General features: G+C 43.5%; 1 protein-coding gene across 1 annotated transcript; it reads left to right on the top strand.

Annotated features, from left to right (window-relative positions):
- Nucleotides 1-44,122: 44,122 nt before the first annotated feature.
- LOC310780108 (myelin-oligodendrocyte glycoprotein-like) lies at nucleotides 44,123-71,686 on the top strand. Its single transcript, XM_083640658.1, has 3 exons — nucleotides 44,123-44,208; nucleotides 70,082-70,405; nucleotides 70,708-71,686. The coding sequence occupies exons 1-3, from the start codon at nucleotides 44,145-44,147 to the stop codon at nucleotides 70,863-70,865; spliced, it is 546 nt and encodes a 181-aa protein (XP_083496784.1). The 5' UTR covers nucleotides 44,123-44,144; the 3' UTR covers nucleotides 70,866-71,686.
- The last annotated feature ends 403 nt before the right edge of the window (nucleotides 71,687-72,089 follow it).

The following is a 72,089-nucleotide window of genomic DNA, read 5'->3' as shown; positions in this document are numbered from 1 at the left end:
TATGATTTAATTTATTATTTATTATTACGGTATCATGCACCTCTGTATATCAATTGCTCACCTGTGTTCTTTGATCCTCTTGTTGTAAAAAGCATGGCTGACACATTTGTTTTGGCCCTCCATGGTCTTGAAAGAGATTTTTTGTTTGCGGCCAATACAACGAATCAGCATGATGTCACTTTGCCACCCAGAAATGCGGAACCCCGCGGCAGTTATTCGCATGAGTTGTGCCAAACGTTAATATCTCCAAAACGATACATCACATCGCTTATATTTTGACATTCTGAGTGAGAGCAGAAGCAGCTCAAGAGTTTGATGTGTAATATATGCATGTCGTTTCATTTATTTATTTATTTATTTATTTATTTATTTATTTTTCATTTATTTATTTATCCACCAGTGAAGGTAAGCTGTAATATTTGGTAGAAAGTAATAAGATGAGTTAAAACACTCCTGTGGCGCTGCTGCTATATTTGCAGCATTATCAAGTTCAAGTGGAGTTAGCGAGCTGTTTCTTGACATTACATTACATTACATTACATTACGTCATTTGGCAGACGCTTTTATCCAAAGCGACTTACAATACCACATTTTTGTCAGCAATAGAACAATCAACTATGCAACACAGTCTATGACAACTACTACTTCTGAAGGAACAGTGGTACAAGTTTAGTTCAGGTTAGTTTTGTTTTTTTTAAAGAGAGAAAGAAGTTAGTTCAAGAAGGGCCCAGATGGAGCCTGAAAAGGTGAGTCTTTAGTCTTTTCTGAAAGATCGGCAGTGATTCGGCCATCCTGACCGAAGGTGGTAGCTCGTTCCACCATTGAGGTGCCAGGGACGAGAAGAGTCGCGAACGGGATGAGCGACTTTTGAGCCCCCGTAGTGGAGGAGGGGTGAGGCGTCCTGCACTGGTGGAGGAGCGGAGGGAACGGTGAGAGATTTGGAGCCTGACCATAGATTGTAAGTATAGAGGGGCTGTCTGGTGTACTGCCCTGTAGGCCAGAACCAGTGTTTTGAATTGAATGCGTGCCGAGATGGGAAGCCAGTGAAGGTCCCGGAAGAGGGGAGTGACATGAGAGAATTTGGGTTGGTTGAATACCAGACGGGCTGCAGCATTCTGAATGAGCTGAAGCGGTCGGATGGCTGCAGCAGGTAGCCCAGCCAGAAGAACATTGCAGTAGTCCAGGCGAGAGATGACAAGTGCCTGGACCAGGAGTTGTGTTGCTTCCCTTGTGAGAAACGGACGGATTTTGCGGATGTTGTACAGGAGAACCTACAGGAGCGGGCAGTTGCTGCGATGTAGGCTGAGTTGGACAGCTGATTGTCAAGGATCACTCCAAGGTTCACCTTGACAGGTGTAGAAACGCTTTGAGGCGAAAGGAAGGAAAAAGGAAGGGTGTGTCCCACACCCTTTTGTCTCTCTTTGCTTCTCTTAGCCATCAAGCCTCATTGCCCCCCCCCCCCCCCCCCCCCCACGATCGACCTCTCTTTTTTTCACTTTAGTGAACAATCTCTAGGAGAAAAAAGCGATGGTTTTATAGACCATTCGAGGCATGTGTCATATCTCGGCTCTGTGGGTTATGGCAAAAGAAGGGAACAGGATGCAAAGTGCCAAAAATATAAAGTATTTATTATAATAATGTAAATAAATGAAGAAGGTAAGTATGAAGTGTGTTGATCTGTAGCATCAGTAGTGTCAGTGTGGATGCGTGTGGATAGTGTAGTGTATGTTTGTCAAGTAGAAAGTAAATCAAAGAACAAAACCAAAATGCAGGTAGCTGGCAGGAGGGAGAGAGACAGACTGAGAACCAGGAGCTTTTAGAGTCTATGGAGCACTGGGCCCATGTGCCCCAGATCTGGTAATCAGCTGCTCCTCCATGATCAGCCAATTAGCTCTCCAGTCATCTCCTCTGGCAAAGACAGACGAGAGACCTGGGCTGCGTTCCAATACCCATACTTGTACTTCTTTCTTGTAGTATGTACTGCCGCTGCCCTCACAAAGTATGGATTGTAGTGTGTAGCATGCATGCAAAATGCATACTATTGGGACACACTACATCTGTCGTCAGGTGAGCTTCCTGAACTCTGACCTCTTGCTCACTTCCGCCGACGTCCGCAGCGCCACATTTGAGTTTTTTTTTTTTTTTTTTCAATAAACAAAGTCTGGCAATAACAAACAGTACATTATACAAAAAATTCAGACTAAGCATTTACAAAATTGGAACAGACAATCAAATAAACAAATTGCTGTTATATTGTAATGTATTTTCTTTGTTCTTTGATGTGATTTTATGGCTTTTTGGCACCTATATGTAACCTTTTAAGGTTGAGATAATTGTATTATCATTATATGGTCCAAATATTTCAGTAAAGCACTTGAAACACTTGAAATATTCTTGCTTGGGTGGTATCATTCTACTTGAAATGATGGTCAAACGCATTATTTTTAGTAAAATAACATGTCAAATTTTTCGGGCGGCCGGCCTTTATACCGGGCATCTGCACCGGGCATCTGCACCCCTTCCTATCTAGGATGCACCCCTAGTCATCTTGTTCTGGAACCGGCCCTGACCAGTTAAGTCTTTACTTAAACCGTAAATAAACGGGAGTTTGTGTGAGTTGAAAGATGTCATGTCGCTGCCTGATGACGATGACGTCACCGCACATTGTATATTTCATTCACAATTCTTCTTGACAGCATGTTGTTGAGATCATGTGATATGCGGTAAAAAAATCACGCAATGGGTTATTCAAAACACCCTTGGCTCATGGAGCATGTCTGAGCATCAGTTAGAATGAGAGTGTTACTGTATAACCTTCAGACCGAAGTCAGACGGCCCAGGAAATGTTGACGTCTTTTTCCCTGTCAAGTTACCCAGTCTTAACACACCACTTCCTGTTCTTAACAAATTTCAAAGTAAAATGCCTTTGGTGTTTCTTTTAACCATAAATAATACCAAAGCTAAAATAATTAATACAGTGTCATGCTAGTCATGTAACAAGAGGCTGCCAATCCCATCGTTATATGTTGGCCAACCATAACATATCACTGCGAGTTGCAACTAGCAGTCTATGGTGCATTTGCAAGGCGGTGAAACCATTGCATTTCTTTTATTTGTTTATTAACCAGTTTCTTTATATCTCATGCATTAAACATTACATTTCAGCTCTATAGGGTTGCCGCCAGAATGAACCGTTTGCCCCATGGATCTTTCGGTCTGTCCAGAGTGCCCGAGATGCTATGGCACTTCAGCATCAGTGCTTCTCCAGGCCGGGTCCCGTCAATCACCGTGAATCTGCCCAGACTTCCCCATGGTCTGGCCTCAGCTGCGCCAGCAGGGCTATGAGCAGTCCGTAGTAGCAAACGGGCGTTTGTTGGGGGGAAAAGATGGTCGCTATCTGATGACATCATCACCGGCCGTCACCGTATCTTTGTCATTCAAATAGCTACTAATAATGCTTGCATTCCCATGAATTATTGGCTTGTTATTTTTGAAATAATTGTCCCTGAAAGGGCTGAAAGTGTTGAAGCTATTATCAATACTGTCTGCCTCTCCAGCTAGCGATCCATGTGTCATATTGTTTATTTTCAGCTCATCAATCTCATCATGTGATGACTGCTGACCCATACAGCATTGCTGGCTAAGCCCAAAATCATCACCACCAGTCATGGTTTGGATAAAAAAAAAAAAACACACAGCAGCAGGACTGCAGTAAACTATAAGGCCTACTAAACTAGGCCATATAACCACAACTGCAGTCTATTAACAGCTCTTATCATATGGCATGTGTGTGTGTGTGTTTGTATGTGTGCGTGTGTGTGTGTGTGCGTGTGCGTGTGTGTGTGTGTGTGTGTGTGCGTGCATGTCTGTGCTGCACAAAGCTGTCAGATGGAAAATTGTTGTGGTTTGGTTGTGGTGATGCAATCTGCAGGTTCTCTCTGCCTCTGTGCAGGTGTGGGTTTGTTTCCTCCCTCTTTTCTATCGGCTACTAAACTAGGCCATATAACCACAATGAAACATTATACCATTATGTGTGTTTGTTTGTGTCTATATGTATATCTATATCTATATATATCTATATATCTATATATCTATATCTATCTATCTATCTATCTATCTATCTATATATATATATATATATATATAGAAATGTTCTAGAATTGCATGTTGTGTTAACATAAATATTATTTCTATCTACCACTTAGCCTATTTAGGCTGATTTGGTTGCTATTTATTGTCGAAATGTATTAGCCTCAATGCATGCTGGGAGATTTCACTTGTGTGGCTCATGGTAGGGGAGCCGGCGCAGTGAATATTTGTTTGGGCCGAATTATATCGTTTTCTCTCGCCTTTTCTGCTCCCCCACTGCACAGATGCAACATCCTCTGAATGACAGGGGCTCAAAACTGTCATGTTATAAAAAACTGTCATGTTGTTATACTACGTACGGTATAACAACTCCTTTTTCATCGGTCTTTGTGCCTGTCTGATGCGTGAGAGGGAGTGAGAGAGAGAGAGAGAGGGGGAGAGAGTGTGAGATCGGCAGAGGAGAGCTGTGCGTAAAATACGCACAGTAATATCCGCGGCGCACTGAATAAGGCCTAGTTTTGAAAAGCGCTAAGCGCTAAATTAACGCCAGGGCGGGAAATAGCGTTAGGCCAGTATTTAAGGCCGAAACACCCATTCTGGGCTATTCTGGGACTGCGCCACACCTCTTCGGCGTAAAGCGCATTTCGGGGCCTAAAACCATGTTGCTATCTTCCCGAGGCAGGCGCAAGGCACGTTTTTTGCGTTTAACGCCAGTTTTAGCGCCTAAGGCCAGTGGGAAGATAGGGGGCTACATGTTCACAGGGCTGTTTGTCTGTCTGGGATGGAAGGCTACTACCAGATGTACAAAGATCCTATGCAGCGAACCATTGTACCAAAGTCCTTGAACCAGTGCCTGCGTGACAAGTCACAGGATGGAAGCGAGCTGTCAGTCCTCCAGCAGCATTGTGTGGGACTGCATGCAGCAGATGTGACAGAGGCACAAGACAACAGCATAAATCCCCTGCTTGGTTTGCATCACGGGCTGGGAGAGTAACTGCCTCATGTATGCATGCTGTTTTTGCCACCAGCGTGGAGAGCCGGCTCTGTCGACAGTGAAAATGGTCTGCTACCCCAACAAAAATGTGACAACAGAGGGGATGAGATGGGGGATTGACCATGAGGAGGAGGCTAGAAGATATTATATAGCCACCGCAGGCCCGCACCATGTGAACTTGAAAGTCGAACAGTGTGGATTCATCATCAATCCTGGATTTCCACAGGTTGGGGCTTCACCTGATGGGCTGATCACATGTGAGTGCTGTGGGAAAGGATGCTTGGAAATCAAGTGCCCATTCAAGCACAGGAACAGCAGCATCCAGCAGGCGTGTGAGGACCGAGACTTCTGCCTGCATCTTGCCAGGAGTGAGGTACAGTTGAGGTGTGGACATCGGTACTACACCCAGGGACAGACACAAATCTTCGTGACCCACTCTGCCTTCTGTGATGTTGTGGTTTGGACACGAGACTGCGCTGTGGTACACGTCACCTGGAGTTCTGGATGGCACATCTAAAGAAGGCACAGGAGTTTTTCTCCAAGTTTTTCTCCAACCACTACCCGCAAGCAGCCACCAGAGTACCAAGGGCCCACCCGGGCCCCTCTGACTGTGTCACAGCAAGCAAACATACAAGCGTCTGGCACAACCCCGGCTGAAAGGGGGCCCATGAAAAGGAAGAAGTCAAGGGAAGAGAAGGGAACAAAAAAGAAATCATGGTGCACATGCCGTCAGCCTGAGGACATTGACGACATGGTTGAATGTGAGAACCAAAACTGCCCAATACTATGGGATCAGTATAGTCTCATATGTATTGACCTTGACCTAGACCTTTCACGAATGCACATGCTTTGTTTCGCAGTTGTATTTCGGACTCACTAATGCACACGATCTGTTTTACAAATGCACATTCTCTGGTTCGCAGTTGTATTTCGGACTCACTAATGCACACAATCTGTTTCACAAATGCACACGCTCTGGTTCACAAATGTAATATTTATGCAAACTTGTAATATAAATTCGGAAATGCACACGCTCTGCTTCACAAATATAATTTTTATGCAAACTTGTAATATAAATTCGGAAATGCACACGCTCTGCTTCACAAATATTATTTTGAGGCACACTTGTAATATAAATTCACAGATCATGTGAATTGCTCAATGTGCATTTACAAACTGCTTCTCATTTGTGAACCTGTCTACATTTGTGAGAGAAATTTCTGCGCTGCCTTTTTGAGACTCGTCTAACGGGCAGGTCAACGAATGTCACCATTGGCTGATAAAGCTGTGTGATTCTGATTGACAGATTCATCAGCCAATCAGGTGTTTGCTTTCAGCCAATCATATGGCTCCTTACATTTTTTCCACACGTTCTCCACACACAAAGCTACTGTTATGTGCGCATGCGCACAGCGTCCAAACAATGGCGGGCAGAAGAACACACAACAGCAACAGCATGGAGACTGAGAGCTTCTTTTAATAGGTTACATGCTGCCACTCCGACGTGCTGCCACTCCGAGGTTCTGCCACTCCGAAATATCGGCACTCCGAAAGGGGGTCTATATTCCCCGTTTTTCACTAACCTCTCCCAACCCCCACGCCAAACCTAACCTCCCCCTATGCCTAAACCTAACCTCCCCCAGACCCTAACCCAAAACCTAACCTCTCCCACCCCCACGCCTAAACCTAAGGTCGGCATTGCGGCTTCTAAGGTGAACGACCGCCAGTCCGAATGATGGAAGTTAACGTTCGGAGTGGCAGCATGTCGTGAACGACCGCCAGTCCGAATGATGGAAGTTAACGTTCGGAGTGGCAGCATGTCGGAAAGGCAAAGGAACCCCCTTTTAATACATCCATGATGGAGAGACTTAATCAACCTCAACCTGTAAGTAACACATTTATCTCATTATCCCCTCTAGTCATACCTTCCCCACGGTATCAGCTGTTTGTTTCCCCCGAGTGCCCAGGTCGCTTAAGCAGGCTGTAAGTTATTGTTATTCAACGTGATAATGGCTGCTGCGAAGCCCCAGAACTTTCCCCCCGTCGAAAAAGTCCGCGTTGTGGGAATATTTTTGCTACGTTAAAAGCACGGATGGCAAGGAAGATTAGAGGAGGAAGCTCAGCCAGTGACTGCCACACGAGGCAATACCACAAACATGATGCAAATCTGCGCGAACACCACCCGTCCTAATTTGGCAACATCTTGCTCATAGCAGATACCGTTAAAGTCAGATAAACACTCTCATAGGCTATCTGCCGAGGCAGATCACATGGCTAATGTTATACGTTAACGTTACTTGACTGAGGTATGAACGTATTCCACTGAAGAGAAGTAATAATAAAATGATGAAAGACTTCTCCAAACTGAGGTACAAACTGTGTGTGCATAGTGAGTGACTGAAGCACAGGGAGGGAGGAGAGAGGATCAGCAGAGAGCAGCACAGGAGGGGTAGGGGACAGGCTGTGTGTAGTGAGAGAGGGGGGGGGGGGGGTGTCACTGTGTGTGTGATCAACATTGAAACTATTTATCTCCAGTGTGTCCATTTGATTTTACAAAAGATAAGCATTTATTTGATATTATTAATATTATGATGTGTTTTAGTTTTACATAAAATTAATTAGATGAAATAAATCGTCACACTGCAGGTTTAGCCTCACTGAAGATACTGCGTTTATTTTAATTTTGTGAAAAGTAAAAAGTATTTTTATACTGTTAACTTAACATACAATGTTTACTGATGTTCCAAATGAATGTTCTATTATGTTATTAATAAAAAATTTGTTCAACGGCAACAAAATTATATATATAATATATAGCCAGATTTTACAATAACTCATAAAGGTCCGCGATGCAGAGGATGAATTTCCCCAAGGGGATAAATAAAGGATAACTTAACTTAACTTGATACCGTGAAACCGTGGTATATTTGAATTATTATACTGGCACATGGTTTTCTTTTTATTTGAGACAACAGTTGCCTCTTGTTTCAACTGTGGGGTAGACAACATTAGTCACCGTTTTTGATGTGACGACGGGTGATCCGTCCACTTTTTTGTAAATGTCTCAATCTTTTTAACTGATCAATGATGCTAAATAATAATGCTAACTGCATTTAAGTGATGTATGACGGCTGCGTGGTGTTTGCGCTGTGCTAAGGTAAACGGCGCTCATCTCATTCTGCGGCTTGCTTGTGAAGCTGACAACAAGTAGTGGAGCAAAGTGAGCTTATAGATTAATTCTTTGATATGGAAACAATTATAGCTCTCGTGTTATTTGGCCTTTTAGGATACAAAAGAGAACGTGACATCACATGGCTGCCCATCCATTTGAGTTCAATGGAGAGGATATTGTTGTGTTGCACTTTCTTGATAGTTAAAAAATGTATTTTATGAAAAGAATATATCTTCAAAATCCAGCTAATGAGCTCTGGCACATAATAATTTACAAATAAGCATTGCTTTATCATTTCATGTACCTCTGACTCTACTGTCAGTGTCTTTTAAAAGCTTTTTATTCATTCATGTTTTGTTTTTTTTACAGGACCTATCACCTCTAGTTTTTCTCGAATTGATATAACGTTAGCATGGAACCATCTCGTTATGACAGTGGGGAGATGATGTTAGCTTTTAGGTTGATACTAAACCTTCAGATCTTTACTACCTAACATCAGAAAAGCTAGTCACAATGCAGGCTGCAAACTCACCGTTAGGTGACAGCTTAGGGTAAGGTGACAGCCAACTTTTCATCCCAAAATAGGAGGATTTCTGAGTCGTTTGATTTCTGCCCTGGTATCTGTCACCTTTTTCACTCTCCATGACTTTGCATCCCTGAATATGAAGTCAGTTAGATTCATGGATCACTGCACCAACACTTCTGATATGCATACATGAACCACCATCATTCAGTCAGTCAGTCAGTCAATTAATCAACGACTTTATTAATCCAACTCAGGGAAATTCGTTTTGAATAGTTTGTTGATGTAACAAATAGTAACATAAAAAGCAGATACACCAAATAGCTCAAATGTGAAAGAGAATCTATACATGTTGATAAATGAAGATGGCTGTGAACCCAAAATAAAAATAATTATAATATTGTGACCCAGAGTTTAACTAAACTTCTGTGGGCACTGGACAGGGCTCTGCTAAGCACTGCAGTGTATGAGATTAAAAAGTGACTTCTTCTGTTTTCTTTGCAGGTATATTTCCACCAATTCCAATGGATCTGTGTCCTGTCAGAACCCTCAACTGCTGCAGTGTCCTGCAATACAGAACCATCTAGGTCACACATGGGCCGGACCCGGCCCCTGGACCATCTCAATCCGGCACCCAACGTCCTCAAAGGAAAACAAAACAACGCACAAAAAGTCAATAAAAGACAGCATCACGTTAATAAATCTAATCCGCTACAGCCATTTGATTTGTATCAGGAGATTAACAGGAGAAATTACCAATCACAGCGGGAGAGAGGGTTACAAATAAAGAGAACCCCACGAAAATCAGGAGTGTTGGCAGTTATCAGTCCAATGTGTTGCACTTCGCTTACTTTATATTATGTAAGTTAGTATGGCCCTCTGGAAAAAAAATGTCCCACCCCTGATCTAGGTTGTTAGACTTTCAGATATCAAGTATCTTGGTCAACAGGCTGGCATAAGTAATGTCTCTTATAATGATCATTAAAACTGATTTGGTGACACAAAGTATTTAACACTGTTTCATTATTTGCATCATCGAACATAGCTGCTATCAAGAGGTTTTGAGGTGTCTTCAGTGACCAGCTTACTGTACCAGGTCACTCTTAACAGAAGTGACTACGCTGTTGTCTGTTAGCCAAATATATTTCCAGGCTGTTAGATTATAGATTATCTGACATCAGCAGTCTTGATAGATATTCCACTGTCATTGTTTTAATTTTGCAGATTTGTTGGCTGATTTGTTCTCTCTTTAGTTGAGATGTTTTGCATGAACTGTAATACCATCTGATATTTTCAGTGTTCCTGCAAAAAAAATCATCCACAATTCATTTAAACAGATGGACATTTGCTGGTCTCAGTTCATTTATTTTCACTGCAAAAACATGGCTTTATTTTCACGGCAAAAACAGATGCACTCATTTGGCTTTTCCATCAGGTCATCCTGTCATTGAAGGTTGGAGGCAGTAGATTCTTGCAGACAACAGTGAGCCATGTCAGCCTGGTTTTGCAGCATGTCAGATTTTCAAACCTGTCCAACAAATCAATATAAAATATCAAACAATGTTGCTGCCTGTCCAAAAATCTATAAGTAAGTCACATTGGTTAATTTTAACTAATTTTAATTAAAATGTTTGTGTTATTAATACAAATGTAACGTTACTCTAGATTAGAGACTAGTGAGCAGATTACTAAAATATACTATAGTGGAGGTAATAGCCACATTTTTTAAATGAGGTTGATAGTTTACCCACCTCATTTACCAACCATTACACCCCTGACTGTAACGTTAGTTAAATATGCTGGCTGCTGTTTATTATGTTGGTATTTCTAATATAGTTAATCACTTAGCTAGCGTTTTAGTCCAAGTGACAGGCTATGCTTCCCTTGGTCTGTCAGGGAAGCATAGCCTACAGACTGATCAGTGATATCACGTTAGTGCTCATAAACTACTAGCGTTGTACTGCATTGACTAGCTCACAAAAGTTGCTAATGAAATAAACAGACTTTGAAAGGGGTAACGTTAGTTGTAAGAGCAAATTTACCAAAGAACTTACCATAAATTAGTATTTTATCTGGCGTGGTGTGCCCCGGCCACTTGCCACCAGAAGCTGCCGAGCCTTCACAACTGATGTCACGTCTTAACACCGAATTGCTGGCAGTTAATATTATATAAATTAATGCAAATCTATCATCAATCACCTTATGTACGCTGATGACCTGGTCATTCTGAGTCCATACAGTGGAGGGTTACAGCAACTATTGAAAGTGTGCTCAAATTATGGCAATGAACATGACATAATTTACAATGCAAAAAAGAGTAGTGTCATGATAGTGAGAAGCCAGGAGGACAAGAAATTGGCCTTCCCAGCCTTTCACCTATCTGACAGTCATCTTTCTGTATGCCAGGAAATTAAGTACCTTGGCCACATCTTCACAGATAATCTCCATGATGATAGAGATATATATAGACAGTGCCGCAAACTTTATGCTCAGGCTAATATGTTGCTTCGCAGGTTCAGTATGTGTTCTGGTCCTGTCAAGTGTGCACTTTTTAAAGCTTTCTGCACTCCCATGTATACAGCTTTCTTATGGTGCACATACAAGAAAGGTAGCATGCGGAGGCTTAAGGTGGCCTACGATGATGCCCTGAGGATTCTACTTAAGGTCCCTAGGTGGCATAGTGCCAGTCACTTGTTTGTAACGTGTGGAATCCACACATGTGAGGCTCTCTTAAGGCATTCTGGCCCCTATCGTTGCATCGGCGCAGTTTCTAGGCCGAGCGGCAGGCGCAGATCAAAGCAGTGGGCGTGGAAAGGCGCACTTGATATCGTCGTGCTGGCGCTAGATGCAGCCCAAAGCATTACAACCACGCCTTTTAGGCGTAAAATTATGCACCGTCATGCTCATTGGATAAGTGCAATAAACGAATCGCACGCTTGCCTTTTTAGCTCCAATTCCAGTGATCCCGCAAAACCAGACGAAAGCCAAACGCTCTGCCCCCCCCCCCCCCTCCCTTCATCCAGCCTGTCTGTCTGCATTATAGGCTATTATTCCATATTATTATGCTTCTCAAACCAATCTAACTGCAGTTTCAATACTGCAAGCATGTAAATACGCTACACTATAGCAAGATCAAAGTGAAAATAATGTTCTATGCATCAGCTAGAAAAATATAGCCTATTAGATTGGTGAAAGTTTGTCCAGAAATATATCATTTTCTCTCGCCTGCTGCAGGAAGGATGATGCACATAAATATACCCTACATTATGTCAAGTCATTGCATAAATGTGTTTTTATTGTAAAACTAAATGTGAAATAGGGCCAAGTTATTGGACGGACATCACAGTATAGCAGATGCCATTAGAAGCGCGTTCCGAAGCGCGTTCCGCTGTTACTTCTCTAAATCACGTTAACTCGACAAGGGGTATATATATGCCCAGGAGGACATATATGTTTCACATAGGGTGGTGTTTTCATTTCGAGGTTTTATTTGGTCCAATATTGAAATGTTGACAATGGCAGGCTGTGTTACCATTACACATTCATTTAGAACTACCTTTTATATCTATTTTGGCTCATTTGGTGGCTATTTAGTAGCGAAATGAAGAAACACAATGCATGCTGGGAACTCAGAGAGAGAGAGAGAGAAGGGTGACAGAGAAGAAGCAGTGAAGGCAAAGAATAGGCCTGCTTTTGAAAAGCGCAAAGCGCTAAATGTAGGCCAGCTCCCAAGATATGACTAGGCTGGTATTTAGCGCCGACACGCCCACTTTGGGACTGCGCCACGCCCATTCGGCCTAAAGCGCATTTGGCAGCCTAAAGCCTATTGCTATCTTGCCGAAACAGGCGCAAGGCACGTTTTTTTGCGGTTAAGGCCCGTAATAGCGCCGATGGCCTGTGGGAGAATAGAGCCCTCTATGTATGGATTCATGTCTCGCCTGGATGAGTCCCAGAACAGTATTATTGAGGATATAGTCAATCCTGGGAAGAGCTGTCTTCGGTTCTCGTCCAGGCTGCGTAAACACTGGAGAGTCAGCCTCTATTTATGATCTTATGTTTGTCGTTTCTCTCTTATTTTTTTTTTAACTGTATAATTTGTTGTGTGATGTTGATAATATGTATGTACTCTATGGACCCCCTCTGTGTCTGGAATAAAGTTTGAATTGAAATCATAGTAAAGTGCCACTGAAAATCATTCCAAAAAGTTAACAGCGTGTGATGTTGTGGTGTTTGGATTTGAGAGTAACCAGGAACTACAAGAGCAACGTGAACCACGTGATACTTTTCCAAGCCCGCTATTGGATGATAAGTACAAATACGTCATGCACATGGACCTTAAACATAGCTGTCCGCTCTCTTTACCGGAGAAAATGCAAGTTGACAGAGTTAGCGATCACAAAATATGGCAAGAAAGAACGCGTGGCAACAAATTTATTTTCATTTGTTGAGACATGTCTCAGTTGTTAATAAAGGACTGGGTTTTCCCTCGGTAGGGATCGTTTAAGTGCACGAAATCTCCGCTGGGCCCGCCCAACGTGTGGAAAAAATGTAAGGAGCCATATGATTGGCTGAAAGCAAACACCTGATTGGCTGATGAATCTGTCAATCAGAATCACACAGCTTTATCAGCCAATGGTGACATTCGTTGACCTGCCCGTTAGACGAGTCTCAAAAAGGCAGCGCAGAAATTTCTCTCACAAATGTAGACAGGTTCACAAATGAGAAGCAGTTTGTAAATGCACATTGAGCAATTCGCATGATCTGTGAATTTATATTACAAGTGTGCCTCAAAATAATATTTGTGAAGCAGAGCGTGTGCATTTCCGAATTTATATTACAAGTTTGCATAAAAATTATATTTGTGAAGCAGAGCGTGTGCATTTCTGAATTTATATTACAAGTTTGCATAAATATTACATTTGTGAACCAGAGCGTGTGCATTTGTGAAACAGATTGTGTGCATTAGTGAGTCCGAAATACAACTGCGAACCAGAGAATGTGCATTTGTAAAACAGATCGTGTGCATTAGTGAGTCCGAAATACAACTGCGAAACAAAGCATGTGCATTCGTGAAAGGTCTAGGTCAAGGTCAATACATATGAGACTAGACTGATCCCATACAATACAGTGGTTCCACTTTGGGTATGTTGGAATTATTCACGCCCCACATGGCCAGTGGTTTTGTGCATCATGTACTGCTGATGCTTCTGTCTAACACCGCCTCGAAAACAAGATGGTTAATCTCAAGGGGCTAGACCAAAAAAGGTCAAAGTTAATTCATTGTTTTACCGCCTTGAGTCTTTGAATGGAATCAGTTCATTTGTTTACTAGCTTGAAACTTTGAATTTTACCATTCATATTGTTTATTGTGTTATTAAGTATATATAAACCACACTGGGTTGTATTTGTAAACAAGGCTGTAAGTCAGATATTGCACAGTTGTTGACCGATGATATAAGCAAAGCTTTGAGACAGTAATTGTACAGTTATGGTACAGTAATTGCACAGTTGATGCACTTTGAGTGTTTGAGTATGTATTTTTTATGTTTTTGCTCATGGCCCCCTTCACAATCAGCAGACACCTCTCTGTACCTGCAGCAGTTAGAGTGTAGCTCTCATCTCAGTGCGTCCAGAGTGCTTTACCCAGTACACTGACTGTATGCAAGCACCTCAAACAAACCAAACTATCCCTTTAATATCAGGGCATGCTGCAATTTACACTTGGCCACCTTGTTTATTTTCTCAGATGTTACGGTTATCTTCACACTGCTCACTCATATTTATGTTGTTTTTTATTTCATTCTGTATAGTGTAAAATTACTGTGTGCTTTTCGTCTTACTGCCTGAAACCGGGACTTTGAGTACTCCATTTTGTTCCCTTTCCTTTTTTGTAAAACATGTTCTGGAATGACAATAAAAATCATTGAATACAGTTGTATTATCACTAAACTGTAAATCCTGAGAAATTGATAAACAAAGAAGTTACAAATTCCACTTTGATGAACTGAACATACTTTATTAGACATCCTCAGTGAATACTCCAGAAAAGATGTAAGGAGGATGGTTTTCCTATGTTGGTAGAAAATGGTTCCAATATAACTGCATAACATGCATTATGTATTTACAGACAGATCAAAAATACTGTAAGCCGTTCAGAGATCCTGTGCAGCCTGTCACAGATCTGAGCAAAGAAACGTATCTAAAGAGAAATGCAGCAAAAACAATGTAAGGAAGGCCACTCTTGCATGGCACCGTAACCCCGGTGTTACGTTTCTGATTTTTTGCCGTTCATCTGTCATTTATGTGATTAATTAGGTAGTTAATTCTGAACAATGCTGTTCATGCTACATACCAAATTAACCGGCTGAATCTTGCACATCGAACCATGTCTTCCTTTTTCAGATCAGATCAACACAGCAGAAGTTATAGCTGTCTGTGTACAAAGACAAAGACAACATTTCAGATTATCTGGCTTTTTCAAATGGCTTTTTATAATGGCTTTTTGGAAATCCGCCTAGGTATCTCCCTACAAAAACCACTGCCAAATACTCGTGTTTTGGTATTTTTTCATCTTCTTTGAGTTGGGATGTGGTAAGGCCTGTGGCGTTGTCTCCATTGGGTTTCTATATCAGAGAGGATACACGCACATCTAAAATCCAAGTTGGGCAGGTGCTGTGAGACGCCATCTTAAATACATACAGGTCAGGTCACATGATACAATTAATTCCAATGCAATCAAGCAAGATGGGTTACAGCTGTGGTTACATGGTCAGGTGAATACAATAAAGTACTGGTTGGAAACAATATGTATGAAAACAACTAGAGACCATACATAATGACAAATCTTAAAGTTGTTCTTTGAATAGATCAAATTTGGTATAAAATACCATGTATCAAATAGGTGACGTGTGACCATGTGTGATCAAGAATAAGAGTACATATGAAAATAGTAAATAGTAACATTATCAAAATGTGATAGACAAAAGTAGGAATTAAAGTTAAAATTAAAGACCCTCACTAGGATGTACCAGACCCCACAGTCAGGCTGAAAGGCCGTCATCAAGGGTGGGACTAAGCTTAGAGGCGCCTCCAAGTGTCTCATGGGTGTATTACAATAAAACAAAGCCAAAGAAAACAAAGAAATATATCAAGGAGTATGCAACAATGTGTAGACCACGACACAGTTTAGAGATACCATAGACAAGTTTATATAAGGAATCAATGCCAAAGTAAAGAAAAACTTTCATAAAAAAGGGCGGATATCCATCTCCTCATTGAGGCCCCTAGGTGCTACAGTGTCCAGAGTATACATCCAGAACAGTTCGCGTTGCAGAAGACGAGTGTTGATGTCACCACCACGTCATGGGAGCTGGACATGTTCGATACCCACATAGTTAAGGGAGGCTACAGAGTGTTTCATGAGGCTGAAATGAACAGCCACGGGGCTCTTAGGGTCATGGGTTCTAATGTTGCTGCGGTGCTCTGAGATTCTGTTTTTGAGGGGTCTGGATGTTTTGCCTATATAGGCCAGTCCACAAGGACATTTGAGCATGTAAATAACATTGTAGGTTTTGCATGAAATTATTTGTTTGATGGCAAAGGTTTTCCCTGTGTGTGGATGGTAAAATGTGCTGGTCTTGCGCGTGAAATTGCATTGTTGGCAATTGCCACATTTATAATTACCCGGTTCTACTGGGGGTAGAAAAGTGGGTGGAGTAGGTGGGGGAGTGGGAGGACAGTCCGCTCTCACAAGCATGTTACGGAGGTTCGGGGGTCTTTTGAAGACGATCCGTGGAGGGTGGTCAAAGGGGCCTTTCAGAGAGGGATCCGTGGAGATGACATGCCAGTGTTGTCTGATAATGGAAGACATTGTGTTAGACAAGGGAGAGTATGGTATAGCACAGGTGAGTCTATTGTCAGTTGTTTTGGTCCTGGTCTTGTTCTCTGATTGTGTGATGTCAGAGAAACGGTCGGATGCCTGTCTGACCCACTCACTGTTGTAACCTCTCGTTGTGAACCTCTGTGCCAGATCAGTCATGTGATTTTTAAAATCAGAGTCCGAGCTACAGATACGGCGTATACGATTGAGTTGGGATACAGGGAGGCTCTTCTTTAAAGATGTCAGGTGGAATGAGTGGCCATGTAGCAGAGAATTTCTGTCTGTTGGTTTTCTGTACAGGCTGGTGTTGAGCGTTCCATTATTGTTAATAATGAGAATGTCCAGAAAGTTCATTTTGACAGAGTCGTGGGTCATAGTGAATTTCAAATGGGCGTTCCGTGTGTTCATAAAGTTATGAAAGTCTTTGAGTTTGGCCTCGGTAGAGGTCCAAATGAAAAAAATGTCATCAATATACCTTTTGTATGTGGAGATATATTGTAGAAAGGGATTCTTGATGGGATTTAATATAGTCTCCTGTTCCAGCCACCCGACATACAATGGGGGACATCTTCGACCCCATGCTCACTCCAGACACCTGTAGGAAAAAATCATTTCCGAACATTAAATAATTGTTGGTCAGGACCATCTCCATAAGTTCTGTCAGACAGACCACACTGGGTGAGTTCAGTACAGCAGAGTTCTGTTGTTGTGAGTGGAGAAAATGTTCTGCTGCATGCATCCCCCCTTGTATAGGGACATTTGTATACAAGGATTCAATATCCATGGTGACCAGGAGGAAGTTGTTGTGTGTAGGCTGCACAGTTTGCAAAGTTTTAATAAAGTCTATAGAGTCCTTGGTGTATGAGGGCAGAGACATCACACACGGCTGGAGGAAGTGATCAACAAAGGCAGATATTTTTTCTGTGAGTGAGCCTATGGCGGCAACTATAGGTCTACCAGGTGGCGTATCGTTGTATTGTTTATGTATTTTAGGTAGTGTATAGAAGACCGGTATGATGGGTGAGTTTACCAGCATAAAGGAGAATTCTCGTTTGGTGATCTCTTCTCTCTCCAGCAGGTCATTCAGACATGCATGGACTTTATTCTTGAGTTCGGTCGTTGGATTCCCCTGTAGTTTGGAGTAGAAGGTGTTGGGTTTCTAGTCATAAATACAACAACCACAGGTAACTGTTTACACTCTAAAAGTGTTTTTTATTCTAGGCAAGAATCAACCACTGTGTTTGAGCTGGTGTTACTCAGGGTCAGTAAGACATAGAGTCATTCTGACATGTGGAACAGAAACTTCAAAGTCTTACCTTTCAGGAAAGGTCAGGCAGTTGTCTGTAACCCTAGCGGTTCAGCCACAGTAAGCATTTTAGTTTGGGTATGTCGTTTTCACCATTTTCTTCAGAAATAGGTGGCTTTAGAGAGGTACAAACCAGTGTAAAAAAGAAAAATCACTCAAATCCTGCTTCAACACTGGGAGTGACTTTTTTGTTGTTTACTTTCTGTTAGGAGTCAAACTGATATGCATACTAAAGACACCAGTATGCTTTACCACGAATGTTGGCTATGAAGATCCAGGATCTGTCCCTTGATCTGGTTTGACTAAACCAGATAATTGCGAGTTTGGAACTCGTTAAGTGGAAGCAGGTTTTTCTAACCAAGCCGAGAGCTCGTGCACATGAAAATGCCCGTGCACATGAGCTCGTGCCCGCAAAAGAGGCGTGGTTTTTAACAACTGCCAATCACAATGCAATATGGACTGCTCCAACTTCTACAGCGCCAGACACGCCTATTTCCTCATTCATTGAAACCGCAAATAAAAATCTGCGTTGGATATTATTAGTCTGTTCCCGAATGGCTGTCTAAAGTTACCACTTTTATCCACATCAGTAATTTCTTTGAAGAGCGGTTTCTGCCTCCACGTAGGCAGCCGCTCAACACACCCTTTTTTTTTTTTGCAAGTGGAAGCAATGTGTAATCTATCTCAGTCCAAAATCTGTATGTATAGACCATTTAGGCTCAATGAATAATAATGATCTCATGATGTGTTTAGTCGCACTGATTGAATAATTCCTATAGGCTAATCAATAAAAAAAAGAATGATAATAAAATTTAAAAAGGCTTCTGAACTGAATCGACACGGTACGTGCGGGCATAGATTTCATTTATAAAAAATAGCCTATTTGTGGTCACATATATAGACTATTGTCAGCAGAGTCGCATATCTCCATATTTCATATAATGATGCAGGAAAGTTCAATCACATCGTACAGGCCAAAAGCAACACAGTTGCAGCTGCAAAATGCAGGAGTAGCCTAGATATGAATCATCTTAATATGGGATCGCCTGTGTGCAGGCGATCCCATATTAACACTTTGAGTGCCACGGCCCTTGGGCAAAAGGTGCTGTACTGTGCCACATAGGCCGCAATGCATTTTAAAACAGTCATATAATTTCTTTAATAATTACTATGTAAACACTGAACACGCACACATAACGATGAGACTCTCTTCTATCACCTGCAAAAAAAAGTTTATTGATCCCATTTTCCGTTCTTTAGTTATGAGCCGGAGAAGATAGCTTGATTTGACCAAAAACAGCCATTTTTTTCTAGAAACCTGAGATATTCAGCCTTTTGTGAAAGGAAGCATTTCAAGCACATCATTGACTCATTGCTCATATTTTCTGATGTAATGACACCTCAAAAATAATTTCCTTCAATAAAAGAGTGAAAACAAAGGAATTTTGTTTGGCCAAATAATATGTTTTAGCTGCAACCAGCAGCGCTGGCCCCTGCGTGCGCAGACCCTACACCTTCATGCTGGTCTTGATTTACTGCTGGTGGGCATCAGATAGCCTATTCTAGCTTGTTTGCTCTCTGTGCATCGAGCCTGCTGCAGCTGCCTGGGTCTGTTGTATGCCGTAGTGTCCTGCGTGCCCCACCTCCCCCCCTCCTCCTCCCCCCCCCCCGTTGTGGGAGGAGTGTCTCTCTGCTCTGCTCGGCTCTGCTGTGAGTGCGTTTGCTCTGCGTGTGCTCAGCACTGAGAAGTCCGCTACATCCAGCTTTTTTACAGCCGCGTGTACCAGCTCCCATGCTTCCACTTGAGAATAATAACAAATCCACGGCTGATCATGCGAATGGGCTGTTGCAGCGGACACGGAGGTGCTCAATTGTGACAGCAGATTGGCTGCTGCAGGGGCACAGCTAACGTTATGCTTCAATGAAGCAGCTGCATACGGACGGATGCGATGCGATTTCCTTTTCCCCAACGACTTCTTCTGTGTGTTTTACTCCACTTTCTCTCATCTGGAGTGCGCTGTCGCCACCTAAGGGTTCTGTAAAATAGGTTAGACACATTCAATAGCTCTCATATTGTAAGAGGCGATGTAAGAGGCATAGATCGACACCCCCCCCGTCAAAAAAACAATTTCGAGTTATTGACGCCATTTGGCGTCGCTGGCAGCCTACGGTAAATTTCTAATGACGCCATATGGCGTCGCTGGCACTCAATGTGTTAAATTGCTTAGATGTAGTAGGCTATTCTAGCATGTATGACCATTTCCAACCCAACGTCAATTTTAGCTCCGTTGCGCACACGGCACTGTGCACTTTGGAGACGTTTATGTAATCTTTTTATGCCGGTTTAGTGATATTTCTCCACTCACCATTCAGCTGCAATCGATCGGCGGGGTCAAACAACGTATCTAGGCTACTTGAGAGCACAAAAATGAATATATAAAAACATATTCCAAAGTGGTAAGTAGGGCTTAATTTAAATGTAGCCTGCAACAAGTGCAAGGCTTTAGTCCTTGATTAATTCAACAGGAGCCTTGTTTTTTCTTTTTTCTTTTTCTTTTTCATTTGAATGCAATGTATTTTTCATATGGGGACCATATGAATGGTGACTCGCTGTTTCCAGAGAGCTGATTGGTAAGCAGGTGGGTCTTTCATGGGTTTTGATCTTATCCTCTGAACTTAACCTGCTACAAAGCAGGTTAGCCGTAGAGCATAAGTTGCTATGGTGATCTATCTCGATAAGAAGTTAACTACTGTCGTGGTATGGCAAAACAAAACAAAAACACGATTTCACGATTTCAGACGGACAAGCCCGTCTTTATTGTCACACGATTACAATCAACACATGCACGGAGGGCCACAACACACACATGCTGACAGTGGCCGGTGAAGTTTGTCCTCTGCATTTAACCCATCCTGGCTTTGTCCTTTCCTCCGGGGGGCAGGCCAGGAGCAGTCGTCACTTTTCTCGTACAGCGCCCGGGGACCGACTTCGGATGTTGTCGTCACTGGTCGGATGACGATGACGATCTGATCTTCTGCATGTTTTTAATGGGGGGGGGGGGGTTATATACGGAGGAACCCCCCTGGGGGAGCACGGGGAGAACATGCAAACTCCACACAGACAGAAAGGCCCTTACGACGAGATACCCCACCTGGGCAGTAGGCACTGAAGATATGGGGGGGAACACAACCACAGCGCCCACAGTGTCCCAGGCGAGAATCGAACTCAGGACCTTCTGACTGCGAGGCGACAGCTCTACCACTGAGCCACCGTGCCCCTAGGGTTAAACCTGAAGTTACATCGCTAAGCCAGTAATCTTGTTTCGTGGTACAGGCCCCTGATGAACATCAAATAACCCAGCAGTATAATCTATATACAGATGATGATGGCGAGTTCAATGCCTCTTCAGTGGGTTGAGGAAACAAATTATGAGGTCATATTCTTACTAAATTATTATTGTTATTATTCCTGGGCTGTACAACAACCAGACTGGGACACATGTTTGTCAGGGCACAACAAACAATTTTCTCCTGCCCCTCACAACGAACCACCATATATAGGTATTGTCCCATCCAATACCTTGTACTTATTCCATATGGAACCAATCACCCTCTCCACATGGATTCTGAGATGAGCGATCTGTCGTGTTTGTTCCACATCTTTTGCATCCATCTGACAGCGTCCTTTTGTGAATGCAGGGATCTTGACCTCTGCACACATCATTCCCACACTGTCCTTGATGTCAAAACCACGATCAGCCAACACAAAATCACGAGGTAACAGTTTGTCAAGAACGCCACTGTTCTCTGTTACATGGCCCGTCCTCCCCATCCCTTGGAAATGAATGACACAGCTCCTTGAGGCGTGATACCAATGAGGTATTTCATTGTGTGGTGGTGTTTGTACTGGCTTAAGAGCAACATGCTAATTGCCTGCTCTCTTTCGGTCATAGTAGAACTTTTGAATGTCTTTGCTCGTGTCCAGCAGACACTTGACTTTAATTGTCATAGGCTCTTGGTGCAAGTAGCTCACGAGCAGTAGTAGGCAGCTTGTCACGAGACCTCCTGCCCATGAGTAGTTGAGTTGGCGACAAGCCTACTGTCTCTACTGGAGTAGTCATGTAATCGATCAGCGCAAGGTGTTTGTCTGGCTCTTTGCACCAAAGCCTCTTCACAGTTTGCACTGCACGCTCTGCTTCACCATTTGAGTGTGGCGTGTGTGATGTGTGTGTGTGTGTGTGGTGAAGATGTTTTGTGTGATATTCCATAACTCTTGCAGAAGTCCTTAAATTATAGTATTGTGGACCATTGTCTGTGCGAAGAGTGGCAGGAATACCATGTCTGCAGAACTGAGCTTTCAGAGTCTCTATGGCGGTGTGGCTTCACATGTCTTTCAGTACATCTACTTCAATTCATTTTGAGTAGTAATCCACGAGTAGGATGTAGCCTACTGCTTGCCTTTGAACTCGCATCTAAGACAGAAAATACTTTAGCATCACGTATTCTTGAAACTACCTCCTCTATGGTGCGCATTGGGTGGTGTTCCCTTTTTATGACCTAATTTAAATCACTTGGATCTATGCAGATTCTTATTTTACCATTACGGACTACGGCTACCATAGAGCTAACCCATTTTGTGGGCTGTTCAACTTTGGTGATGTAGCCATCTTTCTCCATTTCATGTAGCTTTTCTACTATCTTTTCTCTGAGCGCAGCTGGCTGTTGATAGACAGGGTGGACCACGCCCTTTGCATCTTTATTTAGTTTGATTGTGTATTTTCCTGGCAAGGTGCCTGTGGCACGTTTTAGCTCTGGAAACTCATCCAGACCAGCTGGCTCGCTTCGTGTTGTGGTGGCTACACCGCTTTGAAGTGAGTCAAGATGAGCAATAAGGCCTAAAGCCTCGGCTGAAGCTCCACTGAGCACATTCTCCTGCGCTATATCCACTATTTCAAATTCAGCGCTCACTTCACACACTTTTTGTATGTTATCTGTAGATCAACTGCAGCTACAGGTTTTAGCTTATGGTTAGAATACGTGCGGAGTACTCTGCTAGAGCATTTTAGCTCACCTGTGTGCATTAGTGATTGATAGATAGGGTTAGTGTATTACACTTAGCGCCTGTGTCGATCGTAAACGACACTTGCTGAGACAGTATTTCTAGGTTTACAATCCATTTATCATTCTCCGGGCTATCTGTCTGTGTTAGATTTATATTCAGAATTTCATCATCTGGCGAATCCTCATTTGGCTCAACACTCACAGAGCTATCTGCACGCTTGCGACACACTGCCACCCAGTGGTTTGGTTTGTGACAGTAGGAACACACTGAGCCTTTAGCTGGGCACTTCCCCATGTTCCACTTATGCTGGGGGTCTCTCCCACAGCTTGTGCAGCTTCTCTGTTGGTTCTCTGGAGCTTCTTCTGAGACACAGGTTTTGTCTGTCCTTTACTGTACATTTTCTTATGTGGCACTGTGTATCTTGGCTTGGCAGATACTGCTGAGACTTGTGAATCCTCTTCTCGGACTATTTTTATCTGTCTCTGTGACACTTCAAACTGCTGGGGGATTTCTATAGCTTTAGGTAGCGTCAGCTCCTCACCTTTATCCAACAGTCTTTCTTGGACCCGTTTTTCTCTTACTCCCGCGATGATTGCATCAATCAGCCTGTCGTCAGGGTCGGGGTACGCACAGTCCATGAGAATGAGTCTCAAATCCTTCACAAAGTTGTCGAAACTTTCAATTGGCCCTTGTTTCCTTTGCTTGAAACGATGTCTGGCTATCCGCTTGTCTTGGCCTGATGTAGCTGGCAAACTTATCCAGCACTCCATTAGGATCTTCTTTCTCGCCATCAGCCCAGGTCAATGTCTTGTAGATTTCTCTACCTTGCTCGTCGATCCACATGCCTAGCCAACCGGCTTGTTGCTTAGCTTCTAGCTCCGAGACGAACGCCACGTGACTTCTGAATGTCTCAAACTCTAGATACAAATCAGGGGCCTCCCAGTCGATCTTGGGGTGTTCAAACTGCGGGTATGCCATTTTCTCTTATTTTGCTGTGCTCGACAGACTTCTGACACAATGTAATGTACTGACAGACACGGACACGTCTTAACTGGGAGACATGTTGTTTATTCTGCTTGACTGCCTGGACCTACGGGAGCTCCGTAGGGACATAACAGATACGGAAAGCGAAACACTAATCAGTGGTAGTGTAGCGAGACAATACACAGTATGTTACAGACGAGACAGTGCTTTACATTAGCTTTTTCATCCCAGGACAGTGGACACACACACACACACACACACACACACACACACACACACACACACACACACACACACACACACACACACAGAGTACTGTAGCCTACCTTTCATGGTCCTCTTATGACAGTGTCACATCTTGTGACAGTGTCTGATCATCACGGTACATCACTGATGATACGTCCCAGTTGCATCCATGTGATGTTTTTTCTATATAGTTAGTCTGGCCTAGCCAGTGACTCCTACGAATAGACTACGTGACAACCAGGAATAGATTGGTGACCACTGGAGAGACAGTTGACAGCCGGAATGTAGACGGAACCCGGGAGCAGTATGGGTTAGCGCCCCAGCCTGCGTCTTCCGTGAGGAAGAAGCCCAACAAATCCACGAGAGGCCTTTTAGGAGGGCCATTCAAGCCGCAAGTGGAGTCTGCAGTACCACCACGGCCCAAGAAACATCATACCGGAATGAAATGTTGGGAGCGGGGGAGTCTGGTGCAACGCACAGGTCCTGGACCTGGTGAGACGTAGGAGGAGCCCGGACAGGAGTCAAGCCACAGAGCCCAGTCCCTCCACGTGCCAGAGCCTCCCGGTCCCGGCAGAGTAGTTCCGGAGCAGCGGATTGAGTGGCCCTGTCTTTCCCTAAGAGGGCTGACCGTGGGTAGCTACTGGGACGTAAGTCGGGGCTTGATCACCCCCAGCTGGGTCACCTGGGCGAGGGTGTATGATGTTGCGAGACCCGAAACATCCTATGACCCCAGGGTACATCACTGATGATACGTCCCAGTTGCATCCATGTGATGTTTTTTTCTATATACTGATTAGGAGCATAGGAGGAATCTGTTGGTTCCACTGTGATTGTGGAGCAGGATTTGCTTGGGCTGGGCTCCAACGGGCTGCTGTGCTGTGATGTGCGGCCTTTTGGCAGGGGTTGGAGTTGACAGAAGGAGTGGCGAACAGCCCACGGACACTGAGCACCCAACAGGTCTCACTTGAATCGCTAAAACCACACACAAGTGACACAAATAAAAGATGCACACTTCGACTTGTAAGAGAATTATAACACTTTGTTTTGAAAACTTACTAAACAACTAGCTAACACACTAAATAAATATCACCTTTACTCTCTTAGTCTTTTTGGCTTCGGCAGTGTTGGGCTTTGCCAAGACACTTGAGCAGACGCGTTCTTCATACGTGGAGCATACTGGCAGCCCACATCTTTTGTCAGTGGCTAGTGGACAATGTAAAGATGCTAACGTTATTACAACAAAACCACATAAAGTCTAGTAAACCAGCATTATTTGTAATTAGCCTAAACGTAGCCGACGTTACTTACTTTCAAAGGTGAAGCTGAGGCGCCCACGGTGTACACCAACAGGACAGCATCAGGAAGAGAGAGGCGAAGCCCATGGTGTGCTCCATGAGGTTGCTGAAGCAGTCCACTGTGAAATGCCTCGCGCATAATCTGGAGCTGTCACAGATACCACTTTCTTCAAAGTGAATAAATTCTAGCCAGCGGGCTCGCAACCACGGTATTCTCGGGAAAGCAAAGACATTTTGAGGTGACACACAACTGAACACACAACTGCGAACCATTGCTAGCTAGCATTAGCAACTTAGCGTTAGCTTGTTGATAACGTTGTTTAGCTATCTCTGTATCACTCAGTCAGCACTGTGCAGTTGGCGGTCGGAGACAGACTGACCAGAGGTATCGCAGCAGAATGGCACAATGACAGTAGAGATTGATTGACAGAAATGTCAACCAATCACAACTGGGTTGAAATTTGATAGTACTAGGTGACGTCAGCAAACTGTAACTGAGCGTTATCAATGAAGTCAAAGTGGCTGACTTTTGATGTGGAAATCCAAAGGCATTTGATTTTTGTGAATTTTTTGGCATACATGGTTAACTCATAGAGAGCCGCAGTAACGAGTCCGGAAATCATCGATGCTAACAGCCCTGGTTCAACACAGTTTTCGCCTATGGGAGTTTTGAATGGGTTTTTGGCGCGATGCTTCTAATAATCTCTCTGGGCAACGCTGGCTTAATCAAACGCGAACCAGTGTTTAGTAACATCATCTTCACACACGAGGACCACTTTTACGAGTTTTGAAGCTTTTACTTGCCGTTAAAAGGACGGCTAGCTAGCAAACGGCTAAATGAGACTACACTTTTGAGTCGATGGGGATATATACGTCAATAACGTCACCACTTCAAAGGGCGAACACGGAAATTCTCTTTCCCTCACCTGGTTCAGCCCGTTCATCCCGGGGTAATCAGTGCACACATCAACAACAGTCCAGGTTGAGTGCTGACGTGACGTGGAAGCCTATGCGACAGTGTGTAGTTCTGGATTGGCTTAGCTGGAGCATTTTACTTCTAGGGCTCGCATTTATGCTTCAAAACTCATGAAAGTGGTCCTCATGTGTGAAGATTATCCCGCTGAACCTTGGTTCGCGTTTGATTAAACTTGCGTTGCCCAGAGACCTTATTTGAAGCATCACGCCAAAAACCCATTCAAAAATCCCATAGACAGAAACAGTGTTGAACCAGGAAGTTTGGGACTTCCGCATTCAGCCTACAAAAATACGTCATCCCTGTGGCTCTCTATTGAGTGCCAATGACGACTATCGTCGTCAATTTAAATAGTAACGTAGAGTGCCAATGACGACTAAAGTCGTCAATTGCGTTTTTTGACGGTGGGACGTGGATCAAAGCCTGATGCATCTCCTGTAAAAATATGGGGGATGTTGAATGTGTATAAGCTATTTTACGGACCCATTAGGTGGCGACAGTGCTCTCCAGATTAGAGAAAGGTGAGGAAAAAACAGAGAAGAAGTCATGGGGAAACGGAAACCGCATCGGTATGCATCGATATGCATGAAGCATAACGTTAGCTGTGCCTGCAGCAGCCAATCTGCTCCCACAATTGAGCCCCTCCGTATCCGCTGCGATAGCCCCTCCACATGATTAGTTGTGGAGTTGTTATTATTCTCAGGTGGAAGCGCTGGGAGGCGGCGACAAAAACGGCGGAACGCTGTGAAAAAGCTGGGTGTAGCGCACTTTTCAGTGCAGAGCAAATGCAGCAGAGAGCCACCAGAGACACTCCCACGGAGGAGGGGTTTGCAGTTGAGGGGGGTGGGGCACGCAGGGCAGCATACAACACCGACCCAGACAGCAGGCTCGATGGACAGATTGGCAAACACAAGCTAGAATATCTGATGCCCACCAGCAGTAAATCAAGACCAGCAAGAAGGTGTAGGGTCTGCGCACGCAGGGGCCAGCGCTGCTGGTTGCAGCTAAAAAATATTATTTTGCCAAACAAAATTCCTTTGTTTTCGCTGTTTTATTGAAGGAAATTATTTTTGAGGTGTCACTACATCAGAAAATATTAGCTTCAGAGTCAGTGATGTGCTTGAAATGCTTCATTTCACAAAAGGCTCATTATCTCAGCTTCTAGTTTGAAACGTCTGTTTTTGGTGAAAACAACCTATCTTCTACTGCTGATAACTAAAGAACGGAAAATGATATCAATAAACTTTTTTTTGCTGATGATACAATAGAGTCTCGTCGTTCTTTGGGCGTGTTCGGTGTTTACATACTAATATCACACAATATTCTGTGGGCCTCGAGAAATCACTGAAAACGCTCTGAAAGGGCTGGCACTGGGAGCATCCGTTTTCCAAAAGTGGCTGGCACTCAATGAGTTAAAGAGGTGCACTGCATGCCCACAGATGTGCACTAAGATAAAAGAAAAAACATTTATGGGTTCACCTCAACTTTAATGCCATATGAGCTGGCACCTTGCCAGTTAATGTGGGTGCTGTGGGTGTCTGTGTGGGTGGGGGTGGTATTGGTCCCATGTCACAATAATGACTTTAGGTCTGCCCAGTAATGTAACTCATACCTCAACTCAACCTGAGCATTCTGGTGAGTTACCCCCTTTTGGCGTTGCAGGGGAGAGCATTCAGAGTGCAGTCAAACCAAACCAAACAACCATAACTGATGTTACCTCAGTCTGGCTTGCCTTCTCTAGGGCTTTTGGAAGTTATATTATTATTATATAATATTACCCCCTATTTTCTCCAAAAAACAACACAATTGACTCAATATATTTTTCCACATGATAAAGCAATGTTTGAAAAATGACAAAAATTTAGTTACCCCCTTTTGGCTTTGCAGGGCAGTACTGTAGCCTACATGTCTATATACATGTATACTGTAGCCTAGATGTCTATACACATGCATAATGTAGCCTACATGCAGCGCCGTAGCCAGGGGGGGGGGGAGTGTGGATGATTCCAAGGGCCCTTGACTGACAGGGGCCCCAATTTTTTTTTTTTTTTTTACAGTGCACCTGAACGCAACATACAACATACCAGCTGAATAAGTGTCCAAATATTCATGTCATTCTGGCCAATACTCTACTTCTGTTAGAACATTAAGGAATATGGAATATCAATAATCTTTATGAAAGATAAAAAAGGCTTTATAAAAGGCTAAAAGTAATCTCATTTGTAAGAAATGACTGTTCTACATTGAAGTAAAAAATGTAAATAATTAACTTGTTGGTTTTGGATTTATTTAGCTTCAAGACTGCATTTTTGTTCATGTGACCCTCAACACAGGCTTTGAGAATCCCGGGCCACTTACTGATACTTATGCTTAAATGAACACACTCATATTCTGGTTTATTTCTAGAAAAACATTTTGGCTAGTGGAAATTCTAATTGGCTGGTAACTTCTAGCAGCAATATTGGCAGGTGGCCAAAAAAGCAAATGTCAAGCCCTGCAGGGAGATTGTCACACTCATCGATACATATTTGAGGTTTGTTTATTAATTGGGAAAAGGACCACTGGAACAAACGCCGCGAACATGATCCGGCTACTTTTTCAATCTGACTGGCTACTCAAAAGTTTGGGGAACTCTCTGATTTAAAATGAGATATTCCTCTAAATTGGGCTTCAAATGGCCAAAATTTTCCGCCGCCACCCTTCGGACGGCGGCATCCGTGGGCCCGATGTGATATCCTTTCATGGGGCCCGAAATCCCTGGCTACGGCCCTGCCTACATGTCTATATACATGTATACTGTAGCCTACATGTCTATATACATGTATTCTGTAGCCTACATGTCTATATACATGTATACTGTAACCTACATGTCTATATACATGTATACTGTAGCCTACATGTCTATATACTGTACATGTATACTGTAGGCTACATGTCTATATACATGTATACTGTAGCCTACATGTCTATATACATGTATACTGTAGCCTACATGTCTATATACAGTACATGTATACTGTAGGCTACATGTCTATATACATGTATACTGTAGCCTACATGTCTATATACATGTATACTGTAGCCTACATGTCTATATACATGTATACTGTAGCCTACATGTCTATACTGCTTCTGTTTCATCTTTTGACAAATTGTAATCGTTTTTCTTTTTAGATGTAAAGAGTTTGTCCACTTCATATTTCACTTTATTGTAAAAAGTATCCAGAGTGGGATTGGATATGTTTTTGGCATGAAGGTGGATTTGGGCTTGAATTGAGTCCTTGTGTCCTGCTGAACATAGGAACGAGAAGCTGCTTGGCTAGGGTTAGTATTGTACCAAACTTTCAGCTGGAGATTGCGATGGAACTTAAATAAATCGACCTTTGTTTGAAACTCTCTGGTTGAATTTGTGGGGGCAAATGTGAGACCTTTAGATAAAACAGAGACATGGCTGGTTGAAAGTGGAATAACAGAGATGTTGATCACTTCTTCTTGGTTTTGCTCCTGGTGTACCTGACCTGGCTTATTGGGCCTTGTGAATGACCTTCCTCTGCCTCGTCCTCGTCTGGTCTTCCGCCTCGTCGTCTTTGTGTTCTGTAGTCTCTCTTGGGTCTGGTGCCTAAAAAATCAGTTGAGGAAAAATCTTCTAGCCCAGAAGTATCATCTTCACTAGTTGGCAGGCGAAAAGATACAGTTCTTCTCCTTTGTGGCTGGGCTTTGTAAGGGTGTCTTTGCTTCCATGTGTACACTTTGCCTCCATTATAATCCGATTCGTCTCTCCTGAATTTGGTCATTTTCTCTTGTTTAAGTTCTCTCTTTAGTTTGTCCAATCCTTCTTTTAGTTCTTTTTCAAAGGGTAGTTCTTGATCTTTGCATCTTGTGGATATCTCCTCAGCATTTGTTCAGGATAGCTTCCCATTTGTTTTTTAAATCAATATCTTCAGAGCCAAAGGATGGACATGTTTTCATTCATAGTCTTCTTGGTTTTATTTTCTTTCTCCAGTAGTCTGACAGTGTTATCATATGTAACTGTAGTTTCAGTTATTTTTCTGATAACCTTTTCAGGTAAAAAAACAGCTTTTTGTCATCTGTAGGCTGTGTGCTGCTCTGGTCAAACAAAGTGTCTGAGGTTATAATGCTCTCACCTTCTTCTTTTGAATACGAAAAATAAGTTGCCATGTTGGGTTACTTCATAGGTCCTTGAATACTCAATAGAGAAAGCAGATTGCATGGAGTGCTACTTGGGTGTGGAAAAGTATCCTTCTGGTGCTCTTCAGTTTGGGGATTCTAGTCCAGCATTTATTGAAGAGATCTGAGGCACTCAAGAAGGTAGTATATTAAAAAGCCTTTATTCTTAGTTGGCTATCATTTACAGAAAGTTAAAAACATTGCCTACGCGTTTCAGCCTCACGGCCTTCATCAGGGCAAGTCTGAATGGTTTGGGGCGTGGCATTCTTTAAGAAACAAGGCAGGCTACTCAAGGTAATCAAGGACAAGTGAGTAGTCACATGGTGCAGGTCTAATCAGATGACACTTCAAATCATATTCAAACGAGAGCTATACATTGAGAAACACTAATCAGAACATCAATAAAGCAAGCTAATCTTCATATTTACAGCAATCAGTAATGCAAACATCTTTTATCATTTAGTTCACAATACATTAAGGAAAGGTACCCAGTAGCCTATGAGCTCACATAACTGAATCAATAACTACAAGAAAGGCAAGAAGTCCAATTAACCATTTAAAACCAGGGTATTGCATAGCTTTGAGGGTGTATATCCAGAAAGATTCTCTTTGTGAGGGTATTTTTAGTCTATTGCCACCTCTTATTGAGTTATCTATATGTTCTATCCCTGTTATATTTAGAGTGTTGCAACTCCCATGGTTGGCCTCTTTATAATGTAAAGCCATAGGATACTGGGGCTTGCCGGTTTTTATCGCATATTTATGTTCTGCCAATCTTGCTTTCAGTTTACACTTTGCAAGAAAATCTTTCAGGGGTCACCAACCTGAGAGCTATAGAGAGTGATGTGGAGGGCTGTTTGATATAATCTTTCAGAATACGGTAAAATCGCTCAGTTTACCTCTAAATAATGAATTATGCATGAATCAGCTACAGGAGACTCAGCTATGTATGTATCAGTTTCAACATTGGAACAATATCACAATATCACATCTGCCATCTGTAAACTGCCTCTTGACACATTTACAGTGAAGTTTGAACTAAAATGGTGATGTGTACCAACAAATACATCTTAAATAAATAAATAAACATAACTGAAATAAAGATTTGTAAACATAATACTTTAAACTAAAAATCCTTAAACTCCTTTTTTGGTCTTTTAAAACAAAATCTGTGCTTCAATGTTGTTCCACACTGCAGCCATAGTGCGGAATGAGCTGGCTACCCACCTATTTTGATTAGTTGGTTGTCGAGCTCTTGTGTGCATTCGGCAAGCTGCCTCTGATTTTGAGGTGATCTGCTGTAGAGAGTATATAATTTGTCCATTAAACTTTGAAAGTGGTTCATGCCTGCCACTTCTGAGACACAGTCACCGACTGCCAACTCAAGTCTATGATTTAGACAGTGCCAGGTCATGCTTGGGTATAGGTTACAGAGTCTCTGTGCCACACCAGTCTTCCGACCGAGCATCACACTTGCGCCGTCACTTGCAAATGCAACCAAATAATTTGTGAGGTCTACTGATGGTCAAACCAATGTGCTTTTAGGCAGTCCAGGAGGTGCTTCACAATTGTTTCTGCCTTTTGGTCAGGCAGTTCCACCAGGTCCAGAAATATGAATTGGGGGTCGCTGCTTTTGCTGGACTCACACTTCAAGTAAACTATCAATGTGGTTTTGTTACTTAGGGTGGTGGACTCATCTATAATTATAGAGATGTTCCCTTTGATCTCTTTCATGTGGCTGAAAATATTTGTGCGCATATCCCCAGCAATGTGATTGATGATCTGTGAAGCGCTGTACCTTGAATGTAGACCATTGCCAATCTCAACCCCATTTAGTTGCTGCAATTCTAGTTAATTAAAATGATCGGAGTAGGGCCGGTCCTTTTGGGCAATGTGGTATGCTGTCCGAAAGCTGTTGTGGCTTTTAAGTAGGCTACGTTCATTTTGTCACACACCTTTTCTAGTGTCGCTTCTTTGGATTTGTCAAGGATTTGTTGGGCACAGATATGTGCTTGTGACTGTTTGTGATAAAGTATTTTTTTCCGCAGTGATCCCAACTGTGCATTGCGGTTGTCACCTGAATAGGAAACGCTATATGACTGCCACTCTTCTGACTAATGCACCCCTTGTGATGTAAAGACATTGAGACCGGAAACCTGTGAGCACGTTTTGCACCCTAAGTTCCCGTCCTTGCTGTCAATCCGGTGCCATAACACGAGTCCGATACCTCACGAGTCCGACACCTCACGAGTCCGAAAAAAGAGGCTAACTTCCCCCAGACCCTAACCCAAAACCTAACCTCTCCCACCCGCACGCCTAAACCTAACCTCCCCCAGACCCTAACCCAAAACCTAACCTCTCCCACCCCCACGCCTAAACCTAACCTCCCCCAGACCCTAACCCAAAACCATGAGGTGTCGGACTCGTGAGGTATCGGACTCGTGAGGTATCGGACTAGGGGGCAGTCCCCGTCAATCCAGGTGCCATGGCACGAGTCCGATACCTCACGAGTCCGACACCTCACGAGTCCGAAAAAAGAGGCTAACTTCCCCCAGACCCTAACCCAAAACCTAACCTCTCCCACCCCCACGCCTAAACCTAACCTCCCCCAGACCCTAACCCAAAACCTAACCTCTCCCACCCCCACGCCTAAACCTAACCTCCCCCAGACCCTAACCCAAAACCATGAGGTGTCGGACTCGTGAGGTATCGGACTCGTGAGGTATCGGACTAGGGGGCAGTCCCCTCAATCCAAGGGTATGCTTCTTGTTTATTCCTCCACATTTCCTCATTCCACACAGCTGGTAGGAAGGGTGGTTCTAAACAGAGGGGAAAAAGAGCGGTCGGTCATGGCCATTTTAAATACATCGGTTTTAACACTGTATGAAGCCACATTTCAAAACGATTCCTATGTGTGATAAATCGCCAAGACCTGTGTTGCATTTTTCACAGTTCAAAATAGCAATTCTGTGTAGCCAAATCTTTTCATCAAGCCAGTTGTGCCGTACCTTCACCACTTTAGAATTTTATTTTTCCCAAGTTACATAAAACAAATACATTTATGCACATTTAATTAATTCATGCACAACCCATACAGTGATTATTTTCTGTAATGTGCCTTCTACTCTCTCTTTCAGATCTTACAGGTACCTTGCTTACCGCAGTTTTGTCGCTTGGTGTTGGGCAGCACTTGGTCGGCACAATAGGGTAACAATACCGCCATGCATCGTGTGCCGGATACGCCAGGAGTTTCCTGATCCTCATGGGCACTATGTTGGGTTCCGGCTCGGGCTCGGGCTCTGGTGCTCTGGTCCTCCCCGGCTGCCTTCTCAGCTGCGGCGGCACAGCTGCCTTCTGCTCAGCTGCCTCTTCTTCTTCAATACGGTGCAATTCCTCTGCACTGTATTCTGACTCATAAAATTAGCCCTCAATGTGAGAGTTTATCAGCACACTTAATTTGGAAATCGTCTTCATCGATATCTAACTCTTCAATTTCAACAGGAATATTGCCTTCAGCCATGGTTCAGTCGTAGGGGAGCGTACCTATTTTCCCCGGGTCCTATGTTCCCCGTTTTTGTGGGACCGGGGAACATAGAACCCTTCCTAACCTCCCCCAGACCCTAACCCAAAACCTAACCTCTCCCACCCCTCACGCCTAAACCTAAGGTCGGCATTGCGGGTGGTCGGCATAGCGGATAGACACCCCAAATGTTACGGAGAGTGTTAAAAACGGGGAACATAGGACCCGGGGAACATAGGGATGACCCCAGTCGTAGTAGCTTTGCTTTAGCAGTGTTAGCTAGTGTTAGAGTTTTGTCAGCAAGAAACTCAAGAGTATTCGTTGAATGGGAGGGAAGCTCAGCGAGACTGGAGACAAGGACACATTCGACAACAAGACAGGTGGATAAGGTTAAGTGCACAGTGTCACATGTTTATTTAAGACTAGCAGACATGAATGGTTATATCAAAGCATATATTAAAATTGGTACAAGTCAGAAACAACTGAATAAACTCTTAGATACTGATACCCAAAGTAGTTCAAGTCCAGAAGATCTATCTCAGTCAGAAACGATCGTCCAGAAGATCTATCTCAGTCAGAAACGATCGTCTCGGCAGTGACCTGTCATTCCTCAACACCAAGTGTCAGGGGATGAAAGGATCCTGCACCCCTCTCACTCTGAGATGTTATACAGTAAATGTGACTTTCTGATTGGTCCTGAAGTTGAAAGCAGGAGGAGTCTTGAAGCCAAAAACATCATTTCCTAGAAGTCTTGAGGCAAAGCCACCGTTGCCGGACTTCCTGGGATCCTCGAGTGGGCGTTTTGTATTTGAGAGAGAGAGAGAGAGAGGAAGAGAAAGAAGAGAGATAGTGTTTGTGAGTGAGTGAGTGTGTATCTGGGGGGGGGTGTGTATGTATGTGTATGTGTGTGTGTGTGTGTCCGCGCAGGATTGACACACACACATACATGATAGTACATTTCTTCTTCACTAGCTAGCATTCGATGCGTGCAGAAAAGATTGCTGAGGGAGTGTTTTGATTTCGGAGCTGTGACGCCACCCTCTCTGCCCGTGGAGGCGGGCACACACACACACAAAAAAAAGGAGCTGTAGTTTGAATCTACCGCCCTTCCGCATGTGGAATGCTCTGTTTTGTTTTGCTTTGGGATGAACAGGGAAATCTGCCTGTGTGATATACTGATGAAAGGTAAAGGCTGCTTATCTACTCATACTACTGACATTGTAAGGATACAAATCTGGTTGAAAACCGGTAAAGCCATCCTTTAAGTAGATAAGGGCAAACACTCAGAGAGCTCTAAAGGTTTTCCCTTACAATATCTTAAGGGAATCCTTAGGTGATTTTATGCAACACATTTACGGATACTTAGATGACAATTGAGGACAACCTTAGCTTAAGTTGCTGTATGCAACCGGGCACAGAAGTTTTAGTTCATATGAAAATTGTTTTCATCACAAGAGAGCAGCTTCTAAACATGTTTGGAGAATGGAAATAGAGTCGCTGTGCTGCACTGCAAGGCTGTGTCATTCATAAGCTAAAATTGGCACGTCCAAAGTCCGGTCCTGGGGCCAATCGCAGACAGATTTTTAGTGGCCCTCGGCTTGTCTCTCAAAATATACTATATGTGGCCCTCCACACAGTATTGGTTATTCAAGCAAATTCAATTTGCATGTTTTCCCTTCCCCTAACGATGGATGGCAGCACTATCATACAGTTTGTACAAGCACCAGGTAGGAACAGCACATGCAGAAGTAGGGCCCTATCATCGTACGGCGCTATCGTTTGCGCTGCGTTTGCGCGCCTCTTATTGCTATCTTCCCAGTGTCTTAAGCTATCCTCTGCCTCCACCGTCCAGTTTTGCGCTGGGATGACACAGGTGTAGGCGTGGATCATTATCATTACCGTAATCAAGTGGCCCAAGCTGTCACTTGGTGCCAGGACAATAATCTGCATCTCAACACATCCAAAACCAAAGAAATCATCACAGACTTTCAACGGAACCCACCCCCCAAGACACCCCTGTACATCTCCAGACAACCCATAACTACCACAGACACATATACATTCCTGGGCACCCACATCAGCAACACACTCAAATGGGACAATAACTCCGGTCACATACAGTAATCAAAAAGGCCAACCAAAGACTATTCCACCTCCGGCAGCTCAAAAAATTCAAAGTCAAACGAAATCTGCTCCTCCAGTTCTACACAGCCATCCTCGAAAGCATCCTCACCTCTTCCATAACAGTCTACGGCAGTCTGGACAGCCATTCACAAAACAAACTCCAACGCATAATCAAAAAAGCTTCGAAAATCATAGGCACCCCACTCCCATAGACTCACTCTACCATAAACGCACAATCACAAGAGCACAAAAGATAGTTTCTGACTCATCTCTTTTAAACGATTTTCAGACGGCAGCCCGTCTTTATTGTCACACAACACACTACAACACATGCACGGAGGGCCACAACACACACATGCTGACGGTGGCCGGTGAAATTTGTCCTCTGCATTTAACCCATCCTGGCTTTGTCCTTTCCTCCTGGGGCAGGCCAGGAGTAGTGGTCGCTTTCTCGTACAGCGCCCGGGGACCGACTTCGGATGTTGTCGTCACTGGTCGGATGACGATGACGATCTGATCTTCTGCATGTTTTTAGTGGGGGGGGGGTTATATACGGAGGAACCCCCCTGGGGGAGCACGGGAAGAACATGCAAACTCCACACAGACAGAAAGGCCCTTACGACGAGATACCCCACCTGGGCAGTAGGCACTGAAGATATGGGGGGGAACACAACCACAGCGCCCACAGTATCCAAGGCGAGAATCGAACTCAGGACCTTCTGACTGCGAGGCGACAGCTCTACCACTGAGCCACCGTGCCCCCAGCTAACCACCTGTTCCAACGGTTGCCCTCTGGCCGGCGCTATAGATCCATATCCACCAAAACAACCCGGTTCAAAAACAGCTTTTTCCCCATTGCCATCAGGTTTCTGAACTCCACTCACCTTTGAGTTTTTTCACCATATAACGGTCATCTCTGTCTATGTTGAATGTCCTGTATTTATGTTGCTATTTGTTGTCTATGTATTGTAATGTCTATGCTGACACAGTTGCTATGTGCTGTAACATGCTGTACCGAAAGCAAATTCTGCCGACTCTGTTGTGCAGTCCTTAATAAATGAAATTAAATGAAATTAAATGGCCCTCCCTTCCCCTTTTTCATGCATCTTCCTATCTCATCCCTAATTCACTCTGGTGAGTACCTCTCGACCTTTCCCACGTCTCTTTAGTGCCTTTTAAACATGAAGTCTGGATCATGTCAGGCTAGCCAGAACAGGATATTTTCAGGTTTTACCTTTTTAAACATGAGGGGTCTTTGTTTAGAAACAACTGGATATGAGCCGTTTTTTCTGCCAGTGGGCGGGGGGAGGGGGGCGGTAGCATCTATCGATAACAAGAAATGTGATAGGAAGCAGCTTTAGCGAATTTGTAACCAAACTCTTAACAGAGGGTCCATTCCTGGCATTGTGCCAACAATGAGGCAGTCAAAATAGTGGTCGCACCGTCGTCAATCACTGTGGGTGATTTATTTTACAAGTGGCATTCAAGTCATATCTGACTTAAATTTATTTCTCCCCACAAAAGTTAGACTAGGCCTATATGTCTCGATATAGGCTATCAGTCAGTCAGCTCCTATCCTCTCCGCAGTGTGGACGCACAGTCACACAACACTGCCTGCCTCAAATGGCTGCCTCACACAATAGAATTGGCTGCATCCAACTCGAGAAAACTTCTCAGAAGAGACTAACGTTAGCGACAAATCTGGGGACTTCAAAAACATGCCGTTCTAACAGAGTCCATTCCGACCACGAGGGGTGGCAATGTGCCAAAAATGAACGCTTCCGCCTTTGTTAGGCTACATAAAGCCGCCCAGTCAAAATAGTGGTCGGACCGTCGTCAATCACTGTGGGTGATTTATTTTACAAGTGGCATTCAAGTCATATCTGACTAGTTTTCAATGTATTTCTCCCCGCAAAAGTTAGGCTTTTTCTGTCATGGGAGCAAGCAAGCAGCGCAGCAGTAAGCGTCCCTCCTGATGCACTGGACCTGGCTGCCTGCATAGCTGAAGCGCGTTGGGATCCCTCTGCCAAACAATTCAAGCCGTTTTTGCAGCACTTGAGGAAACCGTGAGTTTGCTCATTGATATAAGCGATTGCCCGAACGATTCATTAATTAATAAACTACCACCACCCGCCCACATAACAGCTAGCCTACATGAACAGGATCATGAGCTGCCAGAGTTAAACAGCAGCTCCTTTTGCTCTAATCCGGATCTTACACCGGTGGCCGAGGTGAATAAGATACGAACTCGCGGGAGTGCGCGTAGGCCGGCTAATTGTTGTTTAACATGCAGGCCAACCGGCTAGGAGCGGGTTATAATACGGATTCCACTGCATGTTAAGAAGTGGCTTAGCTGTGTCTCAGGTTCCGTCTCTAATCAGCTCATCTCTTTCTGTGTCTCATAGGTTCCGTCTCTAATCAGCTCGTCTCTTTCTGTGTCTCATCTAGGTTCCGTCTCTAATCAGCTCGTCTCTTTCTGTGTCTCATCTAGGTTCCGTCTCGAATCAGCTCGGGCAGGAAGACGCCTGAGACGGAACGCCCACTCTGAGTCTCACTCTGCCCGGTCTTCTGCACATCCTCCCAGACCAGCTAGATTAAACCATTAAAAGATATATTGTTGTGGCGGGGTCCTTGCTAGTGAATTAGTAAATAGTTATGGGGGTGGCAGAGTTTTAAAGTAAGTGGAGGTCTGATGGTTTGAATCCCCATGAACACCTGGGAAGATGTTGTTGGCTACAGTTGCTCCCCTGCCCCTCAACATCTGCTGTCACTGTGCCCTTGCCTTGAGCAAGGCACTTCATCTCTATGTCTTCATCTCTGGCTGCTCACAAACTGTGGTTCTACTGGTCTGGGCAGCTGTCAGTTGTGAAAAAATGATCCAGGGCAAAGTTGAAATATAAAACATACATGCTCAGAAAACATGCTTCTTAATTTCTCTGGTTAATAAAGTCTAAAATAAATACAGATTAAAAGGTTTTGTTGTTTTTACATTAGTTGTATTTCACTCACATGTCACAATGACAGAGATGGAGGCAGATCTCTTTGATACTCTCCAGAGTAAGAGGACTGGGTGGAAACCAAGTCAAGCTGTGCTCCTGTTTTCAAAGCCTTCTGTCTGGATCTCCATTCTCCAGTGTTGGGGATAAGCTACTTTAAAAGCATATAGCTTAGGAAGCTACCAACTACTTCACCATGGAAGTAACTACCCTGGGAGAAATGTAGTTTAGGAAACTACACGCTATGCATAAAAAGTAGTTCAAACTACTTTGTAAAAAAAAAAGGCATTAAATTGACAATGTACATGTGTGATATATGAAATAAAATATAATAGTCTGCAAAAAAGCGCAATGCCAGCAAAAATATGACTCTCAATTGAGTTTATTGCAAATGTTGACACCCAATAAATTCAATGTTATATTTTTGTCGTTGTAAACAAATCTCGGTTCTTCTGGGTTTTGTTTTATCAGATAATAAACAGTAAAGACTTGACTAGGATTGGTTAAGGTTAATCTCAGGGCAAGTCAATCACAGGCAGCATAGGCTGTGTGTCTTGTCAAGTACGTTAATGTTGAAAGAAATAGGGGCAGTCCTGTAAAAGGGGATTCTGGTTCAACAGTAATGGTAAAATAAAATAAATATAATATATATTCCTTTCATTTTATTGTCCAAAATTGTAGTTTGTAGTCCATACACACAGCACACACTGATGTGAGTACATCATGGTGAACTGGTAGTTTAAACATACACACAGCACACACTGATGTTAGTACATCATGGTGAACTGGTAGTTTAAACATACACAGCACACACTGATGTTAGTACATCATGGTGAACTGGTAGTACACACAGCACACACTGATGTTAGTACATCATGGTGAACTGGTAGTTTAACCATACACACAGCACACACTGATGTTAGTACATCATGGTGAACTGGTAGTACACACAGCACACACTGATGTTAGTACATCATGGTGAACTGGTAGTTTAACCATACACACAGCACACACTGATGTTAGTACATCATGGTGAACTGGTAGTTTAACCATACACACAGCACACACTGATGTTAGTACATCATGGTGAACTGGTAGTTTAACCATACACACACACACACACACACACACACACACAGCACACACTGATGTTAGTACATCATGGTGAACTGGTAGTTTAAACATACACACAGCACACACTGATGTTAGTACATCATGGTGAACTGGTAGTTTAACCGGTAACTGTCTGCCTTTCCGAAGCCCTGCCACTCCGAACGTTAACTTCCATTATTCGGACTGGCGGTCGTTCACCTTAGAAGCCGCAATGCCGACCTTAGGTTTAGGCGTGGGGGTGGGAGAGGTTAGGTTTTGGGTTAGGGTCTGGGGGAGGTTAGGTTTAGGCATGGGGGGAGGTTAGGTTTGGCGTGGGGGCTGGGAGAGGTTAGTGAAAAACGCGGAATATAGACCCCCTTTCTGAGTGCCGATATTTCGGAGTGGCAGAACGTCGGAGTGGCAGCACGTCGGAGTGGCAGCATGTAACCAGTTTAACCATACACAGCACACACTGATGTTAGTACATCATGGTGAACTGGTAGTTTAACCATACACCCAGCACACACTGAATGATGTTAGAACATCATCGTGAACTGGTAGTTTAAACATACACACAGCACACACTGATGTTAGTACATCATGGTGAACTGGTAGTTTAAACATACACACAGCACACGCTGATGTTATGATGGTGAACTGTTAAGTTTAAACATACACACAGCACAAAAAACTGTGGTCACCAAAGTGTGGGGAAATTTTTGTGGACCAACCGATAGTGTGAGAGCTGCTGTTCACAGCTAACAAATTTAGACTAGACCAGACTTCACATGCGGAAGCATGCTTCACACACACATAGATTAAATTTGAAGGCAACTCATATCAAATACACCATGCTATGTTTCCATCATAATTTCTCAAAGGCCTGAATGAAGACTAAATGCCAAACCATTACAGACAAACAAACATTACATAGAGATCTAATGCACCCTGCCCCACAGACAGGGCTCCATTCCACAAAAGCGATGCTCAATAACTATAACAAGCAGTCACTTCAGGTGAGTTGATGTGACTGAAGGTGAAAGCAGCAGCACATTGAGTCAATGGGATGAGTTCAGTCCAGACCAGCCCACCACAATCAGCCAGACAGCAGCCATCCTTGTTGATTATTTCACAACACACTCTGTCAGCACCATGGCTCACACTAAACTGTGCCCGACTTGCCGATTGGGTGGGCCTGGTGTTTTTAAGCACTGTGATTGGCTCGAAGGTCCGAACACCGCCAACAAAGTTGGTGTAAAAACTAACCAACTCAGTTGGTTAAGCCACCAAATTCTTACTGCTCTGTATTAATTTTTTCAGACCATCATCAGAAAGCGTGGCCCTCTGAACATAATGCAATGCATGGCTATTTGTTATTATGGTTGTTATAAGCGTCATAAACCGCACGTCCAGTTCAAAGAGAAAACTTTTCCACAAGCATCAACGGCATCAAAACGATCTCTCACCCTTAGTCAGTTAGTGACAGGGTGAGAGACAGAGATCTTTAAATTGTGAAGATCTCTCACCCACAGTTACCAGGCAGGGTTAAGAAAAGCCTGACTGTGGTGAGCACACTTGGGGAAGTAGTTTTCAGCCTAGCTTTTCTTAGCAGTTCCTCCAATGAGCAGGTTTTCTCTGACCACACAAAATGCTTGAACTGAACTGGACACATTTGAATGTGATGGAGGAGGCGGGCACCTCCACACCAATCACAATTCTTTCTCATTATGCATATATTATTTTAGTATTAAAGATGAATTGTGGCTGCAGAGTAGGCCCCATATATAAAGAAAATGGGGAAGATAACGTCAGGTTTTTTTTCCGAGCGCAAAGAGAGGTTTGGGCGTTGCCCGTTCCAAAATAGGTGCACAGGGTGGGTAGAGGCACTGCTGAGGCACTGAGGCAGCGCTGTGCGTGGTCCCGCGGATCGAAATCAGTTTCTGGCAGCAAATCACTGTCTGACACAACACCGGCCAGTACGCTATACAGTAACCATTGATAGTATACAGTAACCTCTCTCCCTGCACCATTGCACCATGCAACAATAGCTTAACCCGAGTGGACAATTCTGGTATAGGCTATTGAAATAAAATCTCACACATCCCTACCCTATTAAAGAAACAAATATTTTTAAATGTGTATGTTATAGCCTTCTTCTTCTTCTTTCGGCTATTCCCGTCAGGGGTCGCCACAGCAGATCATCTGTTTCCATCGGTTTCTGTCCTCTGCATCGTCCTCCGTCACGCCCGCTGCCTGCATGTCCTCTTTCACTGTGTCCATGAACCTCCTCTTGGGCCTTCCCCGCCTCCTCTTTCCTGGCAGCTCTATCTCCAGCATCCTCCTCCCGATGTACCCCACCTCCCTCCTCCGCACATGTCCATACCATCTCAGTCTTGCCTCTCTCACTTTCTGTCCAAACTGTGCGACATGGGCGGTTCCTGTTGGGTGTATGTTATAGCCTATATGAGCGAAACAACTAATTAAAAGGCTACTAATTACAAAAGCATACATTTCCGTTACGAATCCGAACTGGTTCATCCTCCAATTCTCTCTTCCCTCTCTCGTTATCTCCCCCCTCTCTCTCTGTCTGACTCTCTCCCTCTCCCCATCTAGGCTATCTTTTCTCTCTCCCTCTTTCTCTATCTCACTCTAGTCCCGAAGCGGATAGAGACTGAGACTCTCAGTGAGGAGGAAGCTGCTGACGCGACGCTGTGGTTTTATGACCACACCTCCACAATGCTTTTGGGCATAAACACGCCTATAAGCTGCAGGTTTGATGGGGTTGAGTCAGTCTTTTATCCTTTATTTCACTTTGATGGCTGTGGTTAGGTTACATCAGACAATGTGGGAGGATTTGCTTCATCAAACTTCTTTCACTTTCAGACTGAGGCTGAGACAGCACTGACATGTTTCAGTTTTATTTACAATAAAAGGGGATGTCTTGTCAAAGCCACGATTTTCAGCATTCTCTTCTGCCTTGGCAGACAGCCAGCATCATCAGAGCCATCATCAGAGAGAGAAACCAGCACGTTAGATGTTTCAAATAGATGTGGTTATAAAAATGCTGTCAACACGCCTCGAGAGCAGATGAGTTTCCTACGCAAGGTGAGTTTCTATTATTATAGCAACAATAAGCCCAGAACACGTTTGACTTATTTCAATGTCATTCTCTGTTGGACAGATTTGCTTCCTTTCCAATTCAGTCAAAACAGATCTACAGACTAAAAGACATGATACAATGTTCTCAACATTATATTTTTGTTAGAAAAGTGTGTGTGTGTGTGTGTGTGTGTGTGTGTGTGTGTGTGTGTGTGTGTGTGTGTGTAGGTGTGTGTGTGTGTGTGTGTGTGTGTGTGTGTGTGTGTGTGTGTGTGTGTGTGTTTCTACCACACAAACAATGGCATGAGATAAGACTACGCTTGAGAGTAAATAAATAAAGAATGCATTATGGTCAACTCAATTCATATAGAAAATAGTAAACAACAGGATGGTGGAGTGTGTCAGTCATGGTGTCAGTACCCACTTGATAAGACCCGCCTTGTGCAGCATTCAAGTGCTAGGATTGGCCAGGTGCCCATGCTGGCATAAGGGGTGGGTTGTTCGGTTTAGGTTAGGTTTCTTCAGGGTGACGACAGGACCACAGAAGAGCCATTACACCTCCTCGCGCGGCAACCTACCATCGGCCAGACTCCTTGACCAGGATGAAGACTCTGTTGCTGGTCATATTTGCAGTATTGACCTTCATTTCTGGTTCAGAAGAATCAAGTGAGTGCTCTTTATTCTGTCTGGTCTTCCAACCCGATCTCATGGGCTGCGTATGTATGTTTTCTCGTGGAATAGATATGCGGAAACTGTGTTTCCGCATGCAGTTCAGACGCACTTCGCCCTCATCCACTTACATTAGAAATCTAATTTGCATAATAATTTTATGTGGAAGTTATGGGGGTTAGGTTTAGGATTAAGGTTAGGGTCGGGGTTAGGTTAAGGGTTAGTGGTATGTTATCGTAGTTTGCCGCCATTGTTGCTGTCAAACTGCACACCAAATCGCATTTCCGCATATCTATTCCACGAGAAAACATACATATGCATTTAATGAGATCAGGCTAGGTCTTCAGCTGGCAACACTCCTTTGTAGCCAGATTTGATCACCCGACATGTTGTTTTGTTTTTTCTCGCTTTCTACGTCAGCCTCGACTTGAAGCATTCCTGACGGCAGCTAGACCTATATACTCAAACGTCTAGGATTTCAATGACTAGAAGTTAGCCCAAGGAGAGAATGTAATGCAGCGATCCCCAAAGTCCGGACTCCGGTCCGCATCCGGACCCAGACGCCGTCCTATCCGGACCGAGCCCTATAACCTACAAATCATTGAGAATTGTTACATTTCACCGAGCTTTTCTTTTTTAACCGGCACATGCTTTTCTACCCTTTACGGTAGCTGGTTTAATCTGCCAGGAAGCTCAAAGACCAATGCATGCGCTGTAAATCATCACACGTGATGCTACTCAGCCAATCAAATATCCGATTCGATTCTGCCTGCTCAGCTCCAGTCGGTTCCAGTGCTGCAGGCGAGTGTCAGTGACACGGAGATATGCGAGAGCTACAAGTCATTTAACATGGTGTGCTCAAAAGAAACGAGTAGACCGCAAAAACAAAGATTTTGTTTTAATCCGGAGCAGGCAGACTCTTAGATGTTCATTCATTGTTCTCACGGGCAGCTCAAAACCAGGCAGTATGTCTCATGTGAAGTGCGATGCGATCCTAACCTGTCTGTGAAAGCGCCACACGAGCAAACACACTCAAATCCAGACTGAGGGCACACTCACACATTCACTGCCCAACGGCATGTGACGTTTGCATTGCGAACGATCGATAGACAGACAGACAGACAGACAGACAGACAGGCAGATAGATAGATAGAGACAGACACTGAGACAGATAGATAGATAGATAGATAGATAGATAGATAGATAGGGAGCTCACTTCTCTCAAGAGAAAAGGTGGAGTTAAGGGAAGAAAAGAAGATTTTCTTTCTCAAATTAAAACACTTTTAAAATGCACATTTTCCCAAAGCACTCTGTTGTATGTTATTTTTAAATGCAGCCATTATTTTACTTGAAATGAGAAAATAACATGTATTTATTATTAGTGTAGGCTAGTTATTTACAATTAATCCAGTTAAATATGAAAACTAAATAAACATTGTTGATGTTTATTTTGATCTAACAGTCAGTCGTTGACTACATACAGACATTGTACCATTAGGCTACTGCAATCATTGAAGTAGCCTAAGTTCAATGGCACTGAATCATAACGCAAGCTACTGTACGTTACAATGTTCCGGACCTTTGCTTGAGGACATTTTCTCTAACTGGACCTCTATGAATTTTAATTGAGTGCCCCTGATGTAATGCATAGACTTGGTAATAGTTTTCACTCTTTCCTGTTATCTCCCCATCTACATCATAGTGATTCCCAAACTGTAGGCCGCGTACTGCAGGTGCAGGCCGCGATTGGTCTACCAACACTCCCGATTTTCACAGGTTTAATCAAATGGCTGTAGCAGGGTCATTTTTAAAGCTACAGTGGAGATCCTGTTATCAGAAGAAACTAGACCTAAGGCATCCATTGGTACCAAGCATAACATGCTTGTCGGGAAGGGGGCTAAATAACCCTCCAAACGTAGGTTAAATTTGGGCGAGGGAAAACTATTTCAAAGGGGTCCCTTGACTTATCTGAATGAAAATTGGTCCAATGGGTACAAGTCTCCCCTTTACAGATAATGTAGCATTTTTCACAGCCTAAATAGCATTAATAGCTTGTGGATTGATTTCTTCGGTTGTTGCTCATCACATTTTGTCTCAACAAATATGTTATGCATGCTCATACTTCTGATGAGTAAGGGGGGAGAAAATGTTGGCAATGTGCTTTTGGGTAAATTTTTGCCAAAATGTTTTTGTATGTGGATGGATTATTAATTTCCCTTATGCCCAAGTTCACCTGCTCTGTTAATGAAATAAAAAATATATAATATAAAAAACATAGGAAATACATCATCTTAGTCTCGTGTGTTGATCAGTGTTGTGATTAAAGGGTTGGGTGGGCCCCGGGAAGATTTTCAGATTTCAAAGTGTGCCGCGGTATCCTTAAGTTTAAGAACCCCTGTTATAGTATAGGCTATACCATGGTCGGGGTGAATACTTGTTTCTGATTGGCCGGCAGGTGTGCCTTAAAACCGTATAATACACACATAGTCCAGCTCAAGTCTAATCACATGTTGTAAATTAATTCGCTCCGCAACCTGCACAGATGTTTAATCAAACAGCACAGTAAACATTTGGCCAATGTTGGGGGGGGGGGCTTTATTAGCCAACACTGTGTGGAGGGCCACATATAGTATATTTTGAGAGACAAGCCGAGGGCAACTTAAAATCAGTCCGCGGGCCGCAATTGGCCCCAGAGCCGGACTTTGGACATGCCTGCAGTACAGGATTGGGGGTTTTAGAGCAGGTACATAGCTTCTATGAGCTGAGCCAACACGTTCTCACTCCGACCACGTAGCATATTGACGCTTTGTCCCATCCCTTATGCGCCACTTGTTACTAACATGGTACCCTTGAGCGACCCATGAAACGACTTGGGCTTTCCGACTAAACTCAATGCAAACCCATAGAAGTCAACTTTGACGCTTATGGCAACTGCTCCCCCATCAGCCTAACTGCTCGCCCATTAGTCAACTGCTCACCATTAGCGTCTGGGGGGAGGTTAGGTTTAGGCGTGGGAGGTGGGAGAGGTTAGGTTTAGGGTCTGGGGGAGGTTAGGTTTAGGCATGGGGTGGGAGAGGTTAGGGTTAGGGTTAGGGTCTGGGAGAGGTTAGGTTTAGGCATGGGGTGGGAGAGGTTAGGTTTAGGGTTAGGGTCTGGGAGAGGTTAGCTCCTCCAGACCCTAATGGGCGAGCAGTTGACTAATGGTGGAGCAGTTAGGCTAATAGGGGAGCAGTTGCCATAAGCGTCAAAGATGACTTCCATGGGTTTGCATTGAGTTTAGTCGGAAAGCCCAAGTCGTTTCATGTGTCGCTCAAGGGTACCATGTTAGTAACAAGCGACGCACAAGGGACAGGACAAAGCGTCAATATGCGACGCGCTCAGAGTGAGAACGGGTTGGCTGAGCGGACTAGCTTCCCTGCACCATACCGGCTCGTATCCAAGGTTCGTCCTATTTACTGGAACAGCAAACAATGTTTCCATTGCATGAGAAGCTGATGGGATGCTAATGCTTGTTCCAGGTATTTGTCGGTTCCCCAAGTCTTGCTAGATAAACACAGTTATGGCTGGTGAAAAACTAGATTTTGATTGCTAAACTTGTACCAAAAATTTGCAAGTGCTTTTTCTTTTATATTGTTGTCAAATGACCAGGGTATAAGCGGGATCATCAACTCCTAGATGTGCATTATACGATTTTAATACAGTTCGTGGAGGCAACCACCCTCGTGCGTTAAAATCATATAACCCACATCTTATACCTGCGCTGTTCGCGTCACATGTTTGAGGAGCTGCAGGCCAGTTTCTCCGGCAGGCTCGCCGGGGTCCACCCGCTATGTCGACCACCCGCAGTGCCGACAGCCCAAAATGCCGATGTTATAGGTTTAGGCGTAGGGGGTGGGAGAGGTTAGGTTTAGGCGTGGGGGCTGGGAGAGGTTAGGTTTAGGCATGGGGGCTGGGAGAGGTTGGGTTTAGGCGTGGGGGGTGGGAGAGGTTAGGTTTAGGCGTGGGGGCTGGGAGAGGTTAGGTTTAGGCATGGGGGGTGGGAGAGGTTAGGTTTAGGCGTGGGGGCTGGGAGAGGTTGTGTTTAGGCGTGGGGGGTGGGAGAGGTTAGGTTTAGGCGTGGGGGCTGGGAGAGGTTAGGTTTAGGCATGGGGGGTGGGAGAGGTTAGGTTTAGGCGTGGGGGCTGGGAGAGGTTAGCTCCAGCCAGTCCACCGAGACGCTGCACGCCACCTCGCTCAGCTGGTTCTGCTTGTGGGCTGTCGGCACATAGACGCGGCACCGGCTCGCCAGCTGTGGCTTTGATGCTGTAGCATGTCTGTGGCAGGCAGAGTGCAGCCTGCCTGGGCGCCTGTCTCCTTAGTGTCTGTTAGAAAGACTGGAAGACTTTATCGGGAATAAAGCCATTAATGTCTTCAGAGGAGAGAGTGAAGAGGGAGAGAGAGATGAATGTGGACAGCAACAACTTTGGTTAGCCCAACTAAACCGTTACTTTCATTAAACATGTTGACCAGGGTTTTGGATGAACAGTTTAGCCAGCAGTGTCATTTCAGCAAAAGATGCGCTGGGTGTGGGGGAAATTTTGTGAAGTCAGTTGTGCAATAGTCAATTTTGGTGAGTTGTTTCTATGCAATTTACCTACACTAGGCATCTCGCGCGCTCGATTCCATAGGCTCAACCGCCCTGCAGCTCGCATACGCAGCTCAGCTGCTGCGTTGCCTCACCTGTGCAATGTCTCCCTCTCTCTCTCTCTCTCATCTCTCATCTCCTATCTCCCCCTCAGTCTCTCTCATGTGTGTCACTGATGACATCATCAGTGAAGTCACAATGATGACATCACTGAATGATGGTGCTGCGGCTTTACACTACAGGAGGGGTGTCCAAACTTTTTTGAATGGGGGCCAGATTAGATAATGTGAAAATGCCGGGGGGGGGGGGGGGGGGGGGGGGGGCTTTATTAGCCAACACTGTGTGGAGGGCCACATATAGTATATTTTGAGAGACAAGCCGAGGGCAACTTAAAATCAGTCCGCGGGCCGCAATTGGCCCCAGAGCCGGACTTTGGACATGCCTGCAGTACAGGATTGGGGGTTTTAGAGCAGGTACATAGACGTCTGTTCAGATGTGCGTATACTGCGGGGGTTAAATCCCCGATCGTGTCTGCCTGGGCTGGGCTAGTAGCTAAATGCTAACTATGCCACCCTGACCACACTCCCAGCCAGCTACCCCAGCGTGAGACGAGACACAGACTGTCTCTGTAGTCATGAAGATGGAGAAATATCTATCATGCTGTGGCACGGCTTCGTGCCAGACAGTGTTTCTCAGACCCCACTATAACCACAGTATTGCATCACTTTTTCTGCGTATGCAACTTCAGTTTCTACAATGTACATGAGAGACCACTTCCCGTTTTGACTGAATTGAGTCAAGTCATCTGTTTATTTTTCTTCCCACGCTGTGTCTCGTTGTACACCAACGCTCTGGACTAGCTGATCAAATTAAGCTCAGGTGAACACCTTTTCAAGCTACACCTGGGTCTTTCTTGAGCTAACATCTTCTCTTCTCTTCTAAAAAAAAATACGTCTCCCTTCTCAAACTATACTTTCTACAAAGTGCTACTCTATTCCATCAAAGGGTCTTAGCTGTCACTAGGCACGTTTACATGGAGCAATAATCAGCTTGGAAAAGGTTTAAAAGCCCAAACCGATTAAAAATGCTCCATATAAACACCTCAATCAGATTAAACTGGCCCAAACCGATTGAATCGGTTGCAGAGGTGTCGGTTAAACCTTTTCATAAACCGATCAAAGGAAAAATGCTATCATGTAAAGGATGAAACTGATTCCTCTCTGGTTGCGTTCACTCTGTGCACGCCCATGATGCCCTCTGTCTTGATATAAAGGAGACTCCTGCCTGCCTGCTGCAGCACGAGAGGAGAGGAGACTCTAATGAGTAGTAGGCTATAAAGGCTGCAAACATTTTCCTTATCAGGATCCCTCTCATTTCCGTGTGGCAGTCCATATGTCTGGTAGCCTGCTAAACCAGCCCGTCACGTGAACTCACATTTAATTGGTTCTGCGAGACGGTCTGGCCCCAACTCTTCACCCAGTCCTTAGCATGGGCGGGAGCATGGGCGGGCGTAGTTGTGTTGACAGACAAACGCCTTCAGCCAATCAGCGTACCAAAACAAGTGACGTCATCACAGGGCGCTGTTTAGTTCAGAGCCAGCAGCAACATTAGCAAGCTAGCGAAGTAGCGTTATGGCTGAATCCGCTGTAAATGATTTTTGCCGTCTTTTCTGCTGAGAAACTCCGCAAGCGCATACTCTTGCTCTTATTTAATTGTTGTAATTGAGTCTATTTCTGCAATAACTTCACTTATGGCTGTGTGTGATGCGCTCCCCCTTATTGTACGTTTCTCACTCCTAACATTACTTTCTCTCTGCTCCACTTAGTTGTCATGCCTCTGGTTGCTAAGGCCTGGTTGCTAAGCTGATCCCACTCTGCTGCTCATGCCTGGCTCAGCTGATCCTCCTCTCCATTCCAGTGGCATTGCTTATGCCTGGACTCAGCTGATCCTCATCTGTTAATCATAGAGCTCATTCATAAATAGTGGCAGCTTCAGTCATTCTCCCTCCCTCTCTCAGCTCAACACCCCTACATGCTGGTGGCAGCAGCATGTACCTGGTTTGTTTTGGTACTTTGATTTACTTTCTTTTATTTATCCTTTCTTTACTTTGGGAAAGGTGGGTATGGTAGTTTAGTTTCCGTGGCTTTGTTTATACAGTTTAGTTGGTTATGTTTTGTAGTTTAGGGTGGTGCCTGGTCCGCCGGCCGTGTGTCGGCCAGTGTGTGCCCGCTCTTTTGTTCTGTTTGGCCGTCCCACCTGACCCCTTTGTTATTTTGGTTTTTCTAGAGAGCTAATTTTTGAGTTGGAAAATACTTTTTTTTGGAAAACTTGTTCTTTGACTCCTTCTTTTATATGTTATTGGTCTCCAAGCGAGCCTTTTCAAAGGTGGCCGTAACATGTGTTTATGCTAACGTTCACGTTACTGCTAGTTACTTCGGAAGCCGCCATGTTTGCTACAGCGTCGGCCTGTAATCACGTCATCAACTATGTCAGTCCGCCCCGATTGGCCAACTTGCGCCGTCAATCACAGGGCACTCGGCGCAGTCGCTGATTAGCTCTTCCGCTTTGCAGCTTCTGCTGAACACCCTCCCAGGCCTTGGGGCCGGACCGTCTCGCAGAACCAAATGAAATGTGAGTTCATGTGACGGGCTGGTTTACCAGGCTATGTCTGGTATAATAGCCGGAATGATTACACAGTGTGAATTTATTTTTCACTGCAAGAAAATCTACTTGAAGACGGAAAAATGTAAATATATTGAATATCGGCACAAAATAGTCAGTCATCCCAACTCCAGTATAGGTTTGTCTTGTTTAGTTGTATGTGTTTGTGCGTTATCCATAGAGCTGAACATTGTTGCATCTGTTAAGCACCCAAAGGCATACATGCATTACACTCAAACTGTGAGTGCATGATAATTATTGTACCATAATCATAGCAGAGATGTTAGAATTTAGGGGGTTGAATACTTTGTGGAGCAGCTGCATAGTTGAATGACTTGATATTAAATTGAAAGTAATGTTCTGATATTTGTCTCATTATATAGTAAGAATACTTTATCACTACTTGTAGTAATCACAATATAGAGAAATAACTGCCAAATCAACATGTGGGACTGTGTATGTGGGTGTGTGGGGGGAATGTTGAAATACAGGAACCAAACCAAATGTCAGAGACGACCACACACATACAGGAAGGTGGCAGGGTGATTGACAGCTCAGTCTGTTCCTGTGACTGAGGGGGATGCATGCACGCACACACAAGCAGACACACACACACACACACGCGCACACACACACACACACACACACGCCATCACCACCAACGACACACTCCTCGTGTGTCATTGGTGAGAAGAAATTGAGTGATTTTTCATTCATCAACATGTTTCCAATGGTATTTTCATCTGTAAATAACATGTCTTCAAGGGCATTTTCAGAAAGCCTGGTAGCCATAAAACAGAAAGAGGAGCTTTATTGTGAAAATTAGCAGTCATCAAAATACATGCATATTTCAACTTCATATGTTTTCCTGAAACATGGGGAAAAAAACATTACTACTGACGGTTTTCCCAGATAATTTTAAGTAGTTTACCTGTATCTTTATATATATATATATATATATATATATATATATATTCTGTTAAGCTGTAGTGTTATTCATTACAGGACTTTCTGATTGTCCACCCAATCAATCACCCACAGGTGTAGTGATTCACTCACCCAGGTGAGGTGATTATGTCTTATTCATGCCAGCTGCAGCTAATCAAGGATATAGAAATGAAATGTGTAGGAGATATAATCTGAATTTGAATGAGATATTACCTGGTTAAATAAATGCTGAAATCAAATAAACTAATTTCATGACACTGTGCATGGTGTCGGTGGAGGTATGACCTCTAATGAGTGATCTTTTTAGGTCAAACATCTGCACCACAAGAGCATCTGTGCAGAAGCTGCCTGTCATGCTGTCGCACGCGACTTCCTTCCAATCCAGACAGCGTTTCTTAGACACCACTATAACCACAGTATCGCCGGCCTTTCCAGCATAATCAGCATCACTTTTTCTGCGTCTTTGGTTTTGTCATTGCAGAAGTAGCGTGAGAAAGTATGCAACTTCAGTTTCTACAAGGTACATGAGAAACCACTGTTCCAGTTTTGACTGAATTGAGGTGTCAAGTCGTCTGTTTATTTTTCTTCCCACGTTGTGTCTCGTTGTACGTGCTAACGCTCTGGACTAGCTGATCAAATTAAGCTCAGGTGAACACCTTTTCAGGCTACACCTGGGTCTTTCTTGAACTAACATCTTTCTCCCTCTTCTAAAAAAAAGTTACTTATGCCTTCTCAAACTACTTTCTACAAAGTGCTACTGTATTCCATCAAAATGTCTTAGCTGTCAAACTACTTTCTACAAAGTGCTACTCTATTCCATCAAAATGTCTTAGCTGTCACTAGGCACGTTTACATGGAGCAATATAAGATCAGCTTGAAATAGGTTTAAAACCACAAAACACCTCAATCAGCTTAAACAGGCCCGATCGGTTGCAGAGGTGTAGGTTAAACCTTTTCATAAACCGATCAAAGGAAAAATGTTATCATGTAAACGATGAAACTGATTACTCTCTGGTTGCGCTCACTCTGTGCATGCCCATGATGCCCTCTGTCTTGACATAAAGGAGACTCCTGCCTGTCTGCTGCAGCAGGAGACGAGAGGAGACTCTGGGCCCTATCTTCCCCCTGGCCTTAGGCGCTAAACTGGCGTTAAACGCAAAAAAACACGCTTTGCACCTGACTCGGGAAGATAGCATCATGTTTTTAGGCCCTGAAATGTGATTTAAGCCGAAGAGGCGTGGCGCAGTGCCAGAATAGGCCAGAATGGGTGTTTCGGCCTTAAACGCTATCTTCACCACTGGCGTTAATTTAGCGCTTAGCACTTTTCAAAACTAGGCCTTATTCAGTGCGCCAACTCCCCTACCAAATCCCACACACAGACACACATGTGCATCTCCCAGCATGCATTGAGGCTTAATACATTTGGACAAGAAAAAGCAACCAAATCAGCCTAAGTAGGCTAAGTGGTAGATAGAAATAATATGTATGTTAACACAACATGCAATTCTAGAACATTTCAATATTGGACAACCTAAAAGATAAAAATCAAAACACAACCCTATGTGAAACATATGTAATCCAGGTGGCATAAATATCCGTCGCAAATACAATGTGCATAGACGAGTAACACGGTTGTACTGTGATGTCCGCTCCAACAAGGCTTACTTGACACATACTTTTTCAATAAAAACACATTTATGCCATGACTTTACATAATGTAGGCTATATTTATGTGCATCATTTAGCCTGTGCTGTGATGTGCAGGAGCAGCAGGTAGCCTACAAGTTATAAAAGCATGCAGCCGCAACCCGGACTGGATCGAGTGGATCGGAGCTTCGAAAGGAAGAATGTCATTGTGTAATTGCAGTTCACCAATGACCACAGAACACAATAATTATACGCCTAAAAGGCGTGGTTAAATGGTTAAGGCAGGGTTTAGCGCCGAGGGGAAAATAGGGACTGCGCTTGACCACGCCCACTAATAGCATTAGGCCTGGTGTTAAACGCTATTTTAAGGCCAGAGGGAAGATAGGGTCCTCTAACTATGCGTGCGGACAAAGTGGAGATTTTCAACACTCCGGCGAGGAGAAACCCACAACAAAACACAAGATGGACGTACCAAAGTAAGTTTTTGAATAATCTCTCGTAGAAACTTTGCAGATTCACAATATCACATCTATCAATATCACCATGAGCGCGTGTTCTACTACTACAATCCATTTGGGGAAGAAGAAGCCACCAGGTGCCACCACGTGATGTAAACAGCCAATACAGTAAAGTAGCATTAGTAGTGTACCATGCCACCGGAAAAAAATGCTACAGCCGCCGAAGGTCTAGAAGCCTGGATAGCTTCAGTTTGACAAAGAAACAAAAAACAGCTTCAGACACTTGCTAGTGCGACAGACACTAGTGTCTAGTGTCTTCAGACACTAGTGTCTTCAGACACTAATGCAGACACTAGTGTCTTCAGACACTAATGCAGACATTAGTGTCTTCAGACACTAGTGCAGACGCTATTGTCTTCAGACACTAGTGTCTTTAGACCATACATGGGCAACATACGGCCCGCGGGCCGGAACCGGCCCTTGGACCGTCTCAGTACGGCCCGCGACGTCCTCAAAGAGGGGGGAAAAATAATGAAATAAAAACGTGCTTCTACCTCAATTCCAACAGAGGGCGGTGTCAGTCTACATGTAGATTGAATTTACAGCCCAAACGCATGCGCATGGCCCAAACAGCGTCTGGTGGGCGTGTCGCGTCACTCAACTTGGCATTTATTGCAGCTGTGCGCTGACAGAATGAATGAGATTTACGATGGATCGGCCGAAAAAGAGAAAAATTGATTTTGAATGCCGGATTTTTCAGCAAGAGTGGACATCTAAATACTTCGTGACAAGTGTTGGTTCAAAGGTCATATGTTTGATATGCCAAGAGAGTATCTCAGTGTTCAAGGAATACAACGTCAAGAGACATTTTTCAACCAAGCATACTAACTATGATACAAGAAACTTGTCATCGAAGGAAAGGGAAGCAAAAGCGCTGAAATTGTCTTCCAACTTAATTGCCAGGCAGAATATCTTTACAAAGCAGTCGACCATCCAAGAATCGGCAAAGAAAGTTAGCTACATGATATCACACAAGCTAGCAAAACACAGCAAGCCTTTCTCTGATGGTGAGCTTCTGAAAGACTGTATGTTAGAGGCGGCTAGCATACTGTGCCCAGAAAACAAAGATAAGTTTGAAAACGTGAGTCTGTCTCGTCGCACAGTCACTCGGCGTGTGGAAGTAATTGACGAGGAGTTGTCTGCTGAATTGTTAAAGGCAGCTGAATTCACATATTTTTCCATCGCGCTGGATGAGAGCACGGATATTAAGGATACCGCCCAGCTACTTGTTTTCATCAGGAGGATCAACGAGAGGTTTGAAATAGTGGAGGAATTTCTTTCAATGGAGTCGATGATGGGAACAACAAGGGGATCGGACCTCTACGACAGAGTGTCAGGGTGTTTGGAGAGAGTGAACCTCCCGTGGACTAAACTGCTCAACGTGACCACTGATGGATCCCCGAACCTCACTGGGAAGAACGTCGGACTGCTGCGGAGGATACAGGACCGGGTACGAGAGGACAATCCCAGCTCAGATTTGATCTTTCTACATTGCATAATTCACCAAGAATCCCTGTGTAAATCTGTGTTGCAACTTGATCATGTCGCAACAACGGTGGTGAAACTCGTGAACTTCATCCGGGCCCGAGGGCTGAACCACCGCCAGTTCATCCGGCTACTGGAGGAAAGGGAGGCAGAACACACAGACGTGCTGTACCACTCAAACGTCCGCTGGCTGAGCCTGGGGAAGGTGTTTCGCCGCGTGTGGGAGTTGAGAGGTGAGATTGGCACATTTCTGGTGACTGTCAAAATGCAGGCCATTTACTGTCAAAATGCAGGCCATTTACTGTCAGCAAAACGGACGAGTTTCCAGATTTGCAAGACGCGGATTGGGTGTGTGACTTTGCATTTGGGGTGGATGTAATGGAGCACATGAACGACCTAAATCTGAAATTGCAGGGGAAGAATGCGTTTGTGCACGAGCTGTACTCACACGTGCGAGCGTTCAAAGCCAAGCTCACCCTGTTCTCCCAGCAAATGACAAAAAAGTGCTTCACACACTTCCCAACGCTGGCTACCATGGATGCGCCAACCTGCCACGCCCACGCTGACAGATACGCCACTACTCTGACAGATCTCCACACCGAGTTCAACCGGCGTTTCGCTGACTTTGCAAAGATTGAAAGAGAACTGGAGCTGGTGTCCTCTCCCCTTTCAGTGGACAGTGACAAAGCGCCCCCGGACGTGCAACTAGAACTGATTGACATCCAGTGCGACCCTGCTCTCAAGCAGAAGTTCACTTCATCCACACTGGACAGCTTCTACGACTCACTGAACGAAACACAGTTCCCAAACATGCGCAGGCACGCACAGAGGATGCTTGTTTTGTTTGGCTCCACTTATGTGTGTGAACAAACATTTTCTGTGATGAGCTACAAGTCACGTTACAGATCCAGGCTGACAGATAAACACCTGTCTTCAGTGCTGCGGATTTCAACATCAGACATGATGCCAGACTTTGATGCTCTTGCAAAGAGTGGTGACCGTCTGAATTGTTCCCATAAAAGCTGAAAGACATGGGTAGGCAATGCCTTTCATGACACAGTGTCATTCAGTGTACTGGTTTGAGTGAGCTACACAAGTATAACAGTCTCACAGTTACAGTGCACAAGTAAAAACATAACAGAAAGTGATTTGTGGAAAATATAATTTATTCATGCACTTGACCTGTTCCTAAGTGTGAACAGGGATACAAACTAGTCACCTTTAGGTGATAGCCACATTTTTAATGCCAAAACACTTAAGATTGTAGTGGTTTTGTGTTTGCCATAGTTTTTGTGTGTGTCACCTTTTTCCCTCCATGAGTTTGCATATTTGAAGTTGTGTATGCATTGCAAATACGTGTTTTCCTTATTTTGGCATTAAAAAGATGACTGTCACCTAAAGGTGGCTAGTTTGCTTCCCTGGTGAATAATTTCTTCATTCATTGATGCAGGCATGTACTCTAATGGTAAATAATACATCTTGATTAAATTGTGATAGTAAACCAATCTGCCTTGAGTCCATATTTATTACATAATCCAATGTGTTTCATCCGTGACCTGACCTGTGGTGTATATCAGACAATTGGCAAGATGTAGGTGTAATTTAAAAGTTGATACTGCATTTAAGATGGTTTTATGCAAGCAAATATTTTCATACATACAGTTGTGAGGAAAAAAGTCTCAACATTTTCTAACAGAGGTTTATTGTTTTTTTAAACAAGGACTCAGGCCTTCTGTGCAGGCAAATAGCCTAGCAATCTGTGATGTCTACCAAATCCATGTATTAACATAAATAGGTGCTGTGTTTCATGTTTCAATTCAATTTTCCAGTGTGTGGCCCTTCGCTAACTTCATCTAAGTCAGTATGGCCCTCGGGTCAAAACTGTTGCCCACCCCTGCTTTAGACACTAGTGCTAGTGCGACAGCTAGAAGCACCGCTGCTACTGAGGATGAGTAGCTCTGCTAACGTGAGGAGAGACACCTGGGGTGTCATCTATCAAACCTTGCGTAGAATCCCTACTAAAACCATGACTAACCTGTCAAGTGACTATCTACTCCATCCAATCCATGTTTCACCACCCAGTATCGTCTTGTAAAGGTATCCCACACAGACGTATAGATGTAAAAAACAAAACAACAAAACTGTTTAAAAGTAAACAAGACAATTTACGCAAATAATCTAGGCAAACCCTGACCCATCTTTAACTCATTGAGTGCCAATGACGTCGATCGGCGTCAAATCAAATAGTAACGTTGAGTGCCAATGATGTCGATCGGCGTCAAATGCGTTTTTTGACGGTGGGACGTGGATCAAAGCCTCATGCATCTCCTGTAAAAATATTGTAGCTATTGAAGGTGTATAACCTATTTTACGGACCCATTAGGTGGCGACAGTGCTCTCCAGATTAGAGAAAGGTGAGGAAAAACAGCAGAAGAAGCCCCGTGATGAAACGGAAACCGATGAGAGCCAGAGCCAGAGCCGTATAGATTGCTCTGGCTGGAGCTAACGTTAGCTGCGAACAGCAGTCAATCCGCTCCCACAACTGAGCCCCTCTGTCTCTGCTGCATAGTTTCTTCACACGATTAGCCGCCAGAAAAGCAGCACCCGACGCCGAAGGGCCAAACCATTCTCAGCAGTCCGGTTTGGCTTTTCGGTGTCGCGCTGGGAGCCGGCGCACAAAAACGGAGCGCCCCGAAAATAGACGCTGGGTGCGTGTTGCTGTGTGTTAGTGTGGGGAGGAGTTTGCAGCTGAGGGGGGGGAGAGGGGGTTGGGGCACGCAGGGCACCACACAACTACACCACGTCACTACATCAGAAAATATTAGCTTCAGAGTCAGTGAATGTGCTTGAAATGCTTAACACATTGAATGCCAGCCATGTTTTCATTCCTGTAGGTAAGTTGTGCCAGGGGTGTTTTTGACGATTCTGGCTCATTTTAGAAACAGCCGAGGATTTTTTTCTGTTAAGAATTCATGAACACCAATCATCTAAAAATAACTAATAGAATGTGTGCTTTCTCTGTCTAAAAGAGTTAGTTTGCAGAGTTAGTAGTTATGTAGATATTAGCCGTTGAGTACAGCATGGTTTCAGCGTCTGGAAATTTATTCAGAGATAAATGGCTTTTTGTGAAACAGTCACTTTAACCATTCATTTTTGGCATCAGTAAGACCGTCAGACATTCTAAACAATAGTTTTGAACAGTAATTTCCTCCATAACAACAGGAAACACCCCTCTCATTCAAACTCCTCCCTCCGTGTGTCTTCTCCTCCTGGCTGTACAGCGGGCGTGTCAGAAGCGCTTTTGCTGCTGCCTGCCTGTGTGCCTGCCTGCCTGCTTGCCTGCGTGCAGACGCTCCTTGTGCGAGTCAAGATGGGCCGGGGAATGCGTGGGCGATGGGCAGATGTTGATTCTGGCCTTTCTGAGGTGTTTCAAAGTGTGTTTCACCTATGATCTATTTTGCAAATCGCTCTCCGCTCTCTGTGTGCTGCTGCCGGTGCGCGGCCGCTCTCAGGCAAGACAAGTCTTGAACGGATTACTGTAAAATCGCCACGGCATTTCCTTGAACGGCTTGGTCCCGCGGCAGTTTTTTCTTTGATTTCGGTCGTCTGGGGGAGCACTGTCAACACTTAGTGGGTCGGTAAAATAGATTATACACATTATCTTGCTCCAATAGTGATCTCGAAGATGTAAAAGTTGTTGATTGATGTACCACCGTCAAAAAAAAAAAAATGTTTATGTAAGACGAGTAAACTCGGCTCTGGCACTTAAGCGTTGGATTATGTAAGACGAATTATTTCGGCTATGGCACTTAAGGTGTTAATTTCACAAAAGGCTGATTATTTCAGCTTCTAATTTGAAACGTCTGTTGTTGGTGAAAACAACCTATCTTCTCCGGCTGATAACTAAAGAACGGAAAATGGTATCAATAAACTTTTTTTTGCTGATGATACAATAGAGTCTCCTCGTTCTTTGTGCGTGTTCGGTGTTTACATTTATCACACAATATTCTGTGGGCCTCGAGAAATCACTGAAAACGCTCTGAAACTCTGGCACTGGGAGCGTCCGTTCTCCAAAAGTGGCTGGCACTCAATGAGTTAAGTCAAGCGCCCCCAGTTACTTAGTGGCGAAGAGAAGTCACTGAGAAGTGCACACATATACAGTACGCACCTTATCCCACACAAATTGCGGTCTCCCTTTGTTGTGACAAGCGGAGATAATGGTTGGTAACTTATTTGCAGTGAATGGGTTTGGAAAAGATATGTCGGCCTAACCTATCATAATGGGCCTGTATTTAGTTCTAAGAAAATTCAATGTTTTGAATGATCGCTCTTGTATCAATAAAGTCTTTTTTTCCCGTTCACTTCCCCGCGTCAAGTCATTGGAAATGTTTAGAATGTTGGAACAATCATAGTCTACCAGCCAACACACGGTATTTTAATCTCTGTGATTAATTATTTCAATCCATGTGGTCATGGCCATGTGGCTGTTGGTCATTTACGGCATTTATTTATTTATTTCTATATGAATAGTTCATTTGCAAAAACAGATTTAAAGCCATTCTTGAAATTATCCAAATAGACAACACATGCTGACACACCATAGCATATCAAAGTGAAAATCATTAGGTGAAAGTTGTAGGCCTAATTATGATCTACAATGAGACGAAATATTAAAAGATAAAATGCTTATGGCATTAGAGGCATAACAGAAACAAACTCTCAATAGGCTATATTGCTTTGTCCTACCTTTCCTGTCTTCTTGGACTTACAGTATAGGGAGATGCTGCTTTATCGTCAAAAAAATCATGTCAATCTACAATAGGCTATCGAAAAAACTTGTCATAGGTGTTGAACACGATGAGATGCGAGTGAGGTGACAAAAATGTACATTTACACTTCAAGTTTTATACTCTTTGATTGACTGGTGATAAGAACATAGCCTAATTGACACACATAATTAGTGAGTGCAGACAGAGATAAGTTTTTAATGGCAGAAATTGGTTAAGAATTAACGAGAGAATCCATTGTTAATCACAGGCTGGTTGCCTGTCTGTGAGCATTTGGCAGCGAGAGGAGGGGGGAGAGGCACACCACTGACTGAAGTGAATAGGCCTTGATTAATAGGCTACATGATGTTTCAGGTGCAATATTATAATACACATGACATGACAGCATCATGTTGCAAAGGTATCCCACACAGACGTAGTGATGTAAAAAAAAAATATATATATATATACCGTAATTCTTCCAATAAGCGCCTGTACTTTAATTGCCGCCGGTCTTCCATTTCCTGCCGGGGGTCCAAGTTGATTTAGCATAATAAGCGCCTGACTCATTTTGCCGCCGGGGCATTTTTTTTAGAATAAATACGTTTTTTTGTACTGTATGTTTTTGTGTTGACTAAATTCAGTCACTTACGGTAATGACATTGTTTTGGAGGAAGTCAGGCGGAAGTTTCTCCTCCTGTCAGACAGTTTTATATTTTATGTATACATGCTGTAACCGACATGTTTCAAGTATGCATACCGCATTGTTTAATGCTACGGATTCCTGTAGGCAACGTGCTGGTCTAACCGAGAGCGGTGGGCAACTTACGCTAACGTAGCGTAATGTTACACTTGTAAAAGTGCATTTCTCTCAGCGGAACAGCGATCATAAATGCAGTATGGATTATACCCATTATACTGGACATGTATTGGAAACTTGGCGTCTACCTACCGGTATTTGGTAAGTCTGCTTGTTTTGTCTACTGCAGTGCTGTTTGGTTAGCTTGGTAGCTACGTTAGCGTGCCTTCTACATTGCTTTGCTGGGAGTTTCTTTCCAATGAAACACAAACAACTGAATGTGTGAGCGGAAGGCTAATGTTACTTGTTTAAAATATGGTATGGCTGTTTGGCAGAGGGAGACGAGGAGAGCAATGAACTGATACCGTAACGTTGGATGATGATGACGATGAAGATGAAGGCTATCACTCAGTTGTTTTCGTTCATTCCAGTCCGTTGTACTGTAATACTAGGCATGTTCAAAACTGCCTGTACCTACCCTCTTGTGTGTACTAAGTAGTATCTCACTGGTTTAAATAAGCAATTTGATACTTTCCGTTTTTGCTGAGCAGGCATTTCTGTTCAAAAAATAATAATCGCCTGGCTCAATTATGTCAAAATGACAATAACCGCCTGACTCTAATTGCCGCCTGTCTTCCTTTTACCGCCCGGGGTCCAAGTTGATTTAGCATAATAAGCGCCCGGGCTCTTATTGGCAGTTTTACGGTATTCAAAAGCAAAGAAGACAATTTACGCAAATAATCTACGCAAACCCTGACCCATCTTTAAGTCCAGCGCCTAAGTTACTTAGTGGCGAAGATAAGTCACTGAGAAGTGCACACATACGCACCTTATCCCACACAAAGTAACTCTGAACCGTCCAACCAAACATGAAAAAAAAAAAAAAATCTGCCAGCGACCATCCCTTCCCCCTAAATCTAACTCTTTTGGTGAAACTTGGCAGCTCTGCGTTAGTTTGAGGTTTACAACTCTACATGGAAAACATTTGTAGTATCTTCCATCATTAAAGGAGAATTCAGTTTTTTTTACAACCCAGATCTTATTTCCAGCTTTAAATATGATGTTTAACTCACCCAGATAACTTTGGTTGCCTTCGGATCCTCATATATATATCTATATCTATATCTATATATATATATATATATATATATATATATATATATATATATATATATATATATATATATATATATATTCATATAGTTCATCCTTCGCCTTTCTAAGTTTACATTTTCAAATTTGTGCAGTAGATTTGTAGTCCAGTAAAAATGTCACTTGACCTCACACTAATTGCAACAAAACCAAACTCAACTGATTTTGTATCCTCAATATGTCCTCAATGAAGGAAAAAAAGTGTTAAGGGAATGTATGAAGGGAAAATTTTGAAAATGACCTATATGATGCTACCAAAAACGTTTTTTTATTTATAAAAAAAAAAAAAAAAAATGTATTTTATTTTTTATTTTTTTAATTTTCTCCTTGAAGCAAAAAACACATACAGGATATAAGTGATGAGATTTATGGCACATTAAAAAAAATAATAAAAAGGCTTCCATAGACTACCATCATATTTAGGTCATTTTCAAAACTTTCCCTTCATACATTTCCTTAACACTTTTTTTCCTTCATTGAGGACATATTGAGGATACAAAATCAGTTGAGTTTGGTTTTGTTGCAATTAGTGTGAGGTTGACCCACATATTTGCGTAAAATGCCTGGACTATTGATCTATTTTTAAAATAAGTTATAATATAACTGACAGTAACGATATATTATATCGTTATTATATCGTTACTGTCGGGCGGAAACCTTGTATCTCCAAATTTGGCCATTTTTGTTTTATTTCATACATTTATTTAGTGGGTACCCAAAATTAACCCGTGAAAGTTTCAGGTACTTTGGACCAGCAAAATATGTTATATTACTGGATATTAATGTTGTTATTACTATTATACTATGTTAAAATGTGAATGATTTTTCTTCCTTGTGAAAAATAGCTTTTTATGCCTCCGCTGGCGATAGCCAGGCCGGAGGCATTATGGATCCAGGTTGTCCGTCCGTCCGTACGATGTTCGTTAACGCGATATCTGAGGAACGCCTTGACGGAATTTCATCAAATTTGCCTCAAATATCGACTTAGACTCCAGGATGATCTGATTAGATTTTGGTGGTCAAAGGTCAAAGGTCAAGGTCACTGTGACTTCTCGAACGCCATTTTCAAGCTTGTTAACGCGATATCTCAGGAATGCCTTGAGGGAATTTAATCAAATTTGCCTCAAACATCGACTTGGACTCAAACATGAACTGAATAGATTTTGGTGGTCAAAGGTCAAAGGTCAAGGTCACTGTGAGTTCTCGAACGCCATTTTCAAGCTTGTTAACGCGATATCTCAGGAATGCCTTGACAGAATTTCATCAAATTTGCCTCAAACACCGACTTGGACTCAAGGATGAACTGATTCGATTTTCGTGGTCAAAGGTCAAGGTCACTGTGACCTCACGAATGCCATTCGCAAGTTCATTAAAGCCATATCTCAAGAACGGCTTGATGGAATTTCCTCCAATTTGGCTCAAACGTCGACTTGGGCGCAAGGATGAACGGATTACATTCTGGTGATCAAAGGCCAAGGTCACTGTGACCTCTCCAACGCCATTTTCAAGATTGTTAACGCCATATCTCAGGAATCCCTTGACGGAATTTCTTCCAATTTGCCTCAAATGGTGATTTGGACTCAAGAATGAACTAATGGCGGAGGCATAAATCCGCGGTGCGGTCGTTGTTTTCCACCCGACACCGACGAATATACAATGTAACTCACTAAACTCACTCAGTCATTACATCCATTTTGTCTGGAAATTAAGTTATTTCCCAGCTGCATTACTGCATAATTAATGGCTTGCAATTTAAAAGGTTACCAAGTGGTCTTTGAAAAATAGGGAAAACACACACACTTACAGAGCAGCCATTGTAGAGATCTGGGGCCCTATTCTCCCACAGGCCTTCGGCGCTAAAACGGGCCTTAAACGCAAAAAAACGTGCCTTGCGCCTGTTTTGGGACGATATCAATATGGCTTTACGCTGCCAAATGCGCTTTAGGCCGAATGGGCGTGGCGCAGTCCCAGAATGGGCCAAAGTGGGCGTGTCGGCGCTAAATACCTATCTTCCGAGCTGGCGTTAATTTAGCGCCTTGCGCCTTTGAAAAGCAGGCCTATTCCTCCCCTCTCTCCTCTGTCACCCTTACCTGTGTCACTCTCTCCCTCTCTCCTACTGACAGGAGCAGGCATTGGTGTGCGTTTACCAGTTTATTGTGAAATAAATCCTTCCGCGTTGAGTTACTGTCACAAGCCTGTGTGACAACGCGTCCAGCCTGGGTAAAACAACTCCGTGTACCGCTTTGAGGCTGCAGGCAGTCTGACAGGCACAATACGACTGTCTCTCTCTGACTGCCTGTGAATGCCCCAGCATGCAATTGGGTACTCAATTTCGCTACTAAATAGCAACTAAATGAGGCGAAATAGATATAAAAGGTCGATCTAAAATAATGTGTAATGGTAACACAGCCTGCAATTGTAGAACATTTCAATATTGGACCAAATAAATAATCGAAATTAAAACACCACCCTAAGTGAAACATATATGTCCTCCTGGGCCTATATATATCCTTTGTCGATTTAACGTCATTTAGATAAGTGTCAGAGGAACGCGCTTCAGAACGCGCTTCTACTGTCATGTGCTATACTGTGATGTCCGCTCCAATAACTTTGCCCAACTTCACATTTAGTTTTACAATAAAAACACATTTATGCAATGACTTTACATAATGTAGGGTATATTTATGTGCATCATTCTACCTGCAGCAGGGGAGAGAAAACGATATCATTCTGAACAAACTTTCACCAATATAAAATTAATCTCATCATATAGGGATAGGCTATATTTTTGTAGCTGATGCCTTTAGAACATTATTTTCACTTTGATCTTGCTATATTGTAGCGTATTTACATGCTTGCAGTATTGAAACTGCAGTTAGATTGGTTTGAGAAGCATAATAATATGGAATAATAGCCTATAATGCAGACAGACAGACTGGATGAAGGGAGGGGGGGGGGGGCAGAGCGTTTGGCTTTCGTCTGGTTTTGCGGGATCACTGGAATTGGAGCTAAAAAGGCAAGCCTGCGATTCGTTTATTGCACTTATCCAATGAGCATGACGGTGCATAATTTTACGCCTAAAAGGCGTGGTTGTAATGCTTTGGGCTGCATCTAGCGCCAGCACCACGATATCAAGTGCGCCTTTCCACGCCCACTGCTTTGCGCTGCGGCTGGCGCTCGGCCTAGAAACTGCGCCGCTGCAACGATAGAGCCCGTAGTCTCCATTGTACAACTTGCCGATATGAGATCAACACTAAAGTTTACCAGTTACACCCAATAAAGACCACCCCTTCCTTTGTGCATGTGTGACTATACCAGAAGTCAGAGGGTGTCTGTGGGTTTCTCTGCAGCAACTATGAGAAAAGAGAGGTTATGAAATCCGATTTAGTTTAATTTATTTGCACACAACATACAGTAGTGAAGTAAAGTGATAAAACCCCAGTGACACATTACAATTACAACACAGGTAAAAGAGATTAAAAGGAGAGAAAACCTAACCAAGCAAAGACACAGCTGATACCAGAATGTCAATGACAGAGGAGACAACATGGTAGAGAGAGGACTACACAGTTCAGTAGTGTTGCAGACGGCAGACAAGCGAAGGATCCTGAGTCAGTGTGTTGACCTGTAGACATTACCATGCCCCTAATGGACACTAGGGGGCAGATAATTTAATGGGAGCGTATCAATGTTCCCAGGGTTCAATGTTCCCAGGGCTCAATGTTCCCACTAGGGTTCAATACCAGTGTTTCCTATTATGCATTTAGCAGTGACACACCCCCGTTGCTGAAATATAGCCACTGAACCTTATCCTACCTGAGTCTTATAGTTTGCATTCTCAGTTTGTTTGTATTATTCCCTGTTCAGTCTTTGCTGTGTGGACTGCCCAACTTGCATCTGAGAAACCATATCATTGTTCCTTGGATTTATAAGTAACTCATTGTAGCAATTTATCGTGGTGTCCTGCAGGCACGTGCACACATAGACATGAAAGGGGGCTTGAGCCCCTGCCTTTTTTTCAGTCTGTAAAAAGTGCCTTTTTTTTTCTTTTTTTTTTGTTATTATAATACATTTTTCATTTTCATTCCAACAACACATGAACAAAACAAACAGCTCAGACACATTAAAAAATAAAATAAAAAGTGCCCTTTCCTGACCATGAATGCATTTCTAATGGTGCTTTGTATGGAAATTTGCCCTTTCCATGCCGTCACTGAAGGCAGCATTCAAAGAGAAATGCCTTTTCCGAGCTCTCTTGGCCTTGAATGCACCATTTGTAATAGGCCTCTGCATGGAGCAGTGTTTTTCTAAACTGCCCCTGAAGGCACCAACCCAAAAATGAACCCAAAAATGAATGAATAAATAAATACATAAATAAATAAACCACCCAATAAATAAATAACCAAAATATAGGGAACAAATGCAGAATTGTTGCTCTTGAAAATATTTTTTACTTTACACTATTGGAAAGGGATGTTGTGTTGTTGAATCCGCAAAAAATAAAAAAAATTCTAATACACCTTATCTAAATCTTCTGTCTTGCTTTTTAGAATTATGGTTAAAATGCATGGTATATTACAAGCCTCACTCAGTATCGTTCAATGTTTCTGCCTGTGTTGCTATCTGTTGTAGTACAACAACCTAAAGGGAGAAAAGGAGCAAATACATATTGATGCTTAAATGATTTCACAACAGTATTGCAACAGCATGCAACTTTTATATACTAATATTATTCAGTTATGGAGTTATTTTTCCGTGACAAGTCTCATCCTAAAATGAGATATTCCGCTAAATCTGGTTAAAATCGGAATATTTAAAATGAGTTATACCCCTAAATTGGCCTTCAAATTGCCTCAAATTTCCGACCACTGTAGTGCCCTTTTATGAATTTGAGCCCCTGCCCCTCTAATGTTCTGTGCACGTCCCTGGTGTCCTGTCTCCCATACTTACTGAGGTGCTCTACCCATGGTGTAATTATTTCTGTTTTGGTACTGTTACATACTTGGCGTTGCCGGCAGGATAAATAAACAGGAGTATCTCTATGCTACTCAACGCTAATCTGATTGACCAGTATCATGTATTGTCCCTATTCCTAAAAAGAACAATGTGTGTACTGTGTAATAGCCTCACTAACCTGAGACCTATTCCTCTGATATGCCACATTATGAAGTGTTTTGAAAGGGTTGTGCTGGGCCACCTCAGGGAACAGGTGGCAGCTTATTTATTTTTGCATACAGGAAGAGTGTAGGAGTTGAACTGCACTGACTTTTATGTTGCATCGAATTTATAGTCACCTTGAATCATCTGCCAGCTCTGCTAGGGAAATGTTCTTTCATTTTTCTAACGCCTTCAACACTATCCAGCCACATATTTTAGCAAACAAACTGATTCAGTATAAACTGCATAATTCAACCATCGCCTGGTGCATGAAATATCTTGTGCCTCGACCTCAGTTTGTTAGGCTGGATGATATAGTATCAGATGCTATCTGGACAAAAACTGGAGCCCCTCAGGGAACAGTTCTAGCTCCTTTTTATGCCTCCGCCAGCGATAGCCAGGCCGGAGGCATTATGGATTAGGGTTGTCCGTCCGTCCGTCCATACGTCCGTCCGTCCGATGTTCGTTAACGCGATATCTGAGGAACGCCTTGACGGAATTTCATCAAATTTGCCTCAAACATCGACTTAGACTCAAGGATGATCTGATTAGATTTTGGTGGTCAAAGGTCAAGGTCAAGGTCACTGACCTCTCGAACGCCATTTTCAAGCTTGTTAACGCGATATCTCAGGAATGCCTTGACAAAGTTTAATCAAATCGACTTGGACTCAAGGATGAACTGATTCGATTTTGATGGTTAAAGGTCAAAGTTCAAGGTCACCCAGCAAGCAAAATTACATCATGATAACGTTGTGATGACGTCTTTCAGGGACGTCCAGGACGTGGCCAAATCACAGCCGGTTTGGGGATGATTTAGACGTCTACATGGGAACGTCAAGCTGATGTCAAAAGATGACATTACCATGAATGGGCATGTTCAGTTATTCTGCTATGTACACAGTGTATATTCAGCAGCTTTACACATAAGGCTATACTTATGTCCAGATTAACAATTTATGCTACATTTTCAAAAAATATAATACTGCCCTGAGTAGGATTTGAACTCGGGATCTACAATTTACCGGCCGGCTATTCTACCACTCCACTACCTGTTTGCTGAAATAATCCGCTGTACATTGGAGTAATATAGCCTACCGCTTCAAAACATGGATCCCTTGTTTTTTTTATAGCGTTATAACATCCATGGAGTCGGGACAGTTTTAATAAAAACTAAAGCTAATTTAATTCAAACCTTAATCTCGAACAATCATTGGGAGATCCCTCAAAATGTACAAGTGTCACCACCAGCCTATAACGTTGTATACCCAGTGCTCCTGCACGAACAGGCTATACGAGACACGAATATAGCCTATACCGTAGGATTATGGCAGAAACGTGTTTTTTTTATTTAAAACGTGGATCGGTCACAAGTCTTTGTGGATCAGACATAAGCAGAACCCCGAAACACATTAAAGCCGCCCACTGCTGCATTCCAACTTCCAACTCATAAATGTAGTTTACGTCTCACAGTGTATTTTCTCTCTTTCAAAACAATCTGGCAACAAGATATGCAAGTGAGACAATTGCAGGATTCCCCCGCAATTCATAGTCCCACCTCCACGGCTGCGATTAAACAGTTTGTTAATCAGCGCAGATTGTCCAGTGTCCACATGCAAGTGCTGATCACTCAGATTTTTGGATAAATAAATAGCCCAGGCTGAGAAATACCTGATTGATTGCAACTGAAATTAGTTGGATAGTGATACAGTGATAATCTGGGCCAGATCTGACTCATCATGATATGACTTGAGCTGGCCCCGATTGGGCTCACTCGATTCGTCCGGGTCCATCCTTGCTTGCTGGGCACTGTGACCTCACACACCCAATTTCCAAGCTCTGTAACGCAACACCTCAGGAGCGACTTGACAGAATTTCTTCCAATTTGCATCAAATGGCGATTTGGACTCAAGAATGAACTAATGGCAGAGGCATAAATCTGCGGTGCGGTCGTTCTAGTTATGTGTATCTTTGTTAGGGGACAACAGCTAAGCCTTGCTGGTGGAAGTCCAAGTAAAAAAAACATCACAATGAAAGGGCATCACATATTTCCCTGTCCCTTTTTTGAGTTGTTCATTTGACATTTTTGTTCTGTGTTTTTTCCATTGTCCTTTAGAGCTGACAGCACACCCAGGAGACAATGTCACTCTGAAGTGTCAGAGTCCCAACAAAGCCTCCATCAAGGTGTTGGAGTGGATCAGACCTGACCTGGGGAAGCAAAATCATGTCTTCCTTTGGAGGACCGGGAAGGTCCTGGCCAGCAATCCATCTTTTCAAGGCCGGGTGGAGCTGTTAGACATAAATATGACGGACGGAAACCTGTCTGTCATTCTTAAGAACGTGAGGAGAAACGACTCTGGAACATATCTCTGTCAGGTGGGAACACAGGAGGGAAAAACAAATCAAATCACCAGCATCGAACTCAAGGTTCAAGAGTCAGGTGAGCTGGTAGGCTTCTACACCAGAGTTAGTCTGGAGTTTGCTGCATGTTAAAGTTATGAAGAGGCCCTGCATGCAAATATAAGATGTATAACTTGTTAACATGTTCATAAAATGTTTCATAAAGCTACAGTTGATAAGAGGTTGTATGAATGGTTTTGTGAAACTGGAGGAGATATATTGGGTGATGCGAGTCCTTACACACACACACACACACACACACACACACACACACACACAAAGAGATGTAGGCTTTTCTCCTGTCCAGTCATTATTTAGCTGACCTGTGTTTTCTGCTCTCAGGTGACGTGGATGGAGGTGCTGTTGGACCTGGAGGAGTCGTGACACTGGTCATTCTTCTTGGTGTTGCTGTTGTTGTGGTTGTTGTTGGTGTCCTTTACAGAAAAAGAAGGCAGTGCAGGCAGCAGTACAGCCGCTGCTGTACCAATGCTGTCATATAGGAGCAAGTTTTAGGCCACGTTTATGTGACAACAGTCGCTGCATAAAACGGGAGACTGCCGTTGCATTCTGGCCTTTGGTTCCGTGCTTTGTCATAACAATCTCCTTCAGACTGATCCACAAAAGTGATTGAAAATGCTGTAGTGTAGTACACATTCCAGGCCAGTTAGGTGGTGCTGTAACTCCAACTCAACACCACAGAATAACACCAGATGCCTGCGTACAAACACTGACTTCTACAGTGCCATGTAGAACAAATTAGAATCAGAATCACCTTTATTGCCACAGTATGCAAATTACCTACGAGGAATTTGTCTTAGTGTCTGTATGCAGCGTAGCGGTCAATCAATATACAGAGAGAAGAAGTAGGAAGATAACTAAAGACAATCACAAAGTTGCAAGTGAGCAATAGGCATTAAATAGGAAGTGGATTTACATGAGTGTACAGTCTGAGTTAAAATGGTAAATGGCCTGCATTTATATAGCGCTTTTATCCAAAGCTCTTCACAATCAGTAGGTACATTCATCCATTCACACAGGCTACCACTCAGGGTGCTGACACAGCATCAGGAGCAATTTGGGGTTCAGTATCTTGCCCAAGGACACTTCGACATGCAGACTGGAGGAGGCGGGAATCGAACCACCGACCTCTTTTATCCAAAGCTATGAGTGGATGACTCTACCTCCTGAGCTACAGCCGTGTGTAGACTGAATGTACATGACATTTACAGTCTAAGTTAAATAGGCATTAAATAAGCAGTGAATTTACATGAATTTACAGTCCAAGTTAAACAGGCATTAAATTAGATATGAGTTACAGTTTATGGGGGGTTCAGCTGAGTTTAGGAGGAGGTAGTGAGTTTGTGTGTGTGTGTGTGTGTGTGGGGGGGGGGGGGTGTTGTTGATGAGGTCCTTGGTGGAAGGGGTTTCTGGGCCTTGTTGGTGAGGCTGATGGTGGTAGGGAAGAAGCTGGTCTTGTGGCGAGTGGTTCTGGTCTTGGTAGACCTCAGTCTCTTGCTGTGGGGGAGTGTCTTAAATAGTTTGTGGCCAGGGTGGGAGGGGTCGGCCATGATCTTGTGAGACCGCTTCAGTGTCCTGGCTGCATGCAGGTCCTGGAGGGATGACAGGTTGCATCCGATTATCTTCTCAGGGCAGCTGATGATGCGCTGAAGTCCATTAGTGTCTTTGAGAGTGGCAGCAGCATACTAGACGGTGATGGAGGAGGT

This window comes from Poromitra crassiceps, assembly GCF_964638095.1.
Source record: "Poromitra crassiceps genome assembly, chromosome: 7".
Classification (NCBI taxonomy): domain Eukaryota; kingdom Metazoa; phylum Chordata; class Actinopteri; order Beryciformes; family Melamphaidae; genus Poromitra; species Poromitra crassiceps.
This window is presented reverse-complemented; position numbering and strand designations above follow the sequence as displayed.

What these genes read in the sequence shown, in the direction of transcription:
- LOC310780108 (XM_083640658.1), top strand. Translation starts at nt 44,145, where the DNA reads ATGAAGACTCTGTTGCTGGTCATATTTGCAGTATTGACCTTCATTTCT. An exon ending in TTCTGGTTCAGAAGAATCAA is followed by an intron (nt 44,209 to 70,081) that starts GTGAGTGCTCTT and finishes ATTGTCCTTTAG; the next exon opens with AGCTGACAGCACACCCAGGA. An exon ending in ACTCAAGGTTCAAGAGTCAG is followed by an intron (nt 70,406 to 70,707) that starts GTGAGCTGGTAG and finishes TTCTGCTCTCAG; the next exon opens with GTGACGTGGATGGAGGTGCT.